Consider the following 72,089-nt stretch of genomic DNA (forward strand, 5'->3'; position numbering starts at 1 on the left):
ATGGCTGTGTGTTGAGTTATCTTGAGGGGCAAATTTACACTGTTATACAAGCTGTACACTCACTACTTTACATTGTAGCAAAGTGTCATTTCTTCAGTGTTGTCATATGAAAAAATATAATAAAGTATTTACAAAAATGTAAGGGGTGCACTCACTTTTGTAAGATACTGTAAATGCCCATATTTTTGAAGAAAAAAATGTGCATTTATTATATTTTCCTTTAGGATCCTGGAAAACATTGCACCCTTGATCAGTGGAGGGATACAATGCCAGGCTTTTGGGATAAGCCCTGCAGCTTTCAGCTCATACATCCAATACGGGCTGACTGTTTACAAACTTCAGGGCTTGTGCATGAACATCAAGGGCATTCAGCACCCTCGCAGTCCATTCAGGATTACAAGCCATTAGCTGATGTGGCTGATGGTAGTTGTAGTCCATTCATTGACAGGAGAGTGTGACTGAAGTGGCCATGTGGGCAGAGGGCAAGCGGCTGCAGGAACTGGAATATGTTACATGTTCCACGCTAAATACAGGTAGAACATGTAACATGTTTTAAAAAGTGTAATTATCCTTTAAGGATAAATAAAGCTTTTATATATTAGAATTTTTTCATAATTTTTTAGCTAGTAAATTTTTAATGTAAACTGAAATTAATAGTTTTTTCCCACTACAATAGTTTTTTCAACTACAGTGCCATCAGAGATCTTGCAGCTGACTTGGGTGACAGCTGCTAGTTTTTTTGGGGACATTTATTCATGTATTTTAAGAAATATTAATGTAGAGATTGCATTGGGTAAGGGGGGCGTGACCAGATGCAGGAGAGAGTGAGTGCGAGAGAGTGAGAGTGCTGGATGTTTCCCCTCCGCTCCTTACCTTCCCCTCAATTTTGAAGTGCCTGGCACTCTGGGTGACAAGGAAGCTAGTGCAGGGCTCGTTTGAAGGGCCACCTGCTTCTTCCCTTCCCTAGTTCCCCCTGGGGACTCTCGCTTTGTGCTGTGCTCTGTGCTGGGTGCTTGGAATTGGAGCTGTGTCCCTTGTCTCCCTGGACTGGATAGAGAGCTGAAGCCGAGCTGAAGTCTCGCACCACATGAAGCCGCTCGCGATCCCGCGAGATTCTACGAGACTTGTGGCTGTGATCCTGGGCTGTTTGGCTGACTTCCTCAATAACAGTCTTCAATAAGCCCTCAATAAGCCTTTGAATATATTTTAATATGTCAACAAAAAAACAGGAGCAGAGGAGCAGAGTAGCAGCCACCCCAGGAGGGGACCCACATGACATGCTCTGCGAAAGAGAAGGAGAAGGGGAACCAGGCAGCGGCAACTGCAGCAACCAAAATGGAGCACTTCGCCCATACAACTTCGATGTCGCCTGCTAAGGGGGGCCATCAACAGGTGGCAGCACAAGCCAAAACCCAGGCGGGCTCCGCATCAGATAGAAAGAGCCAGGGCTATGGCCAGGTGTCTTCAAACCCTACCACTCCTTCTAGCAGCAAAACTGTGAGTACTAAAGGGACAGGGGGAGGAAAACCAGGAACTGTAGCTGCAAAACCTGCTGTAGTAGCTGGGGTGGCCATTTCAGATGGTCCTATATCGGAGGAAGTGGAACCTACATTGAAGGATGTGCTGTATGCCGTTAATGCCTGTAAAGATTCAGTTACCAGTCTTGATAACCAGCTAAAAAGCATTAAGGAGGAACTACTCTCAATGAGTCATGAACTGCGTAAGACTGCGGAAAGGACTACTGCCTTAGAAGAGAGATTAAGTACAGTTGAGGAATACACACCACAAATATTAATACGACAGAAGGCACATATGACAGACTCACCCAGGACAGAGGCTATTGGAGGGGACTGAATGTGAGCCTCTTGCCAACAGATTATGGGCCCTGGATTTTAAGGGAACAATACTCTGCAAGATGAATTAGAAACACAGTCTGATCTGTACTAATCAGACTCAATCGTGTATATATGTATATATTGTATGTGGTCTCATTCTGTTGTGGACTCTTTGCTGTGGTCATTTGGGATGTGTGTCCCTGTAGAGGGAGGGGGGACTCCTCCAGCAGCCCCCCTGCTGATAAGACTGATTCATAATGCTGGGACAAATACTGTTAGGAGATGCTGATGTCAGTTCCAGCCACCTGTCTGTTGCCTGCTAGAATGTGTATTGTAAATAAGTCTAGTATGGGATCTAAGAGTCATTAGATCCCTATTGTTGTTTGTGTTAATTAACTCTGCTATTGTGTGAAGAAGAGTTTGGTGTTGATTTGTGATAATTTTGATTGGGTTTTCTGTGCTACAAGATGGCCAGTCTGGCCTAAAGGTCATGACTGAGTCATCTAGGCTGTCTAAAGGGATTAGTTAATTAGCCCATGTTAATTAGGTTGCTGGTCACAGGTGTATGTTCAGAGTAATATGAGCAGGAGGTATACACCTCCTCTTTTACTGTATAAAAGAGCCTGTATTCCTTTCAATAGAAGAGATCCCTGGTTGAACGTACATACAGCCTGCCTGGTGTTTGTTCTGAGCGATCACAACTGGATTTGAAAGGCACATAGCTGTAGTTCAATTCCCGGAGCATCGGATGACCGAACCATCAGACGTTGCAATCTGATTCAATAGCCACAGAGGAGTGTCGGGAGAGTGGAACCAAGCGAGCAGGGGCACGTTACAGCACAAATAGAGAGAAAGGTGAGATATGGAGAAATGAAGGGAGGGAGGAACACATAGAAAGGGGGGAGGGGGAAAATGGGACTTTAAATGAAATTGCGCCCGGTAAGGTCGCACATTTCCATCCCTATGACTACAATATAGTATAAAAACCCACAAGCATTAGCGAGCGAGTAAAGAAGTCCCACTCCCTCCTTCTTTACTCGCTCGCTAATGCTTGTGGGTTTTTATACTATATTGGAGGAACAAATAGATTGGAGAAAATATTCGAGGTGGAAGGGAGAGAGTGAGATTGTCAGAATGAATATTTTTTAATTTATTTTTTCTGTTGCTCTTTTCTTTATTTTTTATACCTTTCCATGCAAAGTAGGACATTTAGTATAACCTCTTGGAATGTCTGAGGCTTAGGGGATCCAATTGAGAGAACTATGGTCCTGTCGGCATTGGAAGGGAGCGGCCTGGACTGCTCTGCCCACATTTGACTGATGTCACGGCGGTACATCTTCGCAACCAAAAGTTCCAATCCCAATACCATTCGGTCCTTTCTTCCTATTCAAGGGGGGTGAACATAATGGTTGGGAAAGGAGTGGCATTCTCCTGCAGGGAGAGCTGTATTGATGAACAGGGCCGGTATTTTTTTTGTTTTGTTCGATTGAGAATAAACCATATGTGTTGGCAAACATATACATTCCCCCCCCCATTTAAGCTTGAGGTTCTACATAAATTGATGGAGTTTGCATTGGATAAAATGGGAACCCCAATGATAGCGGTAGGAGATTACAATGAAGTTTTAGACAAGAACTTAGACAGATTTCCACTGGGAAATGGGCCCAGTACAGTAGGAGAGGGTCGGCTATCTTGATTCTTGGAGGAAATGGGGCTGAGTGACATATGGTGAATGTGCTACCCGCAAGAAAGACAATATTCATGTTTTTCAAGTTCCTATCTTACTCTTTCTAGAATAGACATGGCCCTGGGTAATAGGGAGGTATTGTCTTCGGTAAGCAACATAGAGTATGGTCCAAGAGGAGTCTCGGACCACTCCCCCTTTCAATATAGGCACGGCATCAGCCGGAGTGGTCTGGGACTCCTTGAAGGCCTATCTCAGAGGCCTCTTGATCCAACAGGTGGCAAGAACCAAGGGGAAATCTAGAGAGAGGGAAAGGGACATTAGGGATGAGATGATGCAGGCAGAGAGGCGATATGTTGAAGACCTAACCCCAGATAGGCAAAGGGAATGGCTAGATAAGCAACAAATCTATAAAATGGCCACTACAAGGAGGACGGAGAACAGACGTATATTCCAGAGGCAGTGCCATTTTGGAGAAGGGGAGAGAGTGGGCCGCGTGCTGCCCCTCTTGATTAAATCCAATACTATCCCCTCTTCTGTTTCGGAAATTAGGACATCAAAGGGAGAGATATCCACTGACGCAACAGAGATAATGCATACATTCAGCGAATATTATAAATCTTTGTATAAATCCAATGGGGGAGTTGAGAGTGAAAGAATGTATGGTTTCCATCAGGGAATAAAAAGGAAAAATACTCAGCACCAAATTTAGTGAAAAATAATTGGATTGAAATGAACATAAAGATAAAAATTAAAAATTAAAAATAATAATAGTGAGCTGCTCCCCAATTTGAGCAAATATTGATCAAAATGTATGTGGATAGATATGGGGCGCTGCTAGTTATAGTGGGTGATGAAAAATTATTGGAGTGTTGAATGTTAAATACAACATAAATATTAAATGGAAAACCTTACACAAACCTTAAAAATTAGAAAGTGAATGAATATATAAGAAATTATATATAACAAATTTGTGACACACAATAAAAGTGATAATGAAAAATATCCCAGTGGTGGACTAACCCAGTAGCCAGTAAAGCAAAAGGATCTTCCAAAATGGATTAATTTCTTGATGTAAACAGATAGGGGTTCCTTCACCAAGAGAAAAGAAAAATGCACCTTGCAGTAGTAAAAAGATAACTGCTCTGGGGCTGCTCGTTTGTCTCGGTGTGGATGAGGACAGGGTTCCTTCGCATCACCCACTATAACTAGCAGCACCCCCTATCTATCCACTTCCTTCAGGGAATACCAATCCCGACCTTGACAGAGAAGGATAGAATAGACATAGAAGCACCAGTGACCCTTAAGGAGATAAAGCGAGCAGTGGCTGGAATGCCAAGCCAAAAATCACCAGGTCCGAACGGGCTCCCAGTAGAAATATACAAACGATATGGTGAGGCACTACTTCCAGAATTGTTCAAAACATTGGGATGGGTATTAACCAATGGGAGACTCCCCACCTCAATGTCGGAAGCTACCATGATTGTAATACACAAAGAGGGGAAAGACCAATTGGATGTTTCCTCTTATCGCCCGATCTCATTACTATGCACTGATGTAAAAATCTTGGCCAAAGTGCTAGCAACCTGTCTAAATGGATGTATTCAAAAATTGATACATCCTGACCAGTCGGGTTTTATTCCCAACAGATCAACTAGTACTAAGATCAGAAGAGTCTTTTTAAACATGCAGTTTCCAACTGACAATGCAGGTTCTAGAGCCATATTGGCCTTGGACGCTGCCAAGGGCATTAACCGACTGGTTCAACTATATGAGGGTAATCTCATGAAGTCATTTGTGGACTTAAGATGGGAATTTAACATATCAAATAAAGCATTTTATAAATACCTGCAGATCAGGCACGCCATTCAAGCGCAATTTAGGTCACAAATTATCGAATGGACCCAGATCCCTACACTTCTAAAAATAATTAAACCAACCGCAATTAAAGGACTAATTTCTGAGCTATATGCCAGATTGGGGGCTAGAATAATAAGTGGAGTAGGACCTTCCAGGAGTAGAGTGGGGTGGGAGAGAGACCTGGGGGCAATGACCACTGAACAATGGGATAAGATCTTAGAACGAGGAGATTTGGGCTTGATTTCCCCCTCGCAGAAAGTATCCCATTTGTTCCTAATTCATAGAGTCTACTATACCCCCCAAAAATGTTTAAACTTGGATGGAGACAAAATGATGAGTGCCCCAGATGTAAGGCGTCAGGAGATATGAATCCTATGGTGCAGTACAGTAGTGTTAAGATGCCTGTTTCAGGCGAGAAAACTAATAGCACAGAAATGGCAGGCACAGACTCCCCCAACTGTGGAGAATTGGGTTGAGGCTATTAATTCAATAGTTTGGAGCGAGAGAATGACATGAATTAGGCAGGGCAATTACAGTAAGTTTGAAAGAATGTGGAGGCCCTGGTTGGACGAGATGGGGTGTCCCCTATAAGGGGATGGTGAGGAGCGGATGAGAGTTCCTCTCTCGTTCCTTGCCATCCCCTCGCTTTTGTTTTTCTCCCTTACGAGGCCCTGGATGCTTTTCTCTTTTACACTTCTCCTGCCCATGGAGATGGCTTCCTCCCTCTCCTTTGGCCATACAACTAATAGAAGTACATGTATAACTAACGATTGGGTGGTGTGAGGGAGGGAGGGTGGAAATAGGTCGGAAGGGAGGGAGTGGGAATGTAAAGTAATAATAGTTTTGATTTTTCTGTATAATGAAATATTACATGATATGTTATGATGTTGTATGTTCTCTTTTTGATATTTGAAAAATAATAAAAAGAAAATATATATATATAGATTGCAGGCAGGAAAGAGTTAAAGTCACGTTCATTGGATCAAAATTTGGCTACATGACTCATTATTTAACCTAGAATTTCATTTAATTATGCAACTGAGGTACTTTGGCCCTTAAGCTGTTCTCTAACCATCCTAAGCTTACATCTTTTTCCCATTCCAGCAGACATTTTAAAGCCTTCTAGCCTTCCAATCTCTTATGAAACACATAGGAGGTGCCCTGGGAGGGACACAAAGTGAGAGGAGCTCTGATCAAAGTGAGAGAAACATTTTATTTCTGCTGCTGTGAACTTTGAGAATAAACTGTTCCATAGTTTCTGCAGCTACAGAAGTCAAAGAGGGCTCAATTTAATGTATACCATGATGTTTTTGTAAGGTAATGACCATCAATTTCATATTTCTTTCCAAAGCTCTGATAGAAGTAAATGCCTTTTCACTGAGCACAAGGCAAAAAAGGACTTGAAAATCCTAGTACTCCTAGTAAGTCTACAAAGTTAGACCATTGTTTTTTGTCAACAGCAAAATGCTCACAGTTGTCATTCCATATTCCAGCACAGCACCCATCCATTTTTTTTTACTATAATTTTTTAGATGCACAAAGGATGACAATTAAAAGTAAACGGCAAGCAGCTGGTGTGCCAAAAAACAATACAGTCAACAGGGTAATAACATTAAACAAAACTACCACAGTTTAACAGTACCTGCAAATTGGACTAGAAAAGGCAGGCATGTGAATTCAATAAAGATTACGATACATCTGACGAGATAGACTCTAACAATGACTGAATATATTGAACGGTGCCAAGCCGTGACAATGTTCAATACATTTTTGAGCTTATAAAAGGTTTTGAAAGAAAGGAGAGGGGTAAATGGGGGTGGGGAATAGAGAAAAGGAAAATGTAGTGGGAAGAGAAAAAAAAAATGGGGGAGGGGTAAATGGAGAGGTTGCAGGTAGTGCCCAGATGACCACACACCATTCAATCCAAGATAGGCATAGGATGGTTCATAAGCATTGAGAATATTCATCAGAGTAACCAAACTGATCCCAGTAAAACCATCTGGTCTAATGTTCTTCTGATTTGTTCTTGAGAGCAGAGGTTAGATGCTCCATGCTTTCTATATCATTCACTCTGGTGAACCATTGTGCAAGAGCAGGAACATATTGTTGTTTCCACAAGGCTGGGATACATGCTCTAGCTGCGTTAAGTAAATATTTAAGCAAAGATTTATGGTACTTTTTCCGGGAAAGAGGGCCGGGTTAAAAAGTACTGCTGCGGGGTCATCAGACAATGAGATATCTGTGAATTTGTAAATAAACTGCTGCCAGAATGGACGGATGCCAGGACACACCCAAAAAATGTGCAAAAATGTGCCCTTATGAGAATCACATTTCCAGCAATGATCGTCCAATTGTGGGAATAGTTTGGCCAGTACAGATGGGGTTCTATACCACCGTGTCACGATTTTGTAGGCTGTTTCCTGGTATTTACTACATAACGATGATTTGTGGGCAAAAAAAAAGAATCCTATCTTTTTGTTGCTCTGTAAAAGTGACCTGGGGGTCTTTTTCCCATTTGGTAAGAAAGGGGGGTTTCCAATTGCGCATGAAGATCTAGCAGAGATTTCTAAGTGACAGATTTCCGTATCGGACCATCCCCCAGACAGAGCTCCCCAAATGCACTGAGGGGCTTCTGAAAAAGTGTGTTCAAGAAATGCGACAATTGGAAAGCTCGCCAGTGATCCAGAAACGTGGACCCCGAACCCATAAGCAGGGTCCTGCTCGGGATCCAGCTGTTTGTGCGAAGGAAATAGGATGCAAGTAAGAGCTTCTGGGGCGAGTGTGTAGTGAATGCTGGGTCTGACAGTCCTGGACTGAACGTGGGGTGACCTATTATCAGTGTCATAGGAGAGGAAAAACTGTTGAGAGAGGAATGTTTATAAAACCTTTCAGGTTCAGTCAAAGGGGGTCCAATTAAGGGGTGGTGGGAGAGGTGAGAAGTATATAATTTTCCTGCCCAAGGATGGGTGCCTGTGCAGCGTCCTGATACAGAGAGACCCATAATTTTGTGGTGCTATGCCTACACCAGTCCACTACCCTATTCATTTAGTAAAGAGACGGGTCTGGGAACCCTATTCCTCCGATGAGTTTAAGTCGGAGCAGAATTGCTCTGGCAAGTCTGGGAGGTTTACCCCGCCAAAGTTAACAAAGGTGGCTCTTACCGAATGAAAGTATGTTTGGGGGATCCTAATAAGCAAAGCCTGTAGTAATTATAAAAGTCTGGGCATTGCATTCATTTTAAGCACATTGCAGCAGCCGAACCATGATAAGGCTATATTATTCCATCTTTTTAAATTGATAGACAAGGAGGACGAAAAGGGCTGGAAATTAAGTTTAAATACAGAGTTTAGATTTGCAGGGATTTTTGTCCCTGGGTATTGGATACAGTAAGTAGCCCATCTAAAGGGAAAATTAGGTTGTAGGCCTAACCCTCCCTATTACGGGAACTGAAAAACCATAGTTTTTCAGTTCCCATAATAGGGAGGGTAAGGAAGTAAGAGGTTCCATGATATAAAAAAGGTAATCGGTATAATCCACCACCTTCTGGTGGTAAGTAGCGGTTTAGACTCCCTTCACATCCTGGTTATTTTGTTATTTTGTATGTGTTGAAGAAATAGTTCTAGAGCGAGAATAAAAATGAATGATGATAGGGGACACCCCTGTCTGGTGCCATTAGAGACCACTAGGAGGTCAGAGTTAAGCCATTGACTCTAATGGTAGCATAAATGGCAGATATCCAAGACAAGATTGAGGTAGGCATACCAAAACATTTGAGGGTTTCAAAGAGAAAGGTCCAGTTGACTCTGTCAAAGACCTTTTCGGCATTTGTAGACAGATGCATCAGAGGAATGTTGAGCTTCTTGGCTAATGCAATAGTATTTAGGGTTATAATGGTATTGTCTCTTGCCTCTCTGGATTGAATAAACCCTACCTGATCTAAGAACATAAGATGTTGCATGATGATGTTCAATCTGGTTGCCATGATTTTGGTAAATAGCTTAACGTCCCAATTCAAAAGCAAAATGGGATGGTAGATAGCACAATGTAGCGGGTCTTTTCCTGGTTTCGGAATAACTGAAATGCTAGCTCTTAGTAGCTCAGAGGGGACCCTCTGGCCATCTGTAATCGCATTAAAGGCTTCTAGGAGGTAAGGCATGAGCTGCGATTGGAAGGACCTATAGTATGCATGTATAAAGCCATCTAGACCTGGAGCTTTCCCAGGCTGGGTAGCAGCTATGGCAGCTTCAAATTCTTCAGCTGAGAGTGGTTGGGGTAAAGGTTCATGTTCATCTTGCATAAGCATAGGAAGTTGAGCTTCCTGTAGGTAAGCTGTTATTTCAGAAAGTATAGCAGCTTTGAGAGGCCGAAGGAGTAGATCTCAAGTTGCAGAAGGCATCAGCTAACTCTGGGGTGGAATGTATTTTAGCATTGGGTGAGGTAGTCAAAGCGGATACAAATGATTTACATTTTTAGGGCTTTTAGAGCTCTAGCTAGCATACGGCAGCTAGACTTGTTGCCATATTCCATTGCCATATATAGTATGAGCGACGGACCCGAAGGAGAACATGTTTGGCTTTGTAATGGGAGTGTTCACTGATCAGTTCCCGTAAGTTCCAATTCCAGGGCAGGGTCCTGGAATTAAGTTTGTGCGCTCGCTCCAGAATGTACAGTTTATCAAGCAGGTCAGTCAGAGTTTTCATTCTGCGTCATTTGGCACTCATGTCCGTGCTTAATAAAGATCCCGCGGATAACGCATGTGTGTGCGGACCACAAGGAAAGGGGTTTTCTACGGATCATGAGTTTGTGGAAAAATTATTCAGTTTGCGCAGTATGTCCACTGTAATTTCTGGGTCTTTTAGCAGTGACTCATTTAGATGCCATATCAGTATACTAGATTGTGGTTGTTGGGAAGTAACTTCAAATATAATCAGAGCATGATCTGAAATTGCAATATGACCTATTTTGGCCTTAGAGATTAGAGGGATAGTAGAATGTTTAATGAGAAAGAAATTGATTCCGGAATAAGAGCCATGTGAGGGAGAGTAGTAGGTGTAATTTCTCTATTGAGGATGGAAAATCCTCCAAATGTCAACCAGTTGATGTGAGTGGAGAAGATCCTTGAGGTGCAGCCTGGATCCTCTAGAGGTGGAAGTCGGTCCCGCAGAGGAGTTTTTGCGAGGATCAATGATCAATGGTCATGTTAAAGTCTCCTCCTAAAAAAAAGGTTCTGAAGGAATAATGAGTGATAAGAAAGGATTCAAGAGCTGTCACTTGATTGGTATTGGGCAGTTATATGTTTGCCAGTGTGAAAGTGTGGGAATAAATTTTACCTTTCAGATGAATTAATCTGCCATCTGGATTTGGTACATCTATGAAAGTTGCCAGGGGAGGGATTTAGCAATAAGAATACTAGTTCCTTTGGATTTGGAAGATGGGGACGGGCTACGATAGACTGCCGGAAAGTTGTTGTTGTGAAGTTTAGGGATCTTATCCGGTCTGAAGTGAGTCTCTTGGAGAGAGAATATGTGAGCCCTTATGCCACGTACACACGAGCAGACTTTACGGCAGACTTTGCTCGGCGGACTTTACGCCGGACTTTGTTGGCTCCTTGCGCCGGACTTAAAAAGGGACGGACTTGGACATACACGATCACTGCAAAAGTCTGCTGGTTTTGAACGCAGTGACATACAGCACGTATGACGGGACTATAATAAGGAAGTTCAAGACCCACTACGGCACCCTTTGGGCTCCTTCTGCTAATCTCGTGTTTATCTCGTGTTAGTAGAAGTTTGGTTAGAGACGATTCGCGCTTTTCACACTTCAGCTTATTTTGATCATTTTCTGCGGTTCAGTTTGTGCTTGTGAGGTTTGTATCTGCTTTTCAGTGCGTGTTGGTCAGTTCGTAACCTGCCTAGCAGGTCGTTCTGGTCCGCTCGTTCCTGATTTTCAGGTCGTTCTTCATAGGCCTTGCTGTTCTTCAGTGTGTTTGTTATAAGTTTGTTTGTTTGACCAGCCGACCATTTTGAAGCCATGTCGCATGGACGTACTCGTTCTTGAGTTCGTGCTGCGTGAGGACTTGGTGTTGGGGTTAATACTTTGACCCGAGTCCAGTCCATGAACAGGGCGAGGAGGAGTTCATGGATGAAGAATTGGTTGTGCCAGCATGACCAATTCTCGCATATGCCTTTGCTCCGTGAGCTCCGTGAGAATAATCCTGAGGATTTCAGGAATTATCTCCGGATGACGGACCCCGTTTTTGAGCATCTGCTGGCTATGCTATATCAGCAGGCAGGATACCTGCATGAGGCAAGCCATCAGTGCGGAGCAGAGGCTAGTTACCACTTTACGTTACTTGGCGACTGGGAGAAGTCTTCAGGACTTGAAGTTCTCTTCAGGCATCTCCCCCCAGGCTCTGGGGATAATAATCCCAGAGACTTGTTCTGCCATCATTCAGGTCCTGCAGAAGGACTATATGAAGGTAAGTTTTATCCTTTAACATTACATGATATGTATTAAATGTTTTCTAATGTATAGTCTAAATGTCCTCCTTACCTAATTACCATGCTTGGAATATGCTGTGAATGTCCCCTTTATCTTCATGCCTGCCTGTTTTTTGACATTAATCATTTATTGCCCTGCATGCATATTTACATTCAATAACCTCCCCACCATGCAATCCTGGGTCCATTTATATCTCTAGCCTATAGTCCCTTGAACAATGTATATTGTCAGCTCCATTGTACTGTTTGACCCTCCCCCACCCCCTCAAATGTTTGAAACTGTCAGGTGTGTTTTTGACCCTAATTAGAACCCCTCCCCCACCCCCTCAAATGTTTGAAACTGTCAGGTGTGTTTTTGACCCTAATTAGAACCCCTCCCCCACCCCCTCAAATGTTTGAAACTGTCAGGTGTGTTTATTAACCTAATTAGTACCCCTCCCCCACCCCCTCAAATGTTTGAAACTATCAGGTGTGTTTATTAACCTAATTAGTACCCCTCCCCCCACATTCAAATTGATCAATGGGCCATCAGAGGGGGTGATTAATCTTAAAAGTGGGCCTTATGTTTTTTTAATTTAAATTACAAACACACATATTAATAATGTTTGACTGCTGTTGTTCACTAATGTTTTTGTGTAATCTGATATCCAAGTTATGTTTAAAAGTACTTATCTTAATTTTTTTATTTTTTTCACTCCACAGTTTCCTTCCAGTACACAGGAATGGCAGACTGTGGCCTCCCAGTTCGCTGACCGTTGGGACTTTCCCAACTGTGTCGGGGCGATTGACGGGAAGCATGTCCGCATTGTGCCACCACCGCATTTGGGGTCTTATTTCTATAACTACAAGGGGTTCCATAGTGTAGTTTTGATGGCGGTGATCTCGGCACATTTGGACTTTCTGTTTGTGGATGTGGGGAAGAACGGCCGGATGTCTGATGGAGGAGTGTTTGCACAGACCGAGCTGTGCCATCATCTCCAGACTGGTGGCCTGGGATTGCCACCTGATGACCAGAATGTGGATGGACTCCCCTCAGTTTTTATCGCTGATGAAGTGTTTGCTCTTGGTGAGCACTTGATGAGGCCCGTTCCCTTGATGAGTCCGGACTTGTACAAGATCAAACGCTGACAGGCCTGGAAATTGGCCGTATTGGCTTGGCCCCCCGAACCGCACATCAAGTGTGTGAGTGATATGTGAATTATTTTAATGGTCGGGGGCCATTGCTATTCAACAAGAGCTTTAATTTAAAAAAAAAAAAAACATTTTGGATAAAATATCTTGTTTTTCTTCTTGTTTGCATTTAGTTTGGTCTGTCTCCTAGTGCACTTGTAGTAGTGGCAAGTGCATTTACCTTTAGTTAATAAGGCCCTTTGTCCCTGTAACCACACAAAAATTTGCAAAACATATTATTGAAAAATAATCAGCCACACGCATTGTAGTAGTAAAAACATTTTACTGTGTGCACATTGAAAGGTGCATTTTTTGAAACTTTTTTTTTATTTTGTTTTCTTTTTGTTTTTTTTTTATTAAAAAACTTTTTTTTTTTTTTTTGAAGCTTATTAAAGGCATATTTCAACAAAAATAGACCTTGTTTCAAATATTAAAATTCACAACAGTGTTTTGAAAAACATACAAAAAAAAGGAACTTACAAAGTTCAACATTTTAATAAAGGTGCTGGTGATGTCACCCTTGTAAATCGTTAATTTTTAAGATGCTCAAAATTGAGCATTACAAAAGGGTCAAGTCAACATGTGCTATCTCCCATCATGGGTGAGCAATGTACGTGTTTTGTGTGTACAATCCCTTTGTTCCTCTCACCACTAAATCATTTTGAGGATGAAGGGGTTGCAAACACAAAACAAGTACATTGATATCCCATGATGGAAGATCGCACATGATGACACACCGTGTGCATCATAAAAAATATTTTTGAAGGAAAAAACTCTAAAAAAAATTTGTAGAAAAAACAAACTTCACAAGGACATGAAGAACATGATTGATGTTTTTAGGCAAAACGTTATTATATTCTGCCCAAAACATCAATCATGTTCTTCATTTCCTGTTGCATAGAGTCCAGGTGAAGTTTCATGCTGTGAATTTGGTCAAGCATTTGATCAATTTGGCCATTCCACAGCATTATCTGGCCAATCAGTCTTTGGGCACTGTCTGTGCTGAATGGTTCTGCCACTTGGCCTTCCACAACCAGAAGCTCACCTAAAATGTGTGTAAAAAAAAAGGGTTGAAATATGCACGCCTAAATACATTACCTTAAGCTGGGGTGTCAGTCACTCGCTTGGTGGGGTTGAAAGCTCGCATACTTCCTCCACCTCTCCTTCCTCTAGCTCGTCGGGTGGGCGTGGTCTTGGGCTTGGGCTATCTTCAGCCTCAGGCTGGTGACTTGGGGGGGTCCTGGGATCCTTGGACTGTTGTCTGAGTCTTTTCTCTCCTATGATAATTCAACAAAAGGTATAGTTAAAACACAGTGATATTTTATATTTTTAAAAATAATCTGAAACGTTGGTTATGAGTTGTGGACAATTGCCTTTTTTTGTCCTCAAAAATTTAGAAGACGGGATGAACATTACCTATGAACAACAATTATAAACAATACATATTTTCATGCAAGTTTCACAGATGCAGACACCTCAATGATCTCCTATGTGTATTACCCCTCAAAAATTTCTTTATGGTCACATAGTACACTAGTGCTCGTGAGTCCAGATGTGGAACCAGCTGCTGTGTCCTGTCCTTACATTACACTGAATCATTTTTGAAAAAGCATTATATTTTCCAACACATCTACACCACATCAACAAATTTTGGGAATACGAAAAATTATCAAGACCTAAATGTATATGTCCAACCCTGTACCATCGTATTTGGCGAAAAAAACCATCATTTTCTTTAGTATCATATGTCTTTTACAAAGAACGGTCTTTACGAACAATGTAGTATAAACGAAAAAAATATGGATCAGCATGCAAGTTAAGTATCTCAATAGGAAAGCACAACAAGTACTTACTTTTTTTAAGCAGCTTCTTTATTCGCCAATATTGTTCTGGCTCCCGACTTTTGATGTCAGACCACCACTTCCTCAATTGTTCTTTTGAACGTTTAGTGCCAAATTTAGCTTCTAGAGCGGTGACAACTGAGGACATTATTTTGTCCTTACGCATATTCGGTCGTGTGTACGGTCCTTTTTTGCCATCGTAGTCCTCCCTTCTCAATATGGACACCATCTCTTCAAAAGCCATGTTGGTGGCCTTATATCTCCTCCGGGATGTGGATGGTTGTGGCTCCAGGCTTTCCTCCGCGCTACTTCCTCTGATTCTCTCCACCATCTTTCTCTATCTACTCCCACTGCGCAACGAAGAGTGAAGGGGCGGGGACAAATCATACTAAAGAACGTCAGGGGCGGGCGACGCAGGCGGAGCATGACACATGCGCAGTGTATATAAAGCTATTACGATGGCCTACGTATGTCCGTGCGGAATTAGCGAGCGTCAGAAACAAAGGTAAGATTAAACGTGGGTGTGTGTGTGTGTATATGTGTCCCCTAGATTCTTCACAAAATAATCCTGGGAGTTCTGACTGACATTACAGTTTTGATCTTGTGTCTTGTCTTTCAGCAACAATGAATCCCTTTAAAGAGGCTGATTTTTTGTCGAGATTTATCGATTTATATCAGGAAAACAAAAACCTGTGGGAGGTCAAACACCCACTATATTAAAATCGAGCTGTAAGGAAGGCAACACTGGGCACACTTTTAGAATTTGTGAAGACTCAAGTCCCCCAGGCAGACCTCAAGTTTGTGGACAAGAAAATTGGTATCTTGCGAAACATGTATAAGCGGGAACACAATAAAATCCAGGAGTCGCTCAGATCTGGAGCAGCAGCCGACCAAGTTTATGTACCCAAGTTGTGGTACTACCACAAAATGCGATTCCTGGATGACCAAACAGAAGCCAGGCAATCACTTTCGATCCCTTCCCCCCACCCTTCCCTCCAGCCTTCCCCCCACCCTTCCCCCCACCATTCGCTCCAGCCTTCCCCCCACTCTTCCCTCCAGCCTTCCATCCACCTCCACCCCAGCTGAGGAGTCCCAGGAAGAACTGGGCCTTTTCAGCCTTGATGAAGTGGATGTGCCCAGCTTCAGCCAGGTATCCTTTTTTGGGGAATTTGTGATTGTGTAAATGTTATTAATGATGTTAACGTGTCAAATTTGTAAGTGCTTCATAAAAAATGACTTCATCACAAATATTAATATGTAGACATATCACTAGACAGTAGTGGCCAAAAATATACTTCTGCATAGGTGTGCGCAGGCTCTTGCATTAGGGTGTGCACCCCAAAGCTCAAATACATATGCATGTGTATATGTACTGATGGTGTCAGTAGGGCAGTGGACATTGTCATTATTTTTATTTTATTTTTCAATAAATTATTGTATTTTGTAACAATTTTTTGGTGGATGAAATATCAGTGGTCTAAACAGAATATGCACCACACAAGGTGAGTAGGGTGTGCCCAGGCACATCTGGCACACCCTGCGCACATGCCTATGTACTTCAGATATTGTTGATCAGCTAGAATAATGGTGGGGTCAAATAGCTAGCCTTTAATATTTGTAGAGAATTATATTTGCAAGTCATGAGCTGAAAATTGTGTGTGATTGTGTAACCCAAAATTACAACTATGTCCCTTTTTTTGACACAGGATGACCTCAGCCAGGAGGAGGCCTTGACCAGTGGGAGAGAGGAGGAGGCCGCATGGAGTGTCAGGTGCCTCCCCTCCCCATTCTCACCAAAAGGCCCAGAAGAATGACCCAAACTGAGGAGGAATCCCTAGCCCTCATTTGTGAAGCCAGCCAAATCCTCAGCACACCACCCAAAGCAGAGGAGGCGTATGGGACATATATGGCCACCAGATTGCTGGAATTGGAAAAGGGGCAATGCCTCCTCTGTGAGGGTTTAATTTTTCAGGCCTATCAGAAGGGCTTGAGAGGGGAGCTTAATGCTACAACCTATCTAGCAGATGAAGCCACTCCTCCTCCTCCTCCTCCTGCCCCAATTACACCACCAGAGGCCCAGCCTCCGAGGAAGGCTGCAGCGAAGCGTGGAGGGAAGGCTACAGAGAAGCGTGCAGGGAAGGCTCCATGGAAGACTCGAAAGTGATTGCCTGGTTTCTATCTGGTCTGACTGTGCTCCCTGTGCTCCCTGTGCTCCCTAGTCGCAAGATACAAATTTTCTTGTTCTAAAAACTTGATGTGTGTCCTGGGGGACGAAAGGCTTCACAGATTCTAAAAGTGTCTCCAGTGTTACCTTCCTAATTTTTGATTAACCCAAATAAATGGATTTTTTAGTTACCTTACATTATTGACTATGTGTTTTGAGTCCAAAACGACATTTTGTTTGGGAGTGGGCAGGTACAGGTCAAAAAGACTATGGGGTTGATTTAATAAAAGCAAATAGACTGTGCACTTTGCAGAGGGCAGTTGCCCTCTGCAAGTGCAATTGCTCCAGAGCTTAGGAAATGAGGTAAGGCTTGACTTTGCAAAGAGTACCCAATCCTGTGCAAGGAAAATTCAAAAATCTGCATTTTTTGCTTGCACATGATTGGATGATGGAAGTCAGCAGAGCTTCTGCTCATATACTAAGCTCTGGAGCAACTGCTCTTGCAGAGGGCAACTGCCCTCTGCAAAGTGCACAGTTTTGTACTGTTTATTTTTAATAAAACAACCTAGTTTCTCTACACTACTAGAGTATATTTTCCTTTTAGGCACTTATGGTTTACCCTTGCTGGATTCCATTGGAAGCAAAACCTTGATTGCTATACAAGAAATACCCCTAGGATTGCATTCTTCAAATTGCTCCTTGGTGTCGCTGGTTAGCCCTTCAGGAAGGAGGTTGGAGGAACTTCCACAGAGCTCCCTGCGGGACAGACCCTGAGGTCTACATATCTCTACTGAGCCTGTTTTGACCCCCCTGAATAAGGGCTGTCACAGGCTATCTGGTAAGCCTCCATTACTTTATCACTAGGTGGTGGGCAGCACCAGCGGTGGAACATAGATCCAGGATTTCGTATTTGAACACCAATAATTTTGGGACTTTATTTTCACGCTCACCCAATTATATCAATTGTATTTTCACCTTAATATATTTTATCATGGTTGATTAATCACATACCAGCTGTTATTATTTTACTGTTTGTCATTTATTGCTGTTGGTATTTCATTTATTGATTTAACACATTTCATATTTGTAATATTTATCCAGCGCTGCACTGTTCTTTCTATAGTGTAGTTTATATAACACAGTGTATTGAAGTGGTTAAGGGGAACCCTGAGCCAATTTTTAAAAAAATGGCGTGGAGTTCCCCCCCAAAGTCCATATAAGACCCTTATCTGAGCATGGATCCTGGCAGGCCACAGGAAAAGGGGGGGACAAGACAGTGCCCCCTCCCCCCTTCCTGGACCGTACCAGGCCACATGCCCTTAATATGGTTTTTGGGGACCTCATCCCAAAAACTCTTGACTGGTGGTTGCGGGGGTCTGTGGACGGGGGGGCTTATCAGAATCTGGAAACCCCCTACTCATTCACCAAAAATGTGCCAAAAAAGTTAAAAAAAAGTGTCCCGTGATGGCGCCGACGGTCCAGAGAAAAAAAAAAGCAGAAAAACTCTGCCTCCATGGGAGGCGTCTGGCCGACTGCCATCTTTTCACGGTGACAGCTATTATATAGCCAAGGGCGGAGCCACCTGGTGATGTAAGCGGATGACTCCGCCCCTTCTGACGTCATGTGATTGACGATGGATTTACTGTACATTGTGGGAAACTTTTTTTTTTAATAAAGGGATTGTCAAAAACTGTCTCACTTTTTGGTGATAGGGTAGGGATAAAATATGGGGCGTGGCCTAACAAACGTCTTGTGTTATCTCCTAACAGATCAAGCATAGGATTTTTTGACGGTTCAAATTCACATCTTTCATGCTTAACTTGAATTTTTACAATGTGAGTACCATTCTAATTATTTTGAAATAAAAGTTTTAAATGTTTTTACGCTATGGGCACCCCTTTTTTTATGTTACTACACTACTACTACACGATCCGGATTTGCCAGGAACTGCTGCACAAACTGTGATCGCGCAATACCCCTGCAGGAGTGACAGTATCCGGTGAGTGTTTGCACAGTAGGAGCACGATTAAATGCACAGTCACTAATGAACACTGGAATAAGAAGAATGTATTGTACAATATTGTTTTATCAAGAGGAATACGTTTTTAAGCACAGTATCATCTGTGCTTTCCAATTAGGACTATTTAAAACAATATCGTTTTGTTTGGACACCACTCGCTAATTTTGAGCATCAGTCACTTTATCATTGTTCGGACCTTTCCCATCCCTTTCCCCCCCTTCTCTTCTCTCCCCCTCTCCCCGCTCCCCCCTTCTCTCAAATGACAGATAACAGATGACAGGTAAACAAACCTGCGTCATGTCCAGTTCCTCTCTGTACCGATCGGTACAGTGTGAGCGAAGAATGCCCACAGCGTTGATCTGTGCCCATTGCAGCCTCATCCACCATCCATCTATCCATGCTCAGCCATCCCTCTGTTATACTCATCCAGCCAGCCATCCATGCTCAGCCATCCCTCTGTCATACTCATCCAGCCAACCATCCATGCTCAGCCATCCCTCTGTCATACTCATCCAGTCATCCATCCATGCTCAGCCATCCCTCTGTCATTCTCATCCAGTCATCCATACTCAGCAATACCCATCCATCCATCCATGCTCAGCCATCCATACTCAGCAATACTCATCCATCCATGCTCAGCCATCCATACTCAGCAATAGGGATGAGCTTCGAGTTCGAGTCTAACTCATGTTTGACTCGAACATCGGCTGTTCACAAGTTCGCCGAACAGCGAACAATTTGGGGTGTTCACGGCAAATGCCGCGGAACACCCTTTAAAAGTCTATGGGAGAAATCAAAAGTGCTAATTTTAAAGGCTTATATGCAAGTTATTGTCATAAAAAGTGTTTGGGGACCTGGGTCCTGCCCCAGGGGACATGGATCAATGCAAAAAAAAGTTTTAAAAATGACCGTTTTTTCAGGAGCAGTGATTTTAATAATGCTTAAAGTCAAACAATAAAAGTGTAATATCCCTTTAAATTTCGTAGCTGGGGGGTGTCTATAGTATGCCTGTAAAGGGGCACATGTTTCCCATGTTTAGAACAGTCTGACAGCAAAATGACATTTCAAAGGAAAAAAAGTCATTTAAAACTACTCGCGGTTATTGCATTGCTGGTCCGACAATACACATAAAAGTTCATTGATAAAAACGGCATGGGAATTCCTCACAGGGGAACCCCGAACCAAAATTTAAAAAAAAAAAAAAAATGATGTGGGGGTCCCCCTAAATTCAATACCAGGCCCTTCAGGTCTGGTATGGATATTAAGGGGAACCCCGCGCCAAAATTTAAAAAAAAAACGGCGTGGGGTCCCCCCAAAAATCCATACCAGACCTTTATCCAAGCATGCAACCTGGCAGGCCGCAGGAAAAGAGGGGGGACGAGAGAGCGCCCCCCTCCTGAACCGTACCAGGCCACATGCCCTCAACATTGGGAGGGTGCTTTGGGGTAGCCCCCCAAAACACCTTGTCCCCATGTTGATGAGGACAAGGGCCTCATCCCCACAACCCTGGCCAGTGGTTGTGGGGGTCTGCGGGCGGGGGGCTTATTGGAATCTGGAAGCCCCCTTTAACAAGGGGACCCCCAGATCCCGCCCCCCCCGTGTGAAATGGTAAGGGGGTACAAAAGTACCCCTACCATTTCACTAAAAAACTGTCAAAAATGTTTTTTTTTTAATTTTGGTGCGGGGTTCCCCTTAAAATCCATACCAGACCTGAAGGGTCTGGTATGGAATTTAGGGGGACCCCCACGTCATTTTTTTTTTAAATTTTGGTTCGGGGTTCCCCTGTGGGGAATTCCCATGCCGTTTTTATCCCATGCCGGTTATGAACTTTTATGTGTATTGTTGGACCGGCAATGCAATAGCCGCGAGTAGTTTTAAATGACTTTGAAATGTAATTTTGCTGTCAGACTGTTCTAAACATGGGAAACATGTGCCCCTTTACAGGCATACTATAGACATCCCCCAGGTATGAAATTTAAAGGCATATTACACTTTTATTGTTTGACTTTAAGCATTATTAAAATCACTGCTCCTGAAAAAACGTCCGTTTTTAAAACTTTTTTTGCATTGATCCATGTCCCCTGGGGCAGGACCCAGGTCCCCAAACACTTTTTATAACAATAACTTGCATATAAGCCTTTAAAATTAGCACTTTTGATTATTCATGTTCGTGTCCCATAGACTTTAACGGTGTTCGCGCGTTCGAACAAACTTTTTTCCTGTTCGCATGTTCTGGTGTGAACCGAACAGGGGGGTGTTCGGCTCATCCCTACTCAGCAATACTCATCCATCCATGCTCAGCCACCCATACTCAGTCATACCCAGCCGTACCCAACCATACTCAACCATACCCATCCATACTCAGCCATACTCAACCATACCCAGCCGTACTCATTCATGCTCAGTCATCCCATCCATACTCAGCCATCCACATTTGTGGCTCAACCATGCTCAGCCATCCCAATCCACAGCTCATTCATCCCCATTCATGCTCATCCATGCAACATAAGTTCTCATCTATGCCACACCAATGCCACTACAGTGCCTCAAAAAAGTTTAATAGGTAGTCAAATTAGATTTGAAATGTGTGCCCCTAGAACAGTACAGTGTTGTGGCACCACCACCAATTTTTCTGCCCCTGTTCAACAGGGGCATGTAATTACAATTCTTGATATAATATTTCACAGCAGGGCCTGTTCCAGCGCCCACCAAGAGTAACTGTGAGGGCTTACAGTGTTCTGGTACCACCAACACCTAAGGCCCAAACTTCTGCAGAGTATATAGGGCAGGCCGTATAGTATATACAGGCGGTCCCCTACTTTCAAACATCCGACTTACAAACGACTCCTACTTACAAACGGTTGGAGACAACAGGAAGTGAGAGGAAATCTACCCCTAGGAAGGGAAATTCTCTCCTGTAAGAGTTAATATGGGAAAAAGGTGTCTCCACTGATGCTTTATTATCACCAATTCTTGTTTCTCTAAAAACCCAAATTTTCAAAATCCAATTGTCATTGGGACAGAAATTGAGGTGAAATCTTCTGAACAAGGGCACAGACAGCAAAACAAATGTTACAGGGGTGATGATAATCCTTCCCTATGTTATCCAAAAAGCTTAAAAATAGATTTTTTGGCTGGAGCTACACTTACAAAATGTAGCTGTTCCAAATTACAAACAGATTCAACTTAAGAACAAACCTACAGCCCCTGTCTTGTTTGGACCACCTTTATACTGCTGTTCAGAGTATATAGGGCCTGGGGGCCCCGCGCCTTTTCTTTTTTTAATGTGGGTGCGAGGTTCCCCTTAATATTAATACAAGACTCAAAGGGCCTGGTAATGGGCTGGGGGGTTACCCATGCCGTTTTTCTCAATAATTTTCATCCATATTGCCGGGACCCAACATTAAATTACAGCCGCAAGCAGTTTTAAATGACTTTTATTCCTTTAGAAATGTAATTTTGTGCAGGGACTGTTCTAAACACGGTAAACATGCGCCACTTTACAAGCATACTATAGACACCCCCCAGGTACGATATTTAAAGGAATATTTCACTTTTATTTTTTCACTTTAAGCATCATTAAAATCACTGTTCCCAAAAAAACGGCTGTTTTAAAAACTTTCTTTTGTATTGATACACGTCCCCTCGGGCAGGAACCGGGTCCCCAAACCCTTTTTAGGACAATAACTTGCATATTAGCCTTTAAATTCTCACTTTTAATTTCTCACGTTCAAGTCCCATAGACTTTAACGTTGTTCGAATGTTCGCGCAAACTTTCGGTCCGTTCGCATGTTCTGGATGCAACCCATACCCAGCCATACTCATTCATGCTCAGTCATCCCATCCATACACAGCCATCCACATTTGTGGCTCAACCATGCTCAGCCATCCCAATCCCCAGCTCATTCATCCCCATTCATGCTCATCTATGCAACATCAGTTCTCATCCATGCCACACCAATGCCACTACAGTGCCTCAAAAAAGTGTAATAGGTAGTCAAATTAGATTTGAAATGTATGCCCCTAGAACACCTGAAGGTTCTTCATGCATGTTGGGCCTCTGTATGTGGCCTGGCTGTGGAAAAATCTCCCACATGTGGTATCGCCATACTCAGGAGGAGTAGAAGAATCTATTTTGGGGTGTAATTTTTGACATGTACATGCTATGTGTTAGAAATATTGTATAAATGGACAACTTTCTGTAAAAAAAAAATGCGGTTTAATTTTCTTTCCACATTTTCCAAAAACTTCTAGAAAAAATTACATGTTCAAAAGACACATTATGCCTCACTGATTATATGTTGAGGTATTTTCTTTCCAAAACGGGGTCATTTTTGGGGCGTTTCCATTGTCCTAGTGCTCCAGGGCCTTCAAAAGTGTAAGAGGTAGTCAAGAAATTTTATGTGTAATTTATGCTCCTAGAACGCCTGATGGTGCTCCCTCAATGTTGGGCCTCTGTATGTGGCCACGCTGTGTAAAAGTCTCACAAATGTGATATTGCAGTACTCAGGAGTAGCAGAATGTGTTTTGGGGTGTAAATTGTGGTATGCATATGCTGTGTATGAGAAATAACCTGCTAATATGACAATTTTGTGAAAAAAATAATGAAAAAAGAATCTTGATTTTGCAAAGAATTGTGGGAAAAAAATTACAACTTCAAAAAACTCACCATGCCTCTTACTAAATACCTTGGAATGTCTACTTTCCAAAAAGGGGTAATTGGGGGGGTATTTGTACGTTCCTGGCTTGTTAGGGTCTCAAGAATTGAGATAGGCCTTCAGTGCATTAGGTGTGATCAATTTTCAGAGATTGGCACCATAGCTTGTGGACTCTATAACTTTTACAAAGACCAAAAAATATACACCAATTTGGGTTATTTTTTACCACAGATATGTAGCAGTATAAGTTTTGGTCAAAATTTATAAAGAAAAATTACTAATTTGCAAAATTTTATAACAGAAAGAAAAATGCATTTTTTTAAAGATTTTTTTTTTCTTTTATAGCACAAAAAATAAAAAACCCAGCGGTGATTAAATACCACCAAAAGAAAGTTCTATTTATGTGAAAAAAAGGACAAAAATCTCATATGGGTACAGTGTTGCATGACTGAGTAATTGTCATTCACAATGTGAGAGCACTGAAAGCTGAAAATTGGTCTGGTTAGGAAGAGGGTTTAAGAGCCCAGTGGGTAAATGGTTAAAAACCATACCAGACCTGTTAGGCCTGGTATGGATTTTGGGGGGGACCCCCACGCCATTTTTTTCAATGATTTTTTATGTATATTGTCGGGATCCCACAATACATTACAGCCGCAAACAATTTTAAATTACATTTTTTCCTTTAGAAATGTCAATTTGCTGCGGTACTGTTATAAACATGGGAAAGATGTGCTACTTTACATGCAGACTAAGGGGACTCCCAGACATGATATTTAAAGGAATATTTCAATATTTCAGCATTATTAAAATCACTGCTCCTAAAACGGCCCTTTTAAACACTTTTTTTACATTGATACATGTCCCCTGGGGCAGTACCCGGGTCCTCAAACACTTTTTATGGCAATAACTTACATGTAAGGCTTTAAAATGAACACTTATGATTTTTCATGTTTGTGTCCCAGACTTTAACGGTGTTCGCATGTTTGCACAAATTTTTTGTCTGTTTGCATGTTCTGGTGCAAACTGAACCGGGGGGTGTTCGGCTCATCCCTACTTATCACAAGGGTAGCCACCCCAAGATCTCATGTAGGTGAGGGGAGCAATTCCACTCAAACGTGCAGGTCACCTTGTCAGGGACTAACAGTGTACCCAGAGATTGGGGCCACTCACCTTGATCAACAGAGGAAGATGATGCAATTTGTGGCTCCCAGAAGGGAAATAAGCCATTCATTTGGAATCCCTTTTGTTGTATGGGCCATGAGGAACTAGGAATGGTGAGAAAGATGGGGGAGGGGACTATTTTATGAGAGGGGTGCTCAGCTGTCCCCCACTTATGAGCCCGTAGGGGCCCCCCACAGAAATATAAAGGATATCACCATTAACACAACCTCATAATGGAGCTAGTCAGGATCCAGGGAGGAACATTAGTGTGAGGCTCTATACTCTTTCTTGGAGAGTCAGTCATTATGTGGACTAATACCAGGGGTACTGACAGCATTACTTTTTAGTTTTATAGAACAAATGTCTACCAAATGAGCCAAAGACAGTGTTGCAAAACAAAAAAAAGTAAGTGTTCCAGATAAAAGGGAGTGTCACTGGGGGCGCATGCGTGGCACAAAACTGGACGGAAGCAGGGGATAAGAGCTCCGCAAGGACCGGAGACAAAAGCCGATGCTCCGGGGCTATTAACAGCAATACGAGCATCTAAAGACCCCGTACCCCTGGCAGAACGCACAGCGCATGCCGGGGTAAAAGAACCGCAGTGGCAAACTGGCCCAAAGATCCTTAAGCAACTATTTATTCTGCGTGAGGGAGCAGAGCAGGATGTCTCAAGATGGTGCCCAGTCGGACACAGCACCAGCGTGCACACAGACTGCAGCCACATCTCCGGAGCACTCCACAGGGGACAGTGAGTACAATACACAGATCACAAAAGCTGATCTAGAAGACAGCCTCACCTGTATATATGACAAGCTAGCCAGGAAATTTCAATCCGAGCTGCACAAGTCTACAAACACCCTTTCCCTGGAGATAGCTGCCCTGGGCAATAGAACTGATCTGCTAGAAACTAAGCATGACAAGCTTTGCCTCTCTCATTCAGACCTCAGGAAGGATCATGAGACCCTCACTGAAATGGTGCAGCTAATACAAGACCACCTTGAGGACCTTGATAATAGCAATAGAAGGAATAATTTGAGAATGTGTGGGGTCCCAGAAACAGTGACAGACCTTCCCCAAACCATACAGAAATTGTTTCAGTCACTTTTCCCTGAAACTCCTGCAGCATCTTTTATGTGATAGAATTCACAGGGCCCTGCGCCTAAAACCCCCTCCCCCGGATAGACCTCCTAGGGATATTGTGTTATGCCTGAAGGATTTCTTAATTAAAGAGGAAATCCTCAGGGCCTCACGCAACACACCTAATATCTAGCTGGAGGGTATCACGATTCAGATATACCCAGATATATCACCCACCACCCTGGACAAATGCAGGAGAATGAAGGAGATAACAACAGTGCTTCAGGCTGCCAGGATCATATACTGATGGGGCTTACCTTTCAAGTTACAAGTCCTACACAACTGCACCACCTACACGGTCACCATGATGCTTGAAGGGAAAGACCTGTTGGTGAAGCTTGGTCTCATGGATGCTGCGGATCACCCACCCTTCCACCCCATGCCCGTCAGCCATATGGGCTACACCATCTCCCAGAAGGGATTGCCGCAATCAACACTAGGCCCCACTGGGCCCACATTGGCTGATATGGTCACTATATTGCCCTCATTTACAGTAACCCAAGTTCAGTCTCTACCCCAGACGGAAGTTCGTTCGCGCCCATTTGATTGTCCCCCCACTCCAATCAAGTCATTTCAAGCCCATAGTTCCTGATCTTTTGTTTTTTGGATCTGTCTCCCCCTGATTTTTTCAGGACCGGATTCAGTGCAATCGCCGGATTAGACAGACAGTCTTCACCACTTAATTGGAGTTCTGGACCAATTGGTCCGAATTAGAAGGTTTCTTTTGGTCAAGGTGATTATGTCTCCCCTGACCCCCATAGTAGAAGATTTGCTTTATGCAGTCATGACTGACTTTTATGCAGTGTACACATGGTCCGTATTTCGGCCCACAAAAGACCGATGAGAGTTTTTCTATGGAAAATGTGACCGTGTGTATGCTCCATCGGTCTTTTGCTGGTGGAATTCCAGTCAGCAAAAGATTGAGAGCATGCTCTCAATTTTTCAGTCAGGAAAAGTTCCTATCCGAAAATGCAATCGTCTATGGCAATACCGACACACAAAATCCCTATGCATGCTCGTAAACAATTCAACGCATGCTCGGAAGCATTGAGCGTCATTTTCTCGACTCGTCATAGTGTTGTACGTCACCGCGTTCTTGACAGTCGTAATTTCAGCAAACTTTTGCGTGACCGTGTGTATGCAAGGCAAACTTGAGTGGAATCCCGTCAGAAAAACCATCATATCTTTTTCCGACGAGAAAAACGATTGTGTGTATGCGGTATAGCAGAAGTTGCTACAAGAGTTTTCCTTTTTGTTATTGTTACTTTTGTGTTTATTACTGAAGCACACATTATTTTTTACATGCAAGTTACTTGATAGTATACCTGTCATTTCATATATGACCAAGTAGATATGTAATGACTCATGTGCTGTTTATTGCATCAACCTATTAATGCATAAGGTTACCGCAGAGCGGTTTCCTAGATCTAAGCCAAGGTCAACAACGTGTCCTGGACTTGTCTATACCCAAGCCTCTCAGTTCCTCTAAATTATGGGACTTAAAGTAATTTCCCATAACCTGAAAGGTTTTAACTCCCCAAATAAAAGGAGGAAAGTCTTTCGAGCTTACAAGAGATTGGGGGCTGATGTCCTGCTTCTCCAGGAGACACATTTTTCCTCTCAAAACCACCCACACTATTTTGATAGGGCCTTTCAGCAAGGATATTTTACCACATATGAGTCCAAAACACGTGGAGCCGCAATTTATTTAAGGAATACGGTTATGTTTGATGTGCAACGCACCTATAGAGACCCAGATAGTCGTTTTGTAATTGTTAAGGGTTGTATCCAGGGGAAAAGCATTACTATTGCCTCTGTATATTCACAGAATGATTCTCAGGCTTCCTTTTTTAAAAGCTTTTTCCTAATACTAGATAAATACCACTCTCCCCATATGCTAATAGGTGGGGACTTTAATCTGGTAGCACACTCAGATCAGGAGTAGCAAGGGGCAGACCATTAATGCCTTCCCAAAATCACTACAGTACCAACTAAAAACCCACCAGCTATTGGACACCTGGAGAGCTCATAATGTGGGGGGCAGGGAGTACACTTTTTACTCCCACAACAGCTACTCCAGGCTGGACTACATATTCTCCACAGCTGTATTGATGGCTAACTCCACCTCTGCCAGAATCCTTGCATGCCCATGGTCTGACCACCATATGGTGTCTTGTGTCTTTTCTCACGTTGGTCTCTCCAGAGATGTGGGAGCCCGGGGCTCAATGACTCCATGCTCACGGATCCAATAGCAATATCCCAGATAACAGAATTCATATCAGAATACTTTACACACAATGATGTTGGAGAGATCTCCCCTGCATCCTTGTGGGCAGCACACAAGGCTGTGCTGAGGGGACGGCTTATGCAGCTCGCCTCGGAGCATAAACGCCAAAAACTCCTAGATATTACCTCCCTCACGGCTGACCTAGAAAAGCTGTATCACCAACATGGTCGAACTCCTACACAAGAATTGCTCAACCAGATTAATCAGAAAAGGAGAACACTGGATACTCTCCTTTCAGACCAAACAGAAAAATCACTTAGGTGGTCCAGGGCTTGTTTCCTGCTGTATATTGTTGTGGAAAATTTTATGAAGATGTATTTTAATGTATTGTCATAACAGTCTCCCAGTGTTTGTTCTCTCGCAGCCCACTCTAAAGAGTTGACTGGGGCAGACTGACGCTGGATGAAACCTGTTAGGTAGTGGAAAACTTCCTGTTGTTTGGAGAGAGGTGTTTGCGGAGTGAGGACATGTCCACCAGCGAAGGGCCCCTGTGCAATGCACAGAACGATCGTCTGGGGGGATTTGTTCACCCTGCAAACACATTATCGGTTTTGTGGATGTGCGCTTGTCACCCCTGTATGCCTGATCAACATATTTGGGGTGCCATGAGTGTACACTTGCAGATAATCTCCCATCCACAAGGAACTGTAGTATTGTATTTTGTATCATGTCCTTATTTGGTAATGTCCTGTGCTGACATCCTGTGTTGTCCATTTCCTGTGAGGTCACAAACTTTGTAGGAGGCGTTTGGCTGTTGGAGGCACACCCTCTTGGGACTTCCTGTTGATATGTTAATAAAAGAGCCTGCTAGCTAGAGAAAGGCAGAGATGCTGTGATGAGAACGTAAGAATGTGTTGATGTCTGATTACTGGGGAATGGGGAACCAGAGGGGAGACATACGATCAAAAGGTAAGATGCATTTATATCATTAAGACAGAATTGGGTGCTTATTAGCACAAACATGTAGTGGAATATCCACGACAGTTAAGACGGTGAGCCAGAACCGTAGGAGTGAACAGAACCTCCTTCGCAATCGGATCATTAAGATGTGTGATGTGTTGGGGAGGCTCTGCTTCGCGAAAATAACTAATTTTTCGTCTTTTTTGTGATAATGCTGGAAGTTTGATCGTATGTCTGGTGTGTGTGTGCTCCTGCGTGTGCGTGATTTGTATCTCAAATGTATGTGTAAGTAACTGTATGTTGTGTAATAAGTATATGAGAAATAGAAATGTACAAATTGGGATTATTTACAGCCTATAATGTGTGTGTTACTGATGCTGTGTAACAAGTTCGTAATGCATGTGAGAAATGGATGAATTGTAATTATTACTTATGTATGGGACAAGCAGATTGCATGAGTCTTGTAGAATGTTTAATTGTCTCAAGACACAGATGGTTAGTGAACTTTGATGGTTGTTTAGAAAAACTTTTGGTTTGAAAACGGCTGCTGCATTTTCAAGTGGCCATACGGCCTGTGGGAGGGGCGGCCAAGCATAGCTGACCCATCATTTACAATGGTGAAAGTTGGGTACTCACTGGGGACAATAGAAAGGTTTTGTTTTGAGATGAAAAGAACATTCAAGCATCGCTGGTTGTATTTCTCAATGTCTTGTTCCTGTGAAAGCTGATGTGAACTTTGTTTGAGAAGAGAGGGTATGTTTCAGCCGTGTGCTTGTGTTTTAGTGTGGTCTTTTTGTCATCGGCCATCTTGCTGTGGTCCAGATTTCATCTACCATTTTGCTTTAAGTTGTGCTTTTTTGTAACTTCTAACACTTTTAAATGTTTGTGTGTTCATTTAGTATCTCAAATGTGCAATTTTGTGGGGAGAAATTTTGGTTTTGGAAGGAAAATGCGCCATTTTGTCGTGGCCTGGTTTTTGTCTGCCATTTCCTTTTGTTGTTGTCTGCCATGTGGCTACGGTCGGCCATTTTCAATTCCTTTGTGTGTGAAACCATGAGACATGAGCCACCATCTTGTTTCTAGGCATCATTTCTGTTTTCTTTTAAGCAAATGTAAGCTATTGTAGGTGAGCTGTGTTTGCACTTTTTATTAACTTTGCAGTAGAAGAGTGGCCATCTTTGTATTGGATTTCAGTTTTGGCGGGAAAATGCGCCATTTTGTTGTGGTCTGGCTTTTGTTGTAGTCACCATGTGGATTGGCGGCCATTTTGAGGACCTGTGGGTCACCTTACAGGGGAAGCTGCTCCAATGTCCTTTGTGTGTGTGTGTAACCATGTGGTTTGGGCCACCACCTTCTCTCTAGGCACCATTTCCTTTTAAGTGAATTCTATTTTTGTACTGTTTACATACTTTTCAAGGAAGCTATTGTGTTTTCCGTATTGAATATTGGTTTTGAGTGAAACCTCTACTTTGCACTGAATTTCAATGGATAACAAGACTAGCTTTAACTGTGAGTTTTTGTACTTTTAGCGGTGTGTGTTTAGTTTTTATTTGTTTCCCCTTCCTCCCCTCCCCTTCCTTTTCCTGGACATTAATATGTAAATAAACCAGTTTGAGGGTTTTTCAGAACTGGACATGCAACAGGAAGTTCTTCTCAGCATTTTATGCATCCACAGGAAGTTGGCGGGGGGAGCTTGGGGTCCTATGACACAAGCAAATGAGATTTGTGCTTGCAAGGACAATGGGAAAATACTTGCGTTTGAAAGTGTTTTAAATTTAATTCCAGTTGTCTTTTTTTTAGTTTTATACTGTAATACAGTTTTGGGTAGAGAGCAAACAGGAGGCATCCAAGTTATTCTTGTAATATCGAGGTACAGAGAGAAGCCGCAGTATTTTGTAAAAGAAGCGGGCATAAGTGTACTGTGTAGTTTAGTCTGGCGACGCAGTGTATTCATACACTGTGAGGGGTAGAGACATAATTTGGGGGTTGATCTGTGGTTGTTGGCGAATCATTTGGCATAGTTAATAAAAGAGTGGTAATCTATAGTTCTGTGCCAAAAGTGTTGGGACACCAAGTCAAAAAGTTGATGCCTCATTTTCAGGTTTCTAGTTGGGGGACTAATAGTGGTTGTAGTCCTTCAATCCACCGAGTAAGAAGACACCGGGCGGTGCTCCCCGAAATGGGTGCAAGGGTTTCCCTGGACAAAGGGGTAAGATGATAAGCCGATTCAAATCGCCATGGGCAATTGGAAGTCCATGCAAGGGAAGGAGTGAGGCTTCCCACAGTCGGACAGCTGCACAGTACATGAAATAGCTTTGAGGAAAAGGCCATTAAACCCCAGAAAGATTGACATAGGTGGTCCAAGGATACTATTTTAGGTATCCCTCTGGAGTTGATGTAGTACACGTTTGTGTGATTAAAAATATACAGGCCTATTTTGAGCTTTGTATGGCTAGTCCATGCAAATATTTCGAGATGCTCTTGTGCTTTTCAAATTGTATTCTTTTTCTATCCCTAAAAGAGTGAAGGCAGCATTCCATCTGGTCGTTTTTATTTTTTTCATTTTCGTTTTTGGGATGTATGAAATATCTCCCCCACATTTGTATCTAAATGTTTGTCTCATGTTTTAGTCTTCTCATTGTTTGTATGTAGTAACATGTTTGAACCTACCGCGACAGCCCTCTTGCATGTCGCGGCTGTTGTATTTTAGTAAGAGTTACAGAGAGTTTAGTTATTATCGGTTTTGTGGAATGTCAAGTGACAATTTACCAATGTACACGAATGTTGTATTGTTTAACATTCTTTGAAGGATAGAGTAATAACTTTTGTTTAAAAGCATCTTTTCAGGTCCAAAGAGTTTCTGAAAGTGCATGTACAGGTGTATAAGAAGGTAAAAGTATCATAGGCTATTTCACTGCATTTTTCTGCACCATTCTAAACCCTGCATGTCTTCCTCCAGTTTGTAATGAGGAGGAAGAAAAGGGGGGATGAGAGGGGTGAGAATGACACATTTTCAAACCAGTAATACTAACCAATCTAATTCTAGCCAAGTTTGTGACAGGTGATTGGGTCATTGTAAAGAAGCTTGAAGAACGGGACAACAAGGATGAGAAGTATCTTTGTTTATTTATATTTTTTTGTTTGGTAAATTTCAGCAAGGATAATGATGAAAAGCATCCCAACTAGCTAAGAAAGAGAACAGGACACATGGTTGGGTCTACTAGTGCCCCAGCGGTACATGATATATAGGATGTTCATATTGGTGTGAGGAGTTTTGACAAACTAGTAAAATCCAGACACTTGTCAATAGTACTTAAAACATTTCTAGAGGGTAAAATTAATTATAATTTTAACAACAGCTCTGGTTCTTGCCAGCTTTGGTATCGGGATAACTAGGTAGCCCACAAGTGTTCTTCAACTGTAGTTTGGTATTAATGCGGATCTACAGCTTATAAGGTAATTTCCCTAAGGCAAGAGTTTCATGTGTGCTGGTGAAACTCGCCCCAGCATCTTATGTCACGGCCGATTGTGAGGATCTGATGGCATGAGAGAAGGTAAGAATGGCAGGGACAGCTGGAAGGGAATTGCTTGTACACGGTGGGGGCTTGAGCTTATGAAATGCTTGAACAATTTCTCATCCATTGAGGATGGGATGTTTTCATGTAACTGTTGACGCTACAAGGAAGTTTCCACAGTCCAAGGGGGTTTCTGGGAATTCATAAGTAAAGATTGTTATATCTGGATCAGGGATAGTAGTGACAAAGTTCAGGCCCATATGGATAAGGTTTAGATCCCTACAAGGCAAAGCCAGAGCTATAGCTAGTGAAGGTTGGAATCCTTTTAAGGGTTTGGGAATCTGTAGGGATTTAATTTTTTATTTTGCAGCGGATCATAGTTGAAGGAAGTAGGGGTATATATACTCATGTTGTTTTTGTTTCTATTCCTTCTATATGCCGTGATGAGGTGCTCCCGTTGCCTGATTGGATGCGTGACCAGAGCCTGAGCAGATGACCACATCTTCCCTGATGAGATGCCCCAAAGCCCAACCCATGTACAAGACACAGAGGATCCCAGACCGACCGGCGACTACTACAGCTCACCATGTCATCTCTAACAGAGTCTACATGTCAAGCCGTGTTTTACTTTTTATGGACTAAGAAGATCAGGATTCATCGAGGGACACATGGGATCATATGACAAGAGGAGGGACTGTTGTGGAAAATTTTATGAAGATGTATTTTAATGTATTGTCATAAGAGTCTCCCAGTGTTTGTTCTCTCGCAGCCCACTCTAAAGAGCTGACTGGGGCAGACTGACGCTGGTTGAGACCTGTTAGGTAGTGGAAAACTTCCTGTTGTTTGGAGAGAGGTGTTTGTAGAGTGAGGACATGATCGTCTGGGGGGATTTGTTCACCCTGCAAACACATTATCGGTTTAGTGGATGTTCGCTCTTGTCACCCCTGTATGCCTGATCAACATATTTGGGGTGCCATGAGCGTACACTTGCAGATAATCTCCCATCCACAAGGAACTGTAGTATTGTATATTGTATTATGTCCTTATTTGGTAATGTCCTGTGCTTACATCCTGTGTTGTCCATTTCCTGTGAGATCACAAACTTTGTAGGAGGCGTTTGGCTGTTGGAGGTACACCCTCTTGGGACTTCCTGTTGATATGTTAATAAAAGAGCCTGCTAGCTAGAGAAAGGCAGAGATGCTGTGATGAGAACGTAAGAATGTGTTGATGTCTGATTACTGGGGAATGGGTAACCAGAGGGGAGACATACGATCAAAAGGTAAGATGCATTTATATTATTAAGACAGAAATGGGTGCTTATTAGCACAAGAGTGTAGTGGAATATCTACGACAATAGCAATTCGGTTTCGACCATGTTCGCAAGGAAACTGAAACAATCCTTAAAAACCCACACACACCTACAAGCTGTAGGACATGACAGGGAACCTCACCTCACATCCAAAGGTGGTGCTACAATTGTTTTCCACATACTATCAAACACTACTGACTGACCCCGGGGTCCCCAGTGCTCCCACATCAGTATCCTGGTTGGATGCTATTTCCCTACCTAAGCTTACTGAGATACAACAGCAATCCCTGAATGCCCCCTGCACAGAAGAGGAGGTAGCCTCAAATATTTCCACACTGAAACCCTCTAAGGCCCCAGGCCCAGATGACTTCACAGCCCTATATTTTAGAAAGTTTTCTGGACTATTTCTTGACAAAACTTTTTAATAAAGTTTTAGCTGGAGACCCATTCCCTACTGATATGCTTATGGTCAACATGTCATTGATCCCAAAGCCAGGAAAGGATCATCCCCTTCCCCAGAACTTTAGACCTATATTGGTCATTAACAATGACTTAAAAATATTTAGTCGCCTGTTAGCAGATTGCCTAGCATCCAACATCACAACATTAATCTCTTCAGATCAAACGGGTTTTATCCCTACCAGGCAAATAACCGATAACATACGCCTTGCGTCAAATATTATACAAGATGCTGACTTGCACTCGCGCAAAGTTTTGATGTTGAGTCTAGACATTAACAAGACCTTTGATAGTGCCCTCTGGCCATACTTAGACACTATTTTATCCAAATTCGGGATCCAGGGAGAATTTGTAAGAGGTTTCCGTGCTCTTTATCGCCAACCTCAAACCAGAATTAAACTTCCAGGTTGTTCATCAAAATACTTTTTCCTGGGGAGGGGTACTAGACAGGGCTGCCCTCTATCCCCTCTTTTATTCGCCCTCGCGATAGAACCCCTGGCTTGTCATATCAATAGCAACCCCAACATTAGAGGATACTGTAGTAATAATCAAGAAGTTAAATTAAGTTTATATGCAGACGATGTCCTATTGTTCCTAACTGACCCTTTAAGCTCTTTGCCCAATATCTTCACAGCACTAGACACCTTTAATCATATATCGGGTCTGGGAGTTAATCCCTCTAAGTGTGTAGCTATGCCTATAAACTTACCACATTCCTTGGTATCATCCCTAAAGAGCAGTTTAGAAATCTCCTGGAATATCGAATCCTTACAATACCTGGGTATACGTCTAACACCAACTCTCAAACAATTATACACCCACAATTATCCTCAGGTCTTCTCCAATATTAAAAGGTTACTTGCTCAGTGGTCCCTATATCACATCTCCTTTTTAGGCCGAATACAAGCTGTCAAAATGTCGGTCCTTCCGAAACTATTGTTCTACTTCAGGGCCCTACCACTGTATGTGTCAAGATCTACCATACAAGCCATTCAAATAGATCTGCTAAAATGTATCTGGCAGATAAAAAACCACGCATGGGCAGGTCACTGATGTTTAGGTCCAGAGATAGAGGGGGCCTGGGATGCCCAAACCTATGGAAGTACTATCTGGCGGATAGACTGGTACAATTAGCCCAATTGCACACATCCCCCACTCACATACCATGGCTACAGTTTGAGAGAGCTTCCATTAAACCATATTTTCTCCCAGGCCTTTTGTGGACTAATGCAGTAAACCATAGAATTATTTCCCAGCTCAATGGAATAGTTGGGCAGTCCCTGTATCTCTGGACCTTGTACAAAGAAAAGTTTGAGCTTTTCTCTAAACCCTCCCTATTGACATCTTTCTTGGGTGACCCTAACTTCCTGGTGGCATTTCATGCAGATATAGATTTTGCACACTGGTCCTCACAAGGACTGGTGACGCTGCATTTGTTGCTACAGGGCACCACGTTCTGTTCTTTTGAACATTTGAATCAAAACTACGCCATACCCAACTCAGATCTCTACAAATACCTGCAGATACGCCATTTCTTCCAAAAGGCTATCTCCCAAATAAGGGATGATGCTAGAACACAATTTGAAAATTTGTGTCATGAAGGGTCCAGGGATAGAGGGACGATTTCCACATTATATATGCACCTAAATGACCATCACACAGAAGCCAAATCCCAAGCAATGCTTGGATGGGAATCTGAGGTGGGCCTGGAGTTTTCAGCAGAAGACTGGCATGATATGGTCACTAATATGCATAAATGTACCAGCTCAGTTGCCATTAAAGAAACAGTAGTGAAACTGCACACTAGATGGTATTATACACCAGTTAGAATTCATAGAATGTTCCCAGCCATCCCGGACAGATGCTTCAGAGACTGTGGAGAAAGGGGTACTCTCCTCCATACTTTCTGGAGCTGTAAGGTTCTAGGCTCTCTTTGGCAGCAGACAGCTTCGAAAGTACTCCAAATAACGGATCTAGTATCACCTTGACATACCAAATGTGTATTTTGTTTTGGAGGTCATACCCCCTGAGCAAAAATTGGTCCACACGCTGTTTAGTGCTATACAATGGGCAATAGCCCTAAACTGGCGTAAACCCTCAGTCCCATGGTCCCAGGTGCTTCTTCGCATGGAATCAATAAAACTGTTGGAACGCATCCACCACACACTTATGGATATTATGCAAATCTTTGAACGAAAATGGGGCCCCTGGCCAGCTTCTTAGCCGGCTGGGGGGCGATTCTGCCTCATGGCCACCAGAAAGCACTTCCAACTCTAACAGCGGGATTTGTTATGGGCCTGTTTTCTTTAAAAACCAACACCAATAGTGCCTTGACTATACAGGAACATATACAGATAAACTAGACAATATAGTTATGCAGTGAGTTTTGTATAACGCCTGTTGCACTAATAGCAGGATTTATTTTTATTTTTTTTAATCTTTTTAGTATTGTAAAGTTAATCAATAGCATTACAAGAACTTGAGCATTGTGAGTGCTACCGACAAAACTTTTGGATTTCAGCACTCCATTCAGATGACTGTTTGTATGTACACAGATTATGCCTATGTATAACACTCTCAATGCTGATTAAGGTATTTGTTACATTTTTTTCATGTACCTGTCTGAATTTCTTAATAAAAATGTTTGTAAACAAACAAAAAAAAAAAAGGAGTGTCACTTTTCTTCAAGTGTTTAGAGGCCCCAAGATAGGAAAACCACATAATACAGCTAAGAGATAATCAGCGTCGTTCCTCATTACATGATGCACGTTGTCTGTTTCTTTGGGATCGGTGATTGTCTTGGGCTCGTTCAGGTCTGCCCTGAGGTGCACCTTCTGGGGGATCCAATGAGACATCAGTAGTAAACCAGTTGGGGCAGGCAAGGGATCCATCTCAGCAAAGGTGAATTGGTCAGGCAACTCTGAAGGGTGACCCAACGAGTGATTGCCTTTGCATACTTTTAGGTGGAAGGGTGACCCCAAGTGTAAGACGTGCCTAGCTCCATGATCCTCTCCAGCAAGGGTTTCAAGGCTCTGTGCATGGTCTTTCTGGATATGTCAGACAGGAAGTGCTCCAATTCCAATACTCCTACTTTCCATGCTTGCTGCAAAATCACTTCTTTAAGCTTGTAGACATGCAGGCGGCAGAACACATCTCTTGGCCTGTCTTGAATGGTAGATCTTGGGCTTAGAGTACGGTGGACCCTATTGATGACAACCTATGTTTCAAGGGGGCGGTCCAGATACCTGTTAAAGATGATAGTAATGTGTGAACGGAGTTCTGCCTGCGTTAAATGCTCTGGGATGCCCTGAAGCGGAATGTTCTGTCTATGGCTGCAATTTTCAAAGCCATCAAAAAGTAGGTGAAGCTGTACGACTTGATCAGCTAGGTCAGTATGAGCAGATTGAAGGTGATCAATTGTATGCACCACAGCCCCTTTATCCTGTTTCAGTACTGCCACCCTTGAGTCTTAGACACCTCTTGCTTAAGCACCTGCAACACTGCTCTTAGTGCAGACTCCTCCAGTTAGCTAGAGCCTCAAAGTTGGCTCTTGTCGGTAGCTGCTGAAGAAAGGCCCACAGGGTCTGCTCGGTTAAATATGCAGCGGGGAGTCTAAGCTGCAAGGTGTCTTTAGGAGAGGTACTCACTGTGGTCTGTGGAGTAGATCTAAGTAGCTGGGTGCCTGTATCAGTGTTGTGGCTGCAACTGAGGCTATGTGAGAGGGTAGCTGCTGCTGGAGAGAGGCACGGGCCCAGACTGAATGTTCCATCCCCTGCAACAGGTGAGATAGAAAATGAGCGAGGTAAGCACGGAGAGAGGTCACTTGGAGGGGAGAACAGTGGCATGTCATGTTTCTCTGTGATCTCCTTGCCTGGTGAAGAGGCCATCTGCAGATTCGGCCGCAGGTACTGCTCCATTCCGGCAAAGGCTGGAGTGGAACTGTCTGCTGTGTTTTTTTTTGTTACCAGCGGGGCTGAGAGAGCTGAAAATGCGGGGTTAAAGCTGTGCAGTAAGGCTGGGAAAGCACCTTGGGGCAGGAATTGAACTCGCTCACGTCCTCATCCCTCCATGCCGAGACCAAGCCCCCAGCACCCACCCATTTTGAGCAACGAGTAGAAAGGTGTCAAGATTAGGTATGAGCTGAATGTGTCTGGGTTTAGGTCAAGGCATATTTACAGAACTTGAACAAAGTTGGGTGTTGAATCTGAATTCCACTGAATTCTATAGGATCCAAATGTTAAGAAAAAAAAAAACTGTGATAGCCATTTTCTAGCTTATTAGACATAACCTCTCAAACAAACAAAACATGTCCCATGGTGTAAATTCAGGTCATAATATGGCCATCGCTAAATTTGGTCAGTGTCATTGCCCATGTAATGTGGATCAGTGATATCATGCTTACCCTACCCCTTTGTGTTAACATTGCCAAGGATGATAGTAAATGAATGGAGCAAGGTGATGTTACTGTTTGCTAAAGACATGGTGGGTGTCAGCACCCACGGCTTCCTTCACAACTATTGCCAGCAGGGCAGCTGTAATGAATAGTAGCAGTATTTATATCACCACTGTACATGACGTTGGCTCATGCAGAACAAATAAAATGTCTGGATCAAAGTTTTACCTCATCCCTAGTTAGGATGAAAAACTATTAAGGAAGATAATGTTTTGCTTTAGTGTATGAATTTGCAATGCAGTATGAGTACCATCAGTATTTTAAACATGAAAAAGAGGCTTAAAATCAATTTGAAGATAGTTTAAGAGGGTGCAACATCATCAGTGGAAAACTTTTAGGATTTAAACATTAAAGAATAGGCAGGTAGGCCTATAGCAGGAAATATATGTATATGATCTTTTGACAGTGTGTGATAACACTTCAAGAAATATAATTCAACACGACATCATACAGAGAGGCCCATACCCTTTCAATATGAATGTTTTCTTTTCTATAATTAATAGAATTCTAGTTATTAGGGATTACTCATTTTACAGTAGAAAAGGAAGTTTAAAACATTGAAAAAAGGTGTGTCTGGCCAGAATTGCAGGTGCTTCTCTCTGCCTGTAATTATTAGCAGCAGTGATTAGGGAGCTTACCACCACCCCTGAGCCTAGCTCCCAGTGCCCTGGTGACATGTCAAAATGCCAGAAATCTGAAAACCTGCCTTAAAAATGGACATATTTACATTTAGAGATGGATTTGCAGGGAACCTCAGATGGTGCCAGCTCACCTAACAGTGGCATACCTGCACTGGGTGAGTTTTCTTCCCCTCCCCCATCTGCCATTATCCCCTCTCAACTGCAGCCACCAGGGTGTCTAGAGTCTGAATAGACACAAATCTATACTTTTATTGCATACAAATGGACATATTCACTTACTGTTAATTCCTCATGGCCAAGTCTACTAAAGGAAGCTCACATTTTTCAGCTCTTTACTTTTGTATACCTACTCCTGTATCCCCCCCGCAGACACCGTAGCAGCTCCAGCTGCCCATTGTTTATAATTTGCGCACAGGATGTTTCTCGTTCTGTTCTTTATCTCCACTGTATATTGATCTTATATGTTTATCCAGTCATATTCTATGCAAGATCCAGCTTTAGGTTGTTTGCCATAGACACTACTATACCCGACCTGTGAACCAACCACTTGCAAAACCTGCTATTACACCCCATCACAAATGGATTTTTTCTTTTTTTTTCTATGCTATTTACTCAGCTTACATTTACCCACAAAATGACTGTTAAAATCATCTCGATAAATGCTAGAGGGCTCAGCAGCCACTAAAAGTTCACACTTCTACTGAAGGAAGCCCGATCATTCATAGGAGATGTTCGCTTTGTCCAAGAATCCAATTTTTTATTCTTTTAAATGCCCACACCTACAATTTAAATGATTCCCCCATATTTACATGGCTAATGTTCCCTAAAAAGTTTTTATTGCACCTAATGAGTGAATCACCTTTAATCACAACAAAGACCTCTCTGGCCCCCAGGGCAGATACATTATTTTAGTTTGTATAATTACCAATACTCTTTACACTTTAGTAAATGTCTACTCCTTAAACACAAGGCAATTCCAATTTCCTACTACGCTACTAAACCATTAGTGATATCCAGTAAGAACAATTGATCATAGGAAGACACTTTTATACAGTTGATGACCCTGCTGTGGATTCTTCTTCTACTAGTAGACCTCTATTTCAACCTCTATTTCAACAAACTTTACACAAACCTATACAATATTTAGTGCTGCCACCATGGTTCTGAAAGAGACTACCTTCTTTTCAATGTCCCATGCCTCTTACTCTAGGACAGACTATTTCCTGATGGACAAATGTCCCTTTAAGTGTCTCTGTCAGGACTTGGTTCAAATGCTGATGGCACTGTGGGCTACAGTTCTGGTGTACACCGGTGGGTGTCTCTCAGCAGCCAGAAGCTCATGGTAATCAATCATCACCTGACGCTTGTTTCAGGAAAAGTATTTAAGTTCTGCCCGTGTTCATGTGCCTCTGACCTGTGTTCCTGCATTCTGCATCCTGAGCCTGATCCTGCTCCTGATCCTGGACCCTGACCTTGCATCCTGATCCTGATTCCTTACCCGCCTGCTTGTTCCTACTCCCATATACCCTTTCCCTGTCCTGGCTTGCTCCTTGCTTCTTCTGCCTGATCTTCTGTTTATGACCCCGACTCTGACACCAACTATGCATCTCATATCCTGCTGTCTGTATATATGTGATTCAGGTAGTTGTTCATTGTTTGTTCACTCACTTATTACATTCTCTGGTTTTGGTTTATGCAGTTCTGGTATATTGGTGGTGCATTTGTATTTGTGTTACTCACTTTGTTCTTGACAGATTACATTATTTTACATTATACTTGTGCTTGGTGTTTTCGGTGCAAGTCCACACATTTCTGACCATGCCTGCTTCACAGGATACCAGCAACTCTATATCCTTGACAGTCTCTTTCTCAGAGACTGGCACAATTACATGGTCAGAACCCACTCCTATCAATTAATATTTACCAGCATGTCACCACTGTCTCTATGGTAACTTAATCCATCACTTTTATCCAATCAGCAAACCTACCAACAGATAGTTGTATCCCACCGCCAGTTTTTCAATTGTAACAACTTCCCTGAAACAGACCATTTTACTTTTTTTAATACTTACAGTATAAAGTCTACATGTGTGGACAACTAATACAAATTTCTTCCTTAAAACTATATTAGAATTTATTAGATATAAAGAGAAACTGCACACTAGGGATGAGCCGAACACCCCTCGGCTCGGTTCGCAGAAGAACCTGCGAACGGACCGAAAATTTGCACGAACGTAAGGGCCTGGTAATGGACTGGGGGGTACCCATGCCGTTTGTCTCACTGATTTTCATCCATATTGCCAGGACCCGACATTACATTAAAGCCGCAAGCAGTTTTAAATGACTTTTATACCTTTAAAAATGTCATTTTGTGCAGGGACTGTTCTAAGCACGGGAAACACGCGCCACTTTACAGGCATACTATAGACACCCCCCAGGTACGATATTTAAAGGAATATTTTACTTTTTTTATTTTTTTTACTTTAAGCATTAAAATCACTGCTGCCCAAAAAATGGCAGTTTTTAAAACTTTTTTTTTGAGCACTTTTGATTTCGAACGTTAGAGTCCCATAGACGTCAATGGGACTCGAACGTTCGAAATCAAAAGTGCTCATTTTAAAAGCTAATTTGCATGGTATTGTCCTAAAAAGGGTTTGGGGACCCGGGTCCTGCCCCAGGGAACATGTATCAATGCAAAAAAAAGTTTTAAAAACTGCCTTTTTTCGGGAGCAGTGATTTTAATGATGCTTAAAGTAAAAAAAAAAAAAGTGAATTATTCCTTTAAATATCATACCTGGGGGGGTGTCTATAGTATGCCTGTAAAGTGGCGCGTGTTTCCCGTGTTTAGAACAGTCCCTGCACAAAATGACATTTTTAAAGGAATAAAAGTCATTTAAAACTGCTTGCGGCTTTAATGTAATGTCGGGTCCTGGCAATATGGATGAAAATCAGTGAGACAAACGGCATGGGTACTCCCCAGTCCATTACCAGGGCCTTTGAGTCTTGTATGGATATTAAGGGGAACCCCGCACCCAAATTAAAAAAGGAAAGGTGTGGGGCCCCCAGGCCCTATATACTCTGAACAGCAGTATACAGGCAGTGCAAACAAGACAGGGACTGTAGGTTTGTTGTTAGGTAGAATCTGTTTGTAATTTTGAACTGGTACATTAACGTGTTTAGTTCCAGCCAAAAAATCTATTTTAAGCTTTTTGGAAAACATAGGGAAGGGTTATCACCCCTGTGACATTTGTTTTGCTGTCTGTGCTCCTCTTCAGAAGAAGAAGAAAGTAGGGGCCTGCCCTATATACTCAGCAGAAATTTGGGCCTTAGGTGTTGTTGTGGCCACAACACTGTAAGCCCTCACAGGGCTCTGCTGTGAAATATTAGATCAAGAATTGTAATTACATGCCCCTGTTGAACAGGGGCAGAAAAATTGGGCCTTTGGTGGTGGTGCTGGTGGCACAACACTGTAAGTCCTCACAGTTACTCTTGGTGGGCGCAGAAACGGGCCCTGCTGTGAAATATTAGATCAAGAATTCTAATTACATGTCCCTGTTGAACAGGGGCTGAAAAACTGGGCCTTAGGCATTGGTGTTGGTGCCACAACACTGCAACCCCTCACAGATACTCTAATTGGAGCGCAGGAACTAGCCCTGCTGCAAAGAATTGCATCAAAAATTGTAATTACATGCCCCTGTTAAACAGGGGCTGAAAAATTGGGCCTTAGGCACTGGTGGCGGCGCCCAGAACCAAAAATGTTCTTACAAGCTATCAGCATGATCATTGAGGAGGAAGAGAATAATTACTCAGCATAACAGGATAGTCACTCAGCATCAGCATAGGCAGTCTTTAAGGGATCTGATATTTTAAAAAAAATTATTTGGTTACATCAGCATCAGGTGCTTGGTAGCTGGTGGTGATCCAAGGCTGATTCATTTTTATGAAGGTCAGTCGATCGACCGAGTCGGTGGACAGACGCACCCTGTGATCGGTTACAAAGCTTCCAGCAGCACCGAATGTGCGTTCTTAAAGAACGCTGGATGCAGGACAGGCCAGTAGCTCAATTGCATACTGTGCAAGCTCTGGCCAGTGATCCATCCTCAAGACCCAGTAACCCAGAGGATTTTCGGTGGGAAAGGTGTCCAAGTCAGATCTTACCCCTAGGCATTCCTGCACCATGTAAAACAGATGCTGGCGATGGTTGCTGGAACCGATCATACCTTGGGGCTGCGGACTAAAAAATTGTCTGAACGCATTGGTCAGACGGCCACCTTCTCCACTGCTCCTTCTTTGACTGACTGAATCCTCAGCAACACGTTGTCCAGAAACAGGAGTTTGTAACCTCCTAGTCTCTGGGAACGCATTGCACAGACCTTTCTGCAAGGCCTCTCGAAAATGTTTCATCCTCTGCTCCCTCTGCGACGGCAAGATAAGGTCTGCAACCTTACCCTTGTAACGTGGATCAAGGAAGGTTGCCAGCCAGTATTGTTCCTTCTCCTTGATACCACGAATACAAGGATCCTTCCACAGGCTTTGCAGGATCAGGGAGGCCATGCAGCGTAGGTTTGCTAAGGCATTCGGTCTGGAGTCCTCTGGGTCACTAAGGACGACATGATCCGCAGCCACCTCCTCTCAGCCACGTACAAGTCCATGTGTTTTTTGGGACTGTAAATGATCCCTTAAAGACTGCTGCTGATGCTGAGTGCCAGGCTCCACCTCCATACTGACACAATCCTCCTCCTCCTCGTCCTCTTCCTGTGTGATCGGCAGGCATGCAGGAACGCTGTCTGGATAAAGGGGGCCTTGAGAGCTAAGGAAGTCCTCCTCTTCCTGCCTCTGTTCTGTCTCAAGTGCCCTGTCCATTATTCCCCGCAGCGTGTGCCCCAACAGGTGGACAAGGGGGACAGTGTCACTGATGCATGCACTGTCACTGCTCACCATTCTCGTGGCCTTCTCAAATGGTGACAGGACAGTGCATGCATCCCTGATCATGGCCCACTGGCGTGGGGAAAAAAAACAAGCTCCCCTGACCCTGTCCTGGTGCCATAGTCGAACAGGTACTCATTGATGGCCCTCTGCTGCGTGTGCAGCTGCTGCAGAATGGCCAACGTTGAGTTCCACCTGGTGGGCATGTCACAGATTAGGCGGTTCTTGGGCAGGTTAAATTCCTTTTGGAGGTCTGCCAGCCGAGCACTGGCATTATATGACTGGCGGAAATGCACACAGACTTTCCTGGCCTGCCTCAGGGCATCCTCTAAGCCTGGGTACCTGCCCAAGAACCGCTGCACCACCAAGTTAAGGACGTGAGCTAAACAGGGCACATGTGTCAGTTGTCCCTATCGGAGGGCGGAGAGGAGGTTGGTGCCATTCTCGCAAACCACCATTCCTGCCTTAAGTTGGCGTGGCATCAACCACCTCTGAACCTGCCCCTGCAGAGCTGACAGAACCTCTGCCCCAGTGTGGCTCCTGTCCCCCAAGCACACCAGCTCAAGCACCGCATGGCATCTTTTGGCCTGCGTACTTGCGTAGCCCCTTGAACGCCTACGGAGCATCGCTGGTTCCGAGGACAAAGCACAGGAAGAGGCCATGGAGGAAGAAGAAGATGAGGGGGTGGAGGAGAGAGGTGTGTCAGAATCACTAGTAGTGGCATTTTGGAGGCATGGTGGTGAAACAACCTCCAACACTACTGCACCTTGTCCTGCATCCTTCCCAGCTGCCAGAAGAGTCACCCAATGCGCGGTGAAACTTAGGTAACGTCCCTGTCCATGCCTGCTAGACCATGAGTCAGCAGTAATATGCACCTTACCGCTGACCGCCCTGTCCAGCGAGGCCAAGACATTGCCTTCCACATGCCGGTAGAGAGCCGGAATCACCTTCCATGAGAAAAAGTGACGTTTGGGAACCTGCCACTGAGGAACCTCACATTCCACAAACTCACTGAAGGGGCAGAGTCTACCAACTGAAAAAGGTAGCAGTTGAAGTGCTAGCAATTTTGCCAAGCTAGCATTCAACCGCTGGGCATGTGGATGGCTGGGAGCGAACTTCTTTTTGCGGTGCAGCAGCTGGGGCAGGGAAATTTGCCTGGTACAATCTGACATTGGTGTACCGATAGCAGATTGCCCGCAAGTACTTGGCTGTGAGACACCTAATTCTACACCTTCATTCCTCTCAGTGCAGGTCTCAGAGAGGACTGAATGTATAGTGGGGTTGGAGATCCCAGCTGATGAGGAGTAAGGAGAGGTCCTCTTTGTTTTTGGTGTGAGTCTTTTAGGTACGCTTGCCAACGAACTGCATGGTACATATGTCTGGTCAAGCATGTGGTGCCCAAGCGGGAGATGTTTTGGCCACATGAGATACGCTTGAGACATATGTTGCAAATAGCAGCAGTGCCATCTGATGCACTCATCTCAAAAAAGGCCCACACCAAAGAACTTTTGGAATAACGCACAGAGACAGCAGCGCCCTGCACATGCGGAGCTCTGAGGTGTGATGCAGTCAGTGTGCTGCAATTAGGCTGGCCCTGGAGGGCATCCTGCCTCGTCGGTGATGTGCCTCCTCCTCCTCCTCCTCTCTCCTATCAGGCACCCACGTTGAGTCAGTGACCTCATCATCCCCTCCCTCATCACTGGAGCAAACCTGGCAGTATGCTGCAGCAGGGGGAACATGACTGCCAGATTGCTGTCCTTCTTGGGCACCCCCTCTGCCCGTGCTCACGTTACTGCCTTCATCTAGCTCAGTATCATCATCAGAGCCTTCTAAACGCTGGTCATCCTCCTGGAGCATGTACCCAACACTGTGGTCAAACAGTTCGAGGGACTCCTCAGGAGGACATGGTGGGGCTAGGGAAGGAGTCACTGATGCCATTGAGCCGAGGGAAGAGGCCGCGTTGGCAGCTGCTTTGCCAGACAAAGTAACCTGAGCATGGGTGAAAGAGGATGAGGAGGATGATGACGGCTTGGTCATCTACTCAACCAAGTCTTCCTCATGTTGCGGCTCAACACGGCCAGCTGACGAAAAAAAGGCCAAGCATGTCCCACGGCCACGTGCTGATGAGGATGCACCGTGTCCACGACCAGCACTGTTGCCTCTAGACACAGAGCCTGCTTGCCCTTTTTTATTGGCTTGTGACTGTCTGCCTCTCCTTGTTGGCCTTCCAGACATAGTAATGGCCTGCAGTGAGATGTAGCTGCACTAAGCTGGGATATATATCTATATATATCTCGATATATATATATCTATATATATATATCGAGATATATATATAGATATATATATATCTCGATATATATATATCTATATATATCTATATATAGATATATATATCTATATATAGATATATAGATATATATATATATACAGTCAGGTCCATAAATATTGGGACATTGACACAATTCTAATCTTTTTTGGCTCTATACACCACCACAACGGATTTGAAATGAAACAAACAAGATGTGCTTTAACTGCAGACTTTCAGCTTTAATTTGAGGGTATTTACATCCAAATCAGGTGAACGGTGTAGGAATTACAACAGTTTGTATATGTACCTCCAACTTTTTAAGGGACCAAAAATAATGGGACAATTGGCTGCTCAGCTGTTCCATGGCCAGGTGTGTGTTATTCCCTCATTATCCCATTTACAAGAAGCAGATAAAAGGTCCAGAGTTCATTTCAAGTGTGCTATTTGCATTTGGCATCTGTTGCTGTCAACTCTCAATATGAGATCCAAAGAGCTGTTACTATCATCAGTGAAGCAAGCCATCATTATGCTGAAAAAAACAAAACAAACCCATCAGAGAGATAGTAAAAACATTAGGTGTGACCAAGTCAACTGTTTGGAATATCCTTAAAAAGAAAGAACGGTGAGCTCAGCAACACCAAAAGACCCGGAAGACCATGGAAAACAACTGTGGTGGATGACCAAAGAATTCTTTCCCTGGTGAAGAAAACACACTTCACAACAGTTTGCCAGATCAAGAACACTCTCCAGGAGGTAGGTGTATGTTTGTCAAGTCAACAATCAAGAGAAGACTTCACCAGAGTGAACACAGAGGGTTCAACACAGGATGTAAACCATTGGTGAGCCTCAAAAACAGGAAGGCCAGATTAGAGTTTGCCAAACAACATCTAAAAAAGCCTTCACAGTTCTGGAACAACATCCTATGGACAGATGAGACCAAGATCAACTTGTACCAAAGTGATGGGAAGAGAAGGGTATGGAGAAGAAAAGGAACTGCTCATGATCCAAAGCATACCACCTCATCAGTGAAGCATGGTGGTGGTAGTGTCATGGCGTGGGCATGTATGGCTGCCAATGGAACTGGTTCTCTTGTATTTATTGATGATGTGACTGCTGACAAAAGCAGCAGGATGAATTCTGAAGTGTTTTGGGCAATATTATCTGCTCATATTCAGCAAAATGCTTCAGAACTCATTGGACGGTGCTTCACAGTGCAGATGGACAATGACCCGAAGCATACTGCGAAAGCAACCAAAGAGTTTTTTTATGGGAAAGAAGTGGAATGTTATGCAATGGCTAAGTCAATCACCTGAACTGAATCTGATTGAGCATGCATTTCACTTGCTGAAGACAAAACTGAAGGGAAAATGCCCCAAGAACAAGCAGGAACTGAAGACAGTTACAGTAGAGGCCTGGCAGAGCATCACCAGGGATGAAACCCAGTGTCTGGTGATGTCTATGCTTTCCAGACTTCAGGCTGTAATTGACTGCAAAGGATTTGCAACCAAGTATTAAAAAGTGAAAGTTTGATGGATGATTGTTAATCTGTCCCATTACTTTTGGTCCCTTAAAAAGTGGGAGGCACATATACAAACTGTTGTAATTCCTACACTGTTCACCTGATTTGGATGTAAATACCCTCAAATTAAAGCTAAAAGTCTGCAGTTAAAGCACATCTTGTTTGTTTCATTTCAAATCCATTGTGGTGGTATATAGAGCCAAAAAGATTAGAATTGTGTCGATGTCCCAATATTTATGGACTGGACTGTATATATAGATATATATCTATATATCTATATATATACATACATACACATGGATACTCCAGCTAGCAAAATCAACTGCCTGCCTGTAGTATTATTAGTATGAGAACACCACCAATCTTCTACAGGTAGCTTTAGCTGAACAATGTGCAGAGGTCGCACTACACTAACGTGTAAATAATGTAGCTGCCTGCAATAGTGATAGGATCAGGAATACACCACCAATCTTCTACAGGTAGCTTTAGCTGAACCCTGTGCAGAGGTCGCACTACACTAACTTGTAGCTTTAGCTGAACACTGTGCAGAGGTCGCACTACACTAACTTGTAGCTTTAGCTGAACACTGTGCAGAGGTCGCACTACACTAACGTGTAAATAATGTAGCTGCCTGCGGTAGTGATAGGATCAGGAAAACAACACCAACCTTCTACAGGTAGCTTTAGCTGAACACTGTGCAGAGGTCGCACTACACTAAACGTGTAAATAATGTAGCTGCCTGCGGTAGTGATAGGATCAGGAAAACACCACCAACCTTCTACAGGTAGCTTAAGATGAACACTGTGCAGAGATCGCACTACACTAGCTTGTAGCGTCAGCTGAACACTGTGCAGAGGTCGCACTACACTAACTTGTAGCTTTAGCTGGACACTGTGCAGAGGTCGCACTACACTAACTTGTAGCTTTAGCTGAACACTGTGCAGAGGTCGCACTACACTAACTTGTAGCTTTAGCTGAACACTGCAGAGGTCGCACTACACTAACTTGTAGCTTTAGCTGAACACTGTGCAGAGGTCGCACTACACTAACTTGTAGCTTTAGCTGAACACTGTGCAGAGGTCGCACTGCACTAACTTGTAGCTTTAGCTGAACACTGTGCAGAGGTCGCACTACACTAAAAAATAATGTAGCTGCCTGCGGTAGTGATAGGATCAGAAAAACACCACCAATCTTCTACAGGTAGCTTTAGGTGCACACTGTGCAGAGGACGCACTACACTAACTGTAAATACTGTAGCTAATAGGACTAATAGGATCAGAAGAACACCAGCAATTTTCTTCAAATACTGTAACACCTGCCTGCCTGTCAGTAGGAAGATAACAGGAACGGATCTAGCTAAACTGAATACAGTGTGTATATATATATATATATATATATATATATATATATATATATATATATATATACACACACACATACACACACACACAACACCTGGGATGCATATATATATACACAATACATTGTAAGTGCAGCTAACTGACTGACTGTCCTGCCTAATCTATATAACTTAAATCAAATGACTCTGTCTCTGTCTCTCAACGCCGGAACACACTACACAGGGCCGACATGCAGGCAGCCTTATATAGTGTGGGGCGTGTACTAAACCCCCTGAGCCATAATTGGCCAAAGCCACCCTGGCTTTGGCCAATTACAGCTCTCTGTACAGACGGTGCTGTGATTGGCCAAGCATGCGGATCATAGTGCATGCTTGGCCAATCATCAACCAGCAATGCACTGAATTATGGGCCATGACGCGCCACTCGAATTTGTCGCGAACGGCCCATATCGTTCGCAATTCAGCGAACGATCGAACAGACGATGTTCGAGTCGAACATGGTTTCGACTCGAACACGAAGCTCATCCCTACCAAACATATCTAACTAATCCCCCCAGCTATCATCTTCTATAAGGGAAGATAGACACAAATTGGAGTAGACTGCTTTTATATAAATACAAAATCAACTTAGAATATATAAAAGCTGACTGTTATGGTCTTACTAACAAACCTAGAGCTATGTTAGCCGGGGAAGAAAAATCTCAATAACTAACACAGAAAATATCACATAATGCTCCACCCCATTACTAAATGCAAACTTGTCAACCTCAAAGATATTGTGAATGCATGAGTACTATCAATCACTATATGACAAAATGATGATTCTACTTCACAACCTACTATTCCTATTATTGAAACTTTCCTGCAGGCATCTAACCTCCCAACACTATCTCGGAACATCTTGAATTTTATTGTAAGGAGCTGAAAATGTAATTTTAAACCTATTGTACTAAAAGCTGTACTTTATTAGGGCAGTGTGGGCATTTTTTTTATTAAAGGTTTGTTTTCACAAAATACTAGTTTAGGAAAAGATCATATTATTTTGTAATAGGCGCTCACTATCCATGTCCACTGTCAGTTTAGTAAAATTGCAAGGCGCCTGGAAGCTCCTTGGAAAATGTAGAGATTGCTTATCTCTTGTAGTCAAAATGTAAGCTAAGATAACAAATAGCCAACGTGTCACTTGATTAAGAAGAAAAATCCTGTTTTAAATGAGAAGGTCTCATTCCAGTGAAAGATAGCCACAAAACAATTTGGAATCTATGTCTATTCCTCATAAATATACAACCATTTTAGCTGAGCTAAAGCTATGAGTAAGTGCTCCGCAGAGCGTGAAACGCGTTAGCTGATTATCTGTACATTCTATCCATGGTGCTTTGTACATGATTTGTTCCTGATTTTACAATAAAGAAATTTCATTGGATTATATTCTCCTGGTGTGCGGCTGTCCGGACTTTTTTCTTCCCTCACAACATGGATTAACATTAGCCAGCACCTGGGGCTTTTCAACTCTGGAGAGCAACATTCAGTTTATACCTGGTTTGGATACAACCTGGTGCGGGGAAAACGCTTGTGCTGCAGTTGCATTCCGGATTATCATTCCAGTTGTGTTGTAGGAATACATCCTGCGTTTAGTGTTAATTCATTAAAACATAAAAATGTAACATAAGATTTAAGATTCAAAATAACTGGGACATACTTGGTACAATCACATGCGTATGACATAATTCTTCAAACTATTTTGTATATGACACACACATAACAAAAAGGCAGTACATTTTAAAAATTTCATAACTGTACATGTTGTTATCAAAATGTTTGAATCAATTTTACCTGTAAAAGTAAAGGCAAAGGTAAAGTGGCATTTTCTAAAATGCAAAATACATTTATATTTTAGTTCTTAAGATGTGATCATTTATTTCCAACGTGGGATCCCTGAGACTGTGGACCCAAAAGATCTGCCCATGGCTGTAATGGCTATGTTTAACCAATTGCTGCAACATCCCAAAGATGACCCCATTGAACTGGACCGTGTGCACAGGACCCCTCCTTTGTGCAAGATACCCTGTGCCGTGTTCACTTTTACAGGATCAAGGAAAACATCATGTGAGCTGTTAGCTCCCAGAACACTATCCCGTTCGATGAAACCCCTGTGATGCTTCTCCCAGACCTCTCCTGTCAAACACTGGCAATGAGGAAAGCATTGAAGCTGCTTACACAGCTTTTACAATCCAGCCAGATATCAATGGTGCTTCCCCTTTTACACCACAAGGGTAAAACTGCCATCTTCCGCACCATGTGGGAACTTCCTTCCTTCCTCAACATGTTAGAGCTCCCACAAGTCTCTCTTCCGGACTGGCCATTCGCACCAACTACTCCTGGCCTGCCCTTTGCTCCGCAGTGACAGAAACAGGGCCTCAAATGCCATTCCAGACCTCTGTCTCAACAGGACCCCAACAATTGAATCCTGCATGGAGAACTAATTTTCTCCTTTACAGGGATTTCTCCTGTGATAACCCAGGGAATATCCTTCTGAAGCGTGTCTTCCCTACATGTTACCACCCTGCTCCTTTGTGGTTGTTTTTGACTTTGCATGCTTCCTCAAAGTACATTCGTTCTGAAACCTGGACTGTTATTTTTGTTGTTTTCATTCCTTCCTTACAGGTTGCTTTAGCTAATAAGTTCCTGATTTATGTCACTTTATATACAGTATCTTTCTGTTTCTAACATTTTACAGTATATGACCATGCTACCTTCCACCAATACCTCCTTCCTTATACCAGGGGCGGATCCAGAGTCTAATCTCGGGAGGGGCACTGCCAGAAAATACCTTTTTTTTTTTGCGGGCAATTTATCGGGGAAACAGCTGGTGTTGGCACTTCAATCATCACGGCGCCATGGTAATTATAGTGTCAGGATGATTGAAGCGCATTATTTCTATTCTTACATTGTAATATAAAATTAAATAGTTCAACTCACCATAATGCAGAATCAGAGAGAGCCCTGAGTGTGTCACTTTCCACGTCGCCTGCCACCAAATGCGGATTGTCACTTCCAACGTCACCTGCCACCAAATGCGGATTGTCACTTCCAACGTCACCTGTCACCAGATGCGGATTGTCACTTGCCGCATCACCTGCCACAAGTTGTGAATTGTCACTTGCCACGTCTCCTGCCACACGTTGTGGATTGTCACTTGCCACGTCACCTGCCACACGTTGTGGATTGTCACTTGCCACGTCACCTGCCACACGTTGTGGATTGTCCCTTGCCACATCACCTGCCACACGTTGTGAATTGTCACTTGCCACGTCTCCTGCCACACATTGTGGATTGTCCCTTGCCACATCACCTGCCACACGTTGTGTATTGTCACTTGCCATGTCTCCTGCCACACGTTGTGGATTGTCACTTGCCACGTCACCTGCCACACATTGTGGATTGTCACTTGCAACGTCACCTGCCACACGTTGTGGATTGTCACTTGCCACGTCTCCTGCCACACGTTGTGAATTGTCACTTGCCACGTCTCCTGCCACACGTTGTGAATTGTCACTTGCCATGTCTCCTGCCACCAGATGCGGATTGCCACCTGCCGTGTCACACTTTCCTGCTAAGGTGGTCTCTTGCTATGTCCCGGAGTCAGGCAGCAGAGAGATGATGTAATCTCTCTGCTGCCCACAGCTGCCTTCACAGTGAGGGTGGAACTGCAGGGATGCAGGGCGGGCTCAGGGTGGTGAGAGATGTCATCTCTCTGCTCCTGTGCCCGCCGGCTCCCTGATTGGCCAGCAGACCACTCACAGTCATATGGAGCCGCCCAGCTACCCCCCCCTCACCGACTCACTCACTGACCGAGCCGCCCACACTGTGGAGCCGCCCGCACTGTCAGCCATGGTGGAGCCGCCCGCACTGTCACCTACAGGGCTGCCCGCACTGTCAGCCGCGGCGGAGGCTGAGACTGGAGTCCGAACTCCGCTCCGACATGACGGTGACTCACTCACTGACGTCACTCGTTGCTAACGCCTGGGCCGCCTGGCGTCTAGCAACGAGTGCAGGGAAGAGGCTCCACCCACCTCCTCCTGGTATGTATCCACCTTCAGTGTGAGTGACCGCCGCCGCCTGTACTACATACATAGACGCGAGTCTCTCTCTCAGCGCCACTGATCGGCACATGTGAGTGAGAGACTCGGGCCGGCAGCGGCAGGAGACAATTTCAGACAGTGCTATTATTTCGGGGGGGGGGCAATTGCCCTGTTGCCCCCCCCTGGATCCGCCCCTGCCTTATACCCACCGTCAGTTAAATTGCATACTACCTGTGGAGTTTCCTTTGACCTGATCATAACCATTACTATGCTTTAACATTTTACATTTATACTATCTGATTATTGGTTTTAAATATTGTTTGATACCCCGTGGTGCTTGGGACTCGGGGGCTGCCCTGCCCCTCGAGTTTTCCCCGCACCCCCCTTAGGTTTTTTGGCGATGCCACTATGCACTCCATATGGTATACTGCTGTATACCATGTTGTAAGGTTTTTTTATTCCTTACTTGTAGTCCTTTGGACCCACCTAGTGGCCATTTTTGTTACTGTTAATTTTTTTCTCCCTCTGACCTATTTGTCCCCTTCCCCATTGGTTCGAAAAGAATTCACCCCATTGTCTTCACCATTTTTGAACCTGGGGGCAGTGACAGTGACCGAGACCAAAGTTCTTATATGTTTAAGGTTTCCTCAACTTGTGTCACTCCTTTTCCCTCTCTTTTTTGTTTGCTCTCTCTTCCTTTTTTTCTTCTCTCTCTCTCTTTTCCCCTCCTCTTTTTCTCCCTCCCTACCTTTCCTGGTTCCACTTTCTCCTCAGAGCTGCTGATCGACGAGACGCCTAGATCTACTACCTCCCCCTCTATCCCCTCCCCTGCCCTACTAAATGACCTATGGCAACTGTTTGCCGGATTACTTTAGCATTTTTTAATTGCAGGGGGTTTAATGTGCCAGAGAAGCTAAGCCAGATCCTTTACCACTTTCATAAAATGCATTCTAATATTCTATTACTACAGGAAACGCATTTTCGGACAGGCTCCATACCTGCCTTGCGTAATAAATATTATCAAAATTGGTTTCACAGTACTAACCCTCATGCCAAATCTAAAGGGGTTTTCATCGCTTTCCATAAATCTTTCAACCCTGAGGTCCTAGACTCCCTTATTGACATAGCTGGTTGCTTCATCTTTCTTAAACTGAAACCAAATCATTTTCTCTTTACAGTGGCCAACATTTACGTCCCTAACGTGGATCAGGCTTGGTTCCTCTCTTCTGTTCTCACCAGACTATCCTCCTTTGGAGGCCCCTGTTTTATCATTGGTGGAGATCTCAACGTCGTCCTTTTCCTGTCTGCAGATACATCCTTGGGTAAGTCCTCTGTTCCCTTCTCCTCGCTGACATGCATCAAATCCTTACAGCACTCCTCACATTTAGTTGATGTCTGGCGTATTCACCATCCCACAGAGCGGGATTACAGCCACTATTCCGCAGCACATGACTCCTATAGCAGACTTGACCATTTTTTGATCTCACAACCCTTGCTAGATACACCCCTACAAGTTTCCATAGGCCATCTCCTCTAGTCCGATCATGCCCCAGTCTATCTGACCCTGGCATGCTCCCCGAGAGTCAATAGGGGCACACACTGGAGGCTCAATGATAACTTGCTACGGGATTCTGTCTGTGTAGCCGAAATCTCCAAAACTATTCGGAACTTCATGTCCGATCATTCCTCGGACACTACCTCCCCCCTCAATCAATGGGAAGCTCTAAAATGTGGGGTACGGGGCATGCTCATACAGCACAGTTCCTCCCTTAAAAAGATTACAGCTGATGATATTAGTTGTCTCCTATCCACTATTGCAGAACTTGAACCACTCCACATACGAGATCTAGGCCCTGTCATTTTCGTTTGATTATCTAATGCCATCGAGACCCACTTCAACTCTTAGACGCACATTCCCTAATCGCGCATGACAAAGCACGCAATTATCATTATGCCCTAGCTAACAAATGCGGCAAGCATTTAGCGCAGACCCTCCACCTTAGACCTCCGCTATACTCCATTCCATTTATCACCCAATCCAACCAAGACATTTAATACAAAAGACATTTCTTCCTCCTTTAGACACTATTATTTCCAACTCTACAACCTATCACCTAAAGCTCCCAACATTCCTACCCTCTCTTCTAATGATAAGATGCAAGACTATATCCTGGAAACGGCTTTGCCCACTATCGACACCCAAGACTCCTTGGAGCTCAACAGGTCCTTGGTCATACCCGAGTTCGGGTGCCATCTGGGACCTGAAGATGGGCAAATGTCCTGGACCAGATGGGTATACCCCTCGTTTCTATAAAACTTTTGCCCCCTTGTTAGCGCCACTCTTGACTAAAGCTTTCAATGCCAAAAAAGACTCCCACCTGCCTTCTAAGGGGCTATTATCTACGAATGTCTATTGTACAGAAGCCAGGAAAAGATCCATCCCAATGTAGCAGCTATCGGCCGATATCTTTGCTCAACATAGATCTTAAATTGTTTGCAAAGGTATTAGCTAATCACTTATTTCCTTTTCTTCCAGGGGTGATTCATAAAGATCAGGTGGGATTTGTTTCCTGTCGCGAGGCAAGGGAAAATACCACCAAAACAATCCACCTTATCTCATTTATCCAGAGCCAAAATCTGAAAGCCTGCCTCCTGTCTTTTGACGCTGAAAAAGCATTCAATAGGGTCAATTGGAGATTTCTACGACTCTCATTAGAGCAACTAGGCCTAGGAACATCTTTTATCTCCAAGGTGATATCCATGGACTCCCAACCTTCTGCCTCTGTATTAGTAAATGGCACTTCCTCAGACCCATTTGACATTTCGAATGGCACGCGACAGGGCTGCCCCCTCTCCCCCCTCTTGTTTGTCATTGAACACCTGGCTTGTGCCATTCGACAGAATGCCTTTATCCAGGGTATCCAAACACTCTCTTCCCATTACAAGCTGTCTCTATAAGCTGATGATCTCCTGGTCTACCTACTGCAACCCCATACTTCCCTACCATCACTTTTCCTGGAATTCTGCTCCTTTAGTAATTTCAAATTCAATATATCCAAAAGGGAGGCTCTCAATATATCCCTCTCTACCTCTATGATGTCTCTTTCCAATGGCAAACAAAAGGCATATCCTACCTAAGGGTCACTATCCCCTCCATTCTCTCCAATTTATTTTCACTGAATTATATTCCCCTACTTTCCCACATAGACTTAGAAGAGTGGGGAGGTTCCCCTCTGCCATTGTTCGGACGAATGAATGCTCTTAAGATGGACACCCTGCCCAAACTACTGTATCTTTTTCAAATGATCCCCATCATGGGACCCAAGTCCTTCTTTGTCTCCCGACGCTCCCTCGCTATCCGGTTCATGTGGAAATGCGGGTTACCTAGGGTGAAGTACAAGTTACTCACCCTTCTACCTGACTACAAGCTTTACTATAAAGCCACCCACATGGTGCGCATTCTAGAGTGGTTTCCCCGTCCCTTCCTGAAAGCTTCTGTCATGGTAGAGCAGGATTTAGCCCCCGTAGACCTCCAGACTTTTCTATGGGGATACAGAAATGACCTTGCCCACCTATCCACCTCCTCACCACTGACACTTGCCACCCTTAGACTCTGGTATACCAGGGGCTTGTGCTCCATTTTATCCTCCGACCCCTCCCCATTAACCTCTCTGTTTGACAACCCCACTTTCCCCCAGGGCAATGACATTGGGGCCATTCAAACGTTCCGAGTGGCCACGAGCACACTCTTTTGTACACCCACTACATGAGACGCCAGCTACTCCAGCGGGCTCTCGTGATTGGCTTACCACCCTTCACTTATTCACGTTCACAAAAAGCTTAGATGCTTCCTCCCAAATACATCGCTCCTATACTGAATATGAAAGGCTGTGCTGCCTCTCTGAAATGCCCAAACATCTTCTCTCATCTCTATGACTTATGACTTACCACCTTGCACCAGGATGTGGTCTGCAGACTTGGGAAGGGACATCTCTAGAGTGGATTGGCAAACCTCATTTCATTTTACCCACAAGTTAATGATATCCTGCTATTCCCAAGAAAAGAATTACAAGATTCTGTCTCGATGGTACAGGGACACATCCACGTTACACAAAAAATTTCTGTCAACTCCAGCCTCCTGTTGGCACTGTAACTCTGCCACAGGGACCTATCTGCATGTCTGGTGGGAATGTGAGAGGATCCTTCCCTTCTAGACCCAGGTATTTGAATGTTAGAATAAAATTTTTGAGGAAACGTTATCACCTTCCCCAATGTTCACCCTCCTTTCAATACTCCCTGGGTCTATAACATTGCACAAACGGAATCTCCTCCATTTTATGTCTTCAGCAAGACAGCTAATTCCAACATTTTGGAAGACAACCACCACTCCTCCTCTGTCATGATGGGTCTCGATCATGAATGATACTATGAGAATGGAGGAGATGCTGGCTTAGACAATGACACATTTGATAAGTACAAGGTGTTGTGGTCCATTTGGCTCTGCTTCTCTGCTTCAGATACCCTCATGACTATGCTCTCGACCCTGACAGGGTCACCCTAATATGCAGCCTAACCATAGGGAGGGTTGAGGTGTCTACCCATTGGGTTCCCACCCTCTGACCATTATCTACCTCTAACTACGAGTGTCTCCCCAGCAGCTTTCTCTCCATTCTACAATCTTTTTTTCCCCTTCTTTACTTCCCTCTCTCACTTTATCTACACCCTTTCTTGGGTCACTTCCCCCCTTTATCTGATTTTGGTCTCCCCCTTTTATTTTCTAAATATTTCTCCATATAGTCTTATTATGAACAACAAGGCTCTCCAGCCAGAACTACTCCTCGCAACAGACGACAGTTGTCAACACTTACAATACATTGTTTGCTAGTGGGAGTCAAGCTATGGGCGATAGCCATCAGGCTGACTCATTGCTTATGTTTACTAGCGGTTGTCACTAAGTTGTAACTTTTATGTTGTTCCTTGAGATATTTGTGAAATTGACAATAAACACATTTTCAACCCTACAATAACATTGCTGACAAACCCTAGAAGAGAACAAAGTGTTAATTTCCAGGTAAGCTGTGCCTTTCTCTACTAATTTAAAGTTTAATGCATTTGTACATTGTTAGTATGTTTTAAGGGAGTATAAATGGATTTTATAGACAATCAAATAAATCACCCAGAAACTGTTGAGAATGAAACCTACTTAAAAAGAACAGAAGAGATCAATCAAGGACATTTATGATAAAAAATCCAAGTTTTAAATTCCAATCTTAAGATTTAATCACCATTATGTCTGAATATAATTCTAGAACAATTAAATTTTAATGAACAATCTGTTTTAGTGTTGCTGAAGGACAAAATAATGATATACAGTAATGATTTTCATGTTCTTAAAATGGAACAGTATTACTATTGTGAGTATAACAAAACAGAAGGTTTCAATGTAAAAATTAGTTTTCATAAAAATACAAATGCGTATTCATGACTACTTTTAAAACATAGCATTGTCATGAGTGCAAACATATTTAATACTTCTGTTAAATAATAACTGCACTTTTAATGACTTTTGAACCTTGACCATTGAGAGAAGCCCTCAAAAAAATTCAACAAAGTTCCTAGTGCAGCATTTCCATTTCTTGCTACTCGTTCCCCCACTGTCCAATATCAAGTGTCACAGTTAGGGGCCAGGCTCGGCGACCAGTAGCTGTAGCAGTAGAGGGACTCCCAGCTACCAGCAGGATTGGTATACAAGCAGGTCACCCTGGCAAATGATGCTGGCTCACCTGAGGTGCAGAGTCTAAGTACTAACCAGTATTCACTAGAGCTCCTGATGGTGGTGATGGGTTTAGCTGCATTTTAGTACCAGGTCGCAGTCCTCAAGATCACCCCACTAGGAGGTGAGCAAGCCAGGATCTAATAGCTAATATAGCATGTAAGGATCAAACAGAAGCATAGTCAGTAAACAAGCCAAAAGGTTGGTAACAAGTAGTCGCAGGTTGGGATCAGGCAGAAGTGTAGTCGAACAAGCCATGAGTTGGTTAACGAGTGGTAGCAAAGATATTTTGACGGCAGCAGGGAAGACAAGAGCGAGATATTGGCTGGAGGGAGCATAATAATCTGACAAACAGAAAGTTCAGAGACATAGCTTATATCAGGACATTCATGGAAGGAGCAAAGCATTCAAGGTTCAAGGCAGGATCATTCAAGGAATTGTCCAGGGTACTGTTTATCATTTTCGGTGACTCAAAAAACATTGCCTGAAATAGCAGAGGTTCCGGGTTTGAATCCAAGCGTGCCGAGTGTACAGCAGTGAATAGGTTGTTAAGAAGCAGGTCGGGAAGTCCTAAATGGATGAGCCATCAGCTGTCAGCGGGCTTCCCCCCAAAATCCATACCAGACCTCATCCGAGCTTGCAGCCTGGCAAGCCAGGAAAGGGGGGGGGCGAGCGAGGCCCCCCCTCCTGAATCATAACAGGCCACATGTTCTAAAACGTGGGGGGGTGCAGAGCAGAGCCCCCCTGCCCCAAAGCACCTTGTCCTCATGTTGGAGACAAGGGCCTCTTCCCCAGAACCTTAGGCAGTGGTTGTGGGGGTCTGCGGGCAGGAGGCTTATCAGAATCTGGAAGCCCCCTTTAACGTGGCCCCCAGATCCCGGCCCATTGTACCCCTACTCATTTACCAAAAAAGTGTCAAAAAGAAATCAAAACACACAGTTTGACAATTTCTTTATCAAAAATAAAAAACAATATGCCCCGATGTAGATCCATCGTCTATAATAATGCCTGCCACACTATTTACCAACTATCAGACGGAGAAGCAGGCAGTCGGCGCTTAGTCTTCATTGCAGACAGAGATTTTCTTTTTCTTTTTTTTTCCAGTGGTGGGGCAGGCATCATGATTAATGATGGATCTACACAGGAGGGGGCGTTGTTTTTTAATTTTAATAAAGGAATTGTTAAAAACTGTGTATGTGTTTCTTATTTCTTTTTGACACTTTCTTTTGGTAAATGAATAGGGGTAAAAAATAAAATAACCCATTTTCATTTACATAGGGTGGGCCGGGATCTGGAGATCCCCTTGTTAAAGGGGGCTTCCAGATTCCAATAAGCCCCCTTCCCAGCAGATCCCCACAACCATCACCCAGGGTTGTGGGGAAGAGGCTCTTGTCCCCATCAACATGGGGAAAAGGTGCTTTGGGGCAGGGGACAGAGGCCCTCAGAGCCCCTACGCATCAAAGCACCCCCCCATGTTGAGGACATGTGGCCTGGTATGGTTCAGGAGGGGGACTGCTAGTCCCCCCTCTTTTCTTTTCTGGCCTGTCAGGCTGAATGCTCAGATAAGGGTCTATACCAGATCCAAAGGGCTTGCTATGCATTGGGGGACCTTGAACCCTTACTTTGAGATCAAAGTTCTTTTTGTTTCTGAATCCTCTGCGATCTGATGTGACTTGAGCTTTGTCATAAGCGGTCTTCAAAATCTTCCTAAATCTATCCACATATCCTTTGTGAGAAATCGCTGAGGTATGATCCAGACTGGTTCCAAAAGCCAAGTCCACCGGTAGTCTAGCTTCTCTTCCAAACATTAGTCGGTAGGGGGAATATCCTGTTACATCACATTTTGTACTGTTATATGCATGTACCAATGCAGTGATGTGCCTGCTCCAACCTGGTTTTTGCTCAGATGTCAGGGTTCCCAACATATTTAGAAGAGTCCTGTTAAATCTCTCTGGCTGCGGATCACCTTGTGGATGGTATGGAGTGGTTCTAGATTTCTGAATACCTAAAAGATCCAACAGCTTTTGAATCAGGGTACTTTCGAAATCTCTCCCTTGATCGGAATGAATTAATTGTGGTAGACCATAATGGACAAAGAACTTCTCTACCAAAACTTTCACCACTGTAGAGGCCTGTTGGTCTTTAGTAGGGAATGCCTGAGCATAACAAGTAAAATGATCAGTAACTATTAGAATGTTCCCTTTTCCACTTAAGTCAGATTCCACACAAAGGAAATCTATACAGACCAACTCTATAGGTCCTTGGCTCTCCAAATGGCCAGTTGGGACAGTTTTCTGAGGCTAGGTCTTCCTCTGTATACATCGGAGACATGAGTCACAATAGCCCTCCACTTCAGTTCTCATATAGGGCCAGTAGAACCTGTCCTTCACCAGCTGGAAAGTCCTTTCTGCTCCCATATGGCCGTGGTGGTCATGTAGAGTGATCAGTACCTTCTCTCTGTACTTCTCCGGTAAGAACAGTTGCCACTTTTCTTCGCCATTGTCAGAGGGGCCCCTTCGGTAGACCACCCCTTGTTTGAGCTGTAGCCGATCCCACTCTTTATGTAGAACTCAAGCTTCCTTTTCAGTGCTCTTGGGAAGTAGGTCGGGGTTTTCTCCCTCCAAAGCCTTCAGTGCCAGGCTACAAATTGGTTTCCCTGTTGATCTAATTGAAGATCCCTCCTGGACAGCTTTGGTAAACCTTCCTCTCCAATTTGGGTGACATCACAGTAACACTTAGGCACTCCAACTTCTTCTGCTCTAGCCCCACCTTTAGTTTGCTGTTGTGCTCCATCACAAAGGGCCCTCACTCCCTCTGGGGTGAGTTGAGTCCATTCTTCTTCTTGACTTTGGGGACAGTGAGGTCATCTTGATAATGCATCAGGATCTCTATTTCCTATTCCTGGTTTGTATTTTTAGATAAATGTGAATGCTGAGAGTGCAGCCAACCACCTATGGCCAGTAGCATCCAACTTGGCTGTGGTAAGTAGGCAAGTAAGTGGGTCATTGTCTGTCTTAACCACGAACTCTGCATCATACAAGTAATCCTTGAGTTTGAGGAGGTAACGGCCTCCAATTTCTGTGGGTCGGTTGCCACTCCTTCAGCAGATACAATGTGCTCCAAGTAGTTCACCGAGGGTTGGTAGAAATGACACTTCTCCAAGGAGAGCTTCAGACCTTCATCATGAAGTCTCTTCAAGACCTTCTCCAGGTGCTCTTCGTGCTCCTCCAGTGCTCTGCCAAACACTATGACATCGTCTAAATAGACCAACACCTCGATCAGGTTCATATCACCCTTTCCTGTTTGTTCCAGCTATTCCAGCTGTCCTTTCCATTAATCGCTGGAAGGTTGCTGGGGCTCCGGACAGACCTTGAGGCATTCGATTAAACTCAAAGAATCCCACAGGGGTGATAAAAGTGGTCTTCTCTCTATCTTCAGGGCACATGGGGATCTGATAGTACCCACTCTTGAGATCCAGCACACTGAACCACTTTGCTCCTGTTAAACTCTGTAGGGCATCCTCTATCCGAGGTGTGGTGTACTGATCTGGGATGGTCCTCCGATTTAGTGTCCTGTAATCAATACATAACCGCAGAGAGCCATTCTTTTTCCTTACGACCACTATGGGAGAGGCATATGGACTCTGGGACTCTCAAATAATCCCCGTCTTTTTCAGTTCAGATAGCTGTTCCCGTAGGTCTTCCAGATCTCCCAACAGGATCTGCCTTACCCTCTCTCAGAAGGATTTGTCTTCTTCTAGGCGGATTTTGTATTTGTCACTCTTTGCAAGCCCCACATCGAACTCACTTTTTGAGAAGACAGTCCTCCATCTCAGGAGCTGATTCTTTGCTCTCTCTGGGGTTGCTTGGCTGACTTGCCCCAGCAGCATCCTGGCAGGTACCTTTACAGGTAAGGCTGTTGTGTTGCGAACACTGACCGAGACTCTTCCTTTACTTCTCTTCAGCGTCTTGGTTGACAACACTTCAGGGATAACTTCCAGGCCCTTGCCATCTTTCTGCCTGTCCATCTCAAGGACGATGAAAGGACCGGGCTTTCTTCAACTTGATAGAGGCTTTTAGGCAGACTACTTCACCCGGTTGTACCAGCTTTTTCACTCTTGTCCAGACGCCAGACTTTTCCCACTCCTTCTGGTGGGGCCTTCTGTTCCTGTACAAGATCCTGGTACACCTGTGTTAACATGGGGTGTACACCCTTGGCTCTTCTCCTGCAATAGTGGTGTAAGCAGTCTTCATACCAGATCATTGTTGGTCCCAATAATGAGGGAACTTCTGCCAGCCCCTGGAGGGAGAGGACACACCACTGCCAAGGTATCAAAGGTTTCACACCTTCCCTGCCATACTCGGATCGAAGGTGAGTTTGATAGGTAGGTAGCCATCATAGGGGAAGTTCTGGGTCCCTAGGCCCCATATCTCCAGCTCTTCCAGCTTTTGCAATGGGAGATGTTTGAGATATTTCTCGTAAAAGTCCCTGTATAACAGAGTCACCTGAGCTCCAGTGTCCAACAGGGCTTTAGGAAATATCCCCTCTATCTGGATGGGGACAATCGGAGAAGGTCCCACTAGCTTGTGAGGGAAACCATGAGGAGTGGCACTCTTTGCCTGCTTCGTAACTTGTACTTTCACACTTGGCTTCCATGGGTTCCTTTTCTTCTGTTTTGGTCTAGCTGTAATTGCAGAGGTCTGAGGTGTACAGGTCAGTTTGGAGTTGAATATTGTAGCAGGGCACCCAGTTGACTCCTTCACTGGGGCCCTCTGAAGTTTTACGCCTACCGTTTGAGTTTTATTTCTGTTTTTGGGCTTGGGCATACCGGCCTGTAATGTCCAACTCCTCCACCAGGTGGAGTGACATGCTTGGCAGTCAACAGGGCCATCAGCTCTATCAATTGTGCCACCTGTGTCTGAAGAAGTTCGATCTGAGGGTCGCCATTAGTTGCACTAGCTGTCCTAATTCCAACGACTAATTTGGCCTTTGGATTTTCTCTTTCTTCTTCTCCAGGACGGCTTCTTCTTCCTGCACAATTTGGATCAGGTCCGGGTACTTCAGAATCCCACCATCTTGACGGGTTCTTAACTGGAGCATTATGGGGTCCAATGGCTGGGCACCCCTCAAGACTTGTTTGGCTCGGACTTCATCCACCTTCCGAGGGTCTAGTCCTTTTTTCAACAGAATCTGGTGTATGATCCTATCCAAATGCCTTATATACTCTGATAGCTTCTCCCCCTCTCTCTGGTAAGTGTGTTCCAGCTGATAAATTAGGTTGGACACCTTCTCTGTCCGTCCAAACACATCCTGTAAGATGTCTAAATAGTCCTGAGCCACGCAGTGTCGCTTGCTGAGCTTCAAATTCCGTATGGCTTCTGAAGCAGGTCCTTTTAAGCTCTCTGCAATCCTCTGTTTCTTGTGCGTTTCTGGCACATCCCATTCATCTAAGGCTTGGGTGGTTTGCTCCAACCACTCCTCAAAGCTGTCTTCCTCTGGGGGTACAGGCTGCCTTCCAGAGAAAATGCTGAGTTTCTGGTATGCATTTCCAGGATATGTGAGGTTGCCCTTCTGACATTTCGCCACAAAGTTCCCTAAGGCTTTAAAGAGCTCTGGTTCCATTGTGGTCAGACGTGACCGGGAGGGAACTTTTACCTTGACTGGTTTCACTTGTGTGGATTTGGTAGGGTTCTCACCTGGTTTCTTTGGGTGTATCACACAGAATTTGGTTCTGTCAGACAGTTTCACACTGTTACCTTGAAAATTTTCGGGGGCACTCTTCCGCCACTCTAGTAGGACATAAGTGCGAGAGGTCCCATAGTCTGGCCTCATGGCTATCACCCAGGCTTTTCTCTCTGGGGATAATACCTGCACAACCTCTTTTACATGTTCTTCTTTCCAGTCATCCCTTGGGAGTTCAATTGCTACGCTCGCTTCTGAGCGAGTACCTTCAGCTTCACACCACTGAACCACAGTGGCAGGGTCCATGCTGGTGCCAAAGGGGTATCTGGGGGGGTTTGATTGCAGAGTCACAGTATCCCGGACGAGCCCCCACATGTAGCACTGACCCCCGAAGGAGCTGCTGAGTTATTTGGGCCTGTACTCTGCTTTGTTTCCCCCCTAAATATCTAGGTCCCCTGACATAGCTGTGGTGTAATAGTGTGCAATCAAAGCGGAATCATAAAAGCAAGTTCACAATACTCAATATTATATACTTGCCTGTAGTTACCTTACCCTCCTCTTGGCTGGTGATGAAGAGTACTGTAAAACAACACTCACACAGTTATGCTTGAATAACAACCTTATTTACTGTAGTTGTATTAGAAGGGTAAACTACAATGGTTGTACTGTCAGACCAACATAGTCTGACAGACAACTAAACTTTATATTACAAAAGGTACAATACAGGTATAAAATGTCTGAAATAATATATAAGAGGTATAACAAAGTAAATAGGATAACCGTCAGAGTGAGTGTATCTCACTATGAGCACTGTCCTATTTCCTGCGCGCTTAAGGCTATACTAAATAAAATGTTGACTTGATTAAGTATAATACAACACTAGGGAGCTCCCCCCTGTAATATCACACCACCCTGTTATAGTAAAATAACCCAAGGCCTTGTGTGTTACTGAACAGTCCTTCTTTATTTTCTTTTCTTCTGCTAGCAAACAAGGTAATTTTGTAATCCAAGGGTTAATGATTCCTTATCAAAGTATGCTGAAAAGATGAGAGCCAGGCTCTGGTGCCGTGGCACTTTAACTAACTTTGATGCCAAGGACTCAGTACTAATTCCTCTTGAATCTGCTTGTGGGACTATGGGTCCCAGCAACTCTGTCTTGTGTACACGTGTGTATAAAAGTGCATCAAAGAACTTGTGGGCAACAGCCCTCTCACCCAACCAGGACAGTGTTGTTAGAAAACTCTGTTCTGAGGTACAGGGTTCTGTCTCCGGTCGGCCGGCACTACTGCGCTGCTCTGCTCCTCTCCACAAGACGCTCCAGAACTCCCAGATGACTCTGACAGGCTCCTTTGGCTCCTTCCCAGTCTTGCCCCGTCATCAGTCCAGCTCTCTGGAATGTCACAATACTGCTGCTCGGATCGCTGTTCCGTGGAGGTAGGCCGCGCTGTGCTGGAGCCCTCACACAGATCTTCCCAGGCTGGCCATGCGTGTCCAAGAGACCTAAGATGGCCGCTCCCAGCCCTTTTATAGTCTTCCCACAATGCAGTTCTGTTCCCTGAGATTTGTGAGAGTCACTGAGCATTGTGGGTAGGTCAAGTTAACGTCCAGATGTAAACAAACAAAATACTTCCATGTCAAAACTTCTGAACAATAAAAGAAATAATAAAGATGTACTCCTTGTATATTTTGGCCGCTAGATGGCGCCAGAGGATAATATATAACATTACCTTAAGGATTACATATATTATGACCGCTACGCAAAATTAAATAAAAACTGAATTCTCTGCACCCAAAAAAATAAAGTATAACAACTCAAATCATAATTTAAAAAATAAACAAAAAGAAAATTTTAAATTGTACGAGTGAAAATCCCCAGCCCAGCGAGCTTGTTGGGGGTGTTGGGGTTGTATTTACCACGGTCCGCCATGCTGCTGTGGTGGGTGGGGTTGGTGTGGTGTCTGTGGAGGTGGTAGAGGTGGTGGAGGATTGTGATCTAAATCACAGATGTGTGTTTTAGGTGTAATTTGGCCCCTCCTTCCCTTGTTGAGGAGCTTCAGGATCAGCTTTTCACACATACTCCGTTGCTCCTCCTCCATATCTTTCAAGCTTGTTGCCTGTCATACAGCCAAATGCCTCCTGTGCATCGGGGGCCATACTGATTGCCATTGTTGCATGTCTGAGGAAGTCAGTCGTGGCGTCATCAAGGTTCCTGGCCCTTTTAGTAGGAGGGCGTAGGAGAGGAATCCGTGACTCTGTCTGGCTGCTGGGCACAGGCTCGTCCTGACTGAGACTTTCCTGTGTATGAAAATGGGACATATTTGTGTTTTTTTGTTCATCAATCACACACACTTTTGAGATCATTACTGTTGCAAATTGAATGTTGACAAATAGAAAAGGCTATCATTCTGACCCCAGCATTTTTTATTCTTGACCCAATCCTTTTTGGCCACTACTGTCTATTGATATGTAAACCACTTTGTTAAGGCAGAAATTTGTGATCAATAATGTCTAGTTAACATCATTCGATTTTTGTCTACAAATATGTTCAACAATGCTATACCTGGGTCAAGCTGGCTCCTCCACATCTTCTTCCTGTGTAGAAGGACCAGGGTGGACCTCGGGAGCTGTGGTTGAGAGTGATGGGCGTGGTTCTGTTTGGTCGGACAAAAAATGCAGGCTGTGGTAGTACCACAGCCTGGGGAATATATGTCATCTGCTGATGCTCCTGATCTCTGGGATTCCATGACCTTCTTGCGCTCCCTATTATATGTACTACACAGGCTACCAATTTTGGCCTTCAAATAATTGATGTCTGCTGTTGGGTACAGAGGCTTCACCAATTCCAACAGTTTCTCCATCGCGGCCTTCCTCTTGATTTTATTTGAGTAATCCCTACTCTTGATTTTCCATAGACATGGCAGCTCCTGGTACTGCTCTATAAATTCTAGCAAAAAGTCTGGCGCTGTGAATTTATCCTCCATTGTGAATTCAATGAATTAGCAGATGCCTGCAAGACAGAAAACAAAACAAACCCTAATGTCAGGCTTAACTCATAAATAATCTAGTCCCAATATAGGCACAATCTAAGCAGTATAGGCCACTAACCACTGATGCCCCAACTTACAATTGTACCTTCGTTTTATGTTTCCTTTTGGTGATGTTGATCGTTCATCCTACACTCCCAGATCGACCGCGTGTTATGGCTTTATATACTCTGTGCATGCATGAAACTCCGATCTCAGTGCGTCATGACGCTGGGGTGTCACCATTTCTCTTCTGCATGCGACACACATGGCGTAAGATTCGGGAGTGTGACATCATGGCGGATTCTGATAATTTGAGGCAGGTCTGCGGTGGTGTAGCTTATAGGAGGCACAAAACCACCCCCCGTGAGCATGGCTGAGATGGTGCGCATCCTTGGGATGCACGACTACGATTGCAAGCTGCGTAACTATGAAAGGCCCAACAGCTGAAATTACCTCATTTTGGAGAAGGTCCTCAACGTTTTGGAGGTCGATTTTTCGGTCAAACGAACAAAGGACCAAATCCAAAATCGATGGTCAGATTTAAAGCACCACGAGCAAGAGCAGATGGAGTCCATCCATCACATAATCAAAAAAGTAAGCTATATATATATATATATATATATATATATATATATAATGTGTATGTAAATTAGTCAGTATATGTGCTTTTTCCAAGTAGGTTTTAAAAATACTAGATAATGTTTTCTCTAATCTTTGTCCGATTTTTTTTTTTAACATGAAGTTAAATATAAAGCAGATATGAACATTTAAATTTTTTATTTTTTTGTCATTTTTTGGGTAAAAAATGTTTCACTCTTCTTTGAACAGGGAAGTACAAAAAAAGGAGGCTACAGACAATCCACCAAACGGGACAAAGGAGGGCTACCCTCGCCTGGCCCCCAACCGGGGAGACAACAAGACCATCTTCCCCCCAAAATCATAAGTGACAACTTCAAACACACTAATTTAGCCACTGACAGGGGTGATTCTAGGTGGGCCAAAGCCCCTGGGCTTAGGGCGTTACTTAAGGGGTAAAGAATACTTTATGGTTGCTGCCTGGCTCATCAGTGCCCATTAATGCAGCCTTGCCAGGGTAGACATGGGTAGAGAAGAGGCCCCGGGGATCACAGTCACACAGAGTCACGCCTGCTAGAATGAGCCTCATATATTCCCTATACTTGCAGTGCACTTGCAGTGCACTTGTAGTGCGCAACCCCTTCCTTTACCTACTTTAGTTTGGAGGAAGGGGTTCACCCCCAAAACGCGTACGTTGAGATCCCGTGATAGGAAATAGCACATGTTGATGTACTGTGTGTTTTGGGGCTTTAGAAAATAACCTGTTTGTACCTACACACATTTTAGGCAGGGGATCATAAGGGACATTTAACAGTTATGCCTCTACATGAACGTGGCTTCAAATTTTGGCTTTTAGAGGGGTGAGATCTGAGGAAGGCGACATTAACAGTTTTGGGATACTAATGTCTCATATAGCCTTAACTTTAGCAAAGTCAAACTTTGTAAGGTCCTGAGTTGTGGATGTGTATCTTATATTTTTAAACATGCCTGTTTAGCCCCAAAAAAGGCAAAATAATGGCAAACATACATGTTATACACCAAGATGTTGGTTTGTTCAAAAACGTTTTAAAACACACACGTGTGAATGTGCTTTGAGTGAAATGTTTTATACTAAACAATGGGGGTTATTTACTAAAGGAAAATCCACTTTGCACTGCAAGTGCACTTGGAAGTAAAGTCGCTGTAGATCTGAGGGGGACATACAAGGAAAATAAAAAACAGCATTTTAGCTTGCACATGATTGGATGATAAAATCAGCAGAGCTTCCACTCATTTCAGATCTACCCCTTAGATTTAGAGCGACTGCACTTCCAAGGGCACTTTCAAGTGCACTTGCATTGCAAAGTGGATTTGCCTTTTGTAAATAACCCCAATGTGTGGCTTCTTATTTCAATGCTCAATACCAGTGTATTTCTTAAGTTGGTCTAGTTACACTGACAATGTGCTCTAAAACGTGGCAAGCTCAGGCAATTTTAGGGCCTCAAAGAAATGAATTAAAAGAGTTGAAAAGGCTGAATATTTTTAACATTAATGCATACATACATTAACAACAATAACATTGTGTGTGTGTATCAAACCCACAGCACAACATAATAGTTAGCTGAAGAAGAAATTGTCACCTCATGGAGCAAATAAGTTACGTTTGCACTAGAAAATGGCCAAAATTAAGGCCATTTGAGAACCTAGGAGACAGACAAGAAACTCAAACAGTAGTTCAAATGAAATAGTAGTTTAGTATCAAATAAAAGATTTATTAATGATCAGCAACAGTTTGCTGCCAAGCCACTGCCCCTCTACCCACAATGTAGTCCATATACTGTTGCTGGACATCTCTGGCAGTTTGGGGGGGGGCAACCCAGCACAGCCACTTTCAAGAGCCATCATCACTCCAGGATCAGCTGGGCCTGACACAGAAAAATCAGCCGCACTTTGCAGTGAGGCAAGGTAGCTGCTTGCACTCCTCCATAAGTAGTTGTGGCATATGCAGCAGCACAATACCACATGCTTTATCTTGTATTCAGCCAAGTTAATTGATGTTAGAAACAGCCTGATCTGACTGGATAGTATGTCAAAGGCGTTTTCCACAACCCCTCTGGCACAAGAGAGCCTGTAATTGTAGATCCTCTGTTCTAGGGTGAGGTTCTTCATAGGAAAGGGCTTCATAACATGTTCCTCCACAGCAAAGGCCTCATCTGCCACAAAGACAAAGTTGAGGCCAACGACATTCTCCTCAGGAGGTGGCAAATGTAAGGTGCCATTCTGTAGCCGATGGTAGAATTCAGTCTGAGTAATCACTCCTCTGTCTGAGTTGCGTCCGTTCTTCCCAACATCCAGGTACAGGAACTCATAATTTGCAGACACTGCCGCTAGCATGACTATGCTGCAAAAGCCCTTATACTTATAATAATAAGAGCCCGAGTTGGGTGGTGGGACAATACGGACATGCTTCCCATAAATCGCCCCACCACAGTTGGGAAAATGCCACTGATGGTGGAACTGGGCTGCAACAGCCTGTCATTCCTGTGCTTTGGAAGGAAACTGTGGAGTCAAACAATAAAAAAAAAAAAAATACTTTTGCACATAACATTGCAAGCAGATTTGACACAAACATTCTTGGCCAAAATAAGTATAAACATTTATTTAAATGAGTATTTAAAGACAAATGTATAAGTTCAACTTATCAGATTCCTCACCCCCTCTGGTGGCCCATTCTAAAAATGTTATGGTGGGGGGGTGGGTAGATGTTTTTGACAGGTAACCATCTCCACTTCCATGAGAGCTGAATGCCTAAATAATGTGTCATACTTTGGCCAGCCCCTCCTTACTTACACTATTGGCAGTCCACTGGACAGGTAAGAAGTGTCATAATACAAAAATATGGATACACACTGTCCAAATTGAAGCACATTTTTACATTCATAAATTACCTATCAAGATAATAGGAGACAAAAACTTTCAACAGTACTATTTGAAGCTATTCAGGCAGGCCCTTGCACTACATGCTTTGGTGAATTCATCCAGAATTATGACCACAAAAGAGGTATAGTGTGTATGGGTTTTGCAAAGTCAGCAGATAAAGTATTGGTATTAGTTGACTTAGCATTGGGGGGGGTGAGGTTTCCAAATGCGTTTGTGCCCCCAAAAAATGTCCTCTTGCACTCTGCCTGAATTTGAGGACAATAATAACATTTGTACACATTTTAGGGAGTATTTAGGGTAAGCACAAAAATGAAGCTGACA

Source organism: Aquarana catesbeiana, linkage group LG01 (assembly GCF_042186555.1).
Source record: "Aquarana catesbeiana isolate 2022-GZ linkage group LG01, ASM4218655v1, whole genome shotgun sequence".
Lineage (NCBI taxonomy): Eukaryota > Metazoa > Chordata > Amphibia > Anura > Ranidae > Aquarana > Aquarana catesbeiana.